General features: G+C 42.8%; 2 protein-coding genes and 1 long non-coding RNA gene across 5 annotated transcripts; 1 reads left to right on the forward strand and 2 right to left on the reverse strand.

Moving 5' to 3' along the window:
- Positions 1-662: 662 nt before the first annotated feature.
- Positions 663-21,458, reverse strand: LOC115195365 (U2 snRNP-associated SURP motif-containing protein). Of its 3 annotated transcripts, XM_029755159.1 has the most exons (25): positions 21,356-21,458; positions 20,477-20,575; positions 20,043-20,154; positions 18,071-18,204; positions 17,882-17,952; positions 17,324-17,415; positions 15,433-15,468; positions 15,252-15,334; positions 14,902-15,067; positions 12,131-12,342; positions 11,607-11,650; positions 9,053-9,157; positions 8,876-8,942; positions 8,217-8,383; positions 7,106-7,268; positions 6,663-6,742; positions 6,414-6,501; positions 6,103-6,243; positions 5,626-5,872; positions 5,419-5,505; positions 4,657-4,859; positions 4,226-4,336; positions 2,211-2,347; positions 1,554-1,781; positions 663-1,336 (listed from the first exon to the last, which is right to left on the reverse strand). In XM_029755159.1, the coding sequence occupies exons 1-25, from the start codon at positions 21,398-21,400 to the stop codon at positions 1,198-1,200; spliced, it is 3,057 nt and encodes a 1,018-aa protein (XP_029611019.1). In that variant the 5' UTR covers positions 21,401-21,458; the 3' UTR covers positions 663-1,197. The 3 variants fall into 3 exon arrangements, with proteins under 3 accessions (XP_029611019.1, XP_029611020.1, XP_029611021.1); XM_029755160.1 differs by lacking the exon at positions 15,433-15,468; XM_029755161.1 differs by lacking the exons at positions 11,607-11,650; positions 14,902-15,067; positions 15,252-15,334; ... (5 more) ...; positions 20,477-20,575; positions 21,356-21,458 and having other exon boundaries at positions 12,131-12,148.
- LOC115195366 (uncharacterized) lies at positions 8,488-8,834 on the reverse strand. The gene is made up of 2 exons (XR_003878680.1): positions 8,572-8,834; positions 8,488-8,522 (listed from the first exon to the last, which is right to left on the reverse strand). It is a non-coding gene; the product is annotated as an uncharacterized LOC115195366 (long non-coding RNA).
- Positions 21,459-28,358: 6,900 nt separating the features above from the next.
- On the forward strand, positions 28,359-50,467 carry LOC115195367 (procollagen C-endopeptidase enhancer 2-like). The gene is made up of 9 exons (XM_029755162.1): positions 28,359-28,660; positions 29,071-29,179; positions 29,783-30,038; positions 31,635-31,759; positions 36,654-36,790; positions 37,600-37,763; positions 42,931-43,014; positions 46,162-46,329; positions 49,194-50,467. Exons 1-9 carry the CDS (start codon positions 28,521-28,523, stop codon positions 49,322-49,324), a joined length of 1,314 nt encoding a protein of 437 aa, XP_029611022.1. The 5' UTR covers positions 28,359-28,520; the 3' UTR covers positions 49,325-50,467.
- Positions 50,468-71,394: the final 20,927 nt, after the last annotated feature.

Raw genomic sequence — 71,394 nt, forward strand, 5'->3', positions numbered from 1 at the left:
CGTCGTCCAGGTTAGGGGAGGGTTTGGCCGACAGGAACATCTTTGTCTCAGCGCGCACTCCTGTGGCGGGCCGGGCGCAGTGCACGCTGACCAGGTGTTTCCTCCGACACATTGGTGCGGCTGGCTTCTGGGTTGGATGGGCATTGTGTCAAGAAGGGTTGTGTTTCGGAGGACGCATTGGCTCTCGACCTCGAAAAACATTTAAATTGTTGTTTTTGCTTTTATAAAGGTATGCGTAGTCTAAGTTACACATCATATGTTTATTTCTACAAAAGGAAGCAGTTGGGCTTGTATATTTTCAGTGTTGTCAAGTACAGTTCCAAAATTCCTCCTGTTTCCACCTCTGCCATTACAGACTGAGCAAGAATCTTTGTCTGTTTGGGGTGTCCTCAGGCACAGAACAGCCATATGTTTAATACCAGCGCTGAACAGGTACATTAGGATTCCTGTCTGTCAGAAAAGACTGACTGATCTATTACCTGTTGAACTTCTAACAGTTCTATCTTCTAACTGACCTCAAATTCATTCTGGTGTTGTCTGTAGAGAAATACTGCATATTTGGTTTGTGTCAAAATAGAGGAAACGGACTGAACCAGCAGGGGGGGAGAAGACTTCTAGGACTTGTCTGAAACGATTTGCGTTCCAAAAAGTTAAAGGACAAATTTATTTTTTATTATGAATCCTTTTTATTAATTTGTGAAAAAAAGAAAAGGATATCATGGGGAAAAAAAGACTACATCATCACACTGGGGGTGTGGTCTACTACAAGGACTAGCCCTATTGGGCGGTGGAAGAGTGGGCAGGACACATATGCAGATCATAATTTCTTATTATTCGGGTTAGATCCATTCTGGCAAAATGTGTTTAGTCCCAACATGGCAACCCTGCTGGATCCATTTAGTCCCAACATGGCAACCCTGCTGGATGCATTGAGTCCCAACATGGCAACACGGCTAGATCCAGAGACACCTCACCTGGCAACCAGGCTGGATCCATCAAGACCCAACATGGCATACCCATTACTCCTTCCTCTTCATCATCCTCTTCTTCACAGGAACATTCAGGCAGGGAATGGAGCAGCCACTCCAGTTTATTATATTATTTATCCATCACTGGAGAGGGGGTGTGTATAGTGGAGGTTGGGGGGGGGGGGGGAGTGGAGGTTGTATAGAGGAGAGTGAACAGGGATATGATTTGTCAGTGTTTGCTCTTCTTTGATTTCTTGTGGGACCGATGCGGAGACCGTGATTTTGACCGTGACTTCTTAGCGGATTTCTTGGGTGTTCTGGAGCGTGATCTCCTGGAACGTTTGGGCGTGCGGGGTAAAGAGGGAGACCTGGGGAGAAAGCGCACACACAGGAGAGTTAAGGAGAACTGGAGACCCAAGCTGTAATGGCCTTTAAGGACGTTTCTGAAAGTTATCCCACCACAAAGATAGAAGGATCAGATATTTTATGGACAAACAGTTGTTCTTCCTCTCAAAAAGGTAAAAGGAAAAGTATAACAACATAGTTCTAGAAGAATGTTTTAAAGACATCTAAACGTTTCCTGACCTTTTGGACAACTTCTTGCTGCTGGTGACGCGAGGGGAGTCTTTGTGGGAGGAGCGGGATCGTGACGACACTACGTCCTTGGAGTAGGAGCGGTCCGAGCGTTCGGAACGTTCTGACCTCTCCGAGCGGGGAGACGGGGAGCGAGCCCGTCTGCTGCTGCTCCTCGGGGGGCTGCCGGGCGAGCCGCTGTGACGCCGTTTCTTAGCAAACACAGGAGACAGACCACGCCTGGCAGAGATGATGAAATTAGCAGAATAATTGTTTTTTTAGTCATACAACGAACGACTGGCTATCGGTTTTTAATTTGAATCCTAGTGAGATATGAATATCTCTCAAGGAAGGCCTGAACTGCCCCTCTTTTCAAGGGTGCATATGAATGGTATTTAACCCTAATAGGAAGTGCTTTCCTAGGATCTGATAGGAACCCATCACATAGTTCTATCACTAAGTTTTCTCTTGCTGTCCAACTATTATTTATGTCAATCTTCATTTTAGATTTGCATAGAAACGTTTTGTTTCATCTTTCTCACCTTGTATTATTTTATTTAAGGCATTTGTTGGAAGAAATGTGGTCTATAAATAAATCTTGATTGATTGATAGAGCCACTAATGTCATTAAGTCTAATGAATGCATCAGGAAAACTATGAGGGACTAACCTGTCTCTCCTGGTCGGAGTAGACTCCTCCTTCTCCTTCTTCGCTTCTTTTAAACGAGCTTCGCTTTTCTCCTTATCCTTTTTCTCCCTCTCTTTCTCCCTCTCTTTCTCTCGTTCCAGTTTCTCCTTTTCTTTTTCCTGAAAAAAAGGCGTTAAGTTATATTACTGAATGGAAAGCAACATTATCCATCATTTCCTTTATTCAGCTATGATTGGTTCTCCAGGGAGTCCTGGGCTGTTAAATACGTCAATATCTGAAGTATCCTCTTGGATATGTGCTTCAGATTTAAACTTCAGGTAATATTGAGGTAAATAGCAATGACCGTAATTCATGTAATAAAGGGTCCCATAACATTGGCAAACAATAGTTCAGCTCCTACAGTGCATTTGTGAAGTATTCAGATCCCTTCCCTTTTTCCAAATTTTGTTACGTTACAGTCTTATTCTAAAATGGATTAAATAAATAAAAAATCCTCAACAATCTACACACAATATCTCATAATGACAAAGTGCAAACAGGTTTTTAGAAATTTGTGCAAATAAAAAAAAGAAAAAACAGAAATACCTTATTTACATAAGTATTCAGACCCTTTGTATGGGACTAGAAATTGAGCTTAGGTGCATTCTGTTTCCATTGATCATCCTTGAGATGTTTCTACAACTTGATTGGAGACCACCTGTGGTAAATTCAATTGATTGGACATGATTTGGAAAGGCACACACCTGTCTATATAAGGTCCTATAGTTGACAGTGCATGTCAGAGCAAAAACCATCCATGAGGTTGAAGGAATTGTCCGTAGCGCTCCGAGACAGGATTGTGTCGAGGCACAGATCTGGGGAAGAGTACCAAAACATTTCTGCAGCATTGAAGGTCACCAAGAAAACAGGGCCTCCATCATTCTTAAATGGAAGAAGTTTGGAACCACCAAGACTCTTCCTAGTGCTGGCCGCCCAACCAAACTGAGCAATCGGGGGAGAAGGGCCTTTGTCAGGGAGGTCACCGAGAACCCGATGGTCACTCTGACAGAGCTCCAGAGTTCTTCTGTGGAGATGTGAGAACCTTCCAGAAGGACAACCATCTCTGCAGCACTTCACCAATCAGGCCTTTATGGTAGAGTGGCCAGACGGAAGCCACTCCTCAGTAAAAGGCACATGACAGCCCACTTGGAGTTTGCCAAAAGGCACCTTAAGACTCTCAGACCATGAGAAACAAGCTTTTCTGGTCTGATGAAACCAAGATTGATCTCTTGGCCTGAATGCCAAGCGTCACATCTGGAGGAAACCTGGCACCATCCCTACGATGAAGCATGGTGGTGGCAGCATTATGCTGTGGGGATGTTTTTCAGCGGCAGGGACTAGGAGGCTAGTCAGGATGGAGGGAAAGATGAGTGGACACAGAGATCCTTGATGAAAACCTGCTCCAGAGTGCTTAGGACCTCAGACTGGGGCAAAGGTTCACTTTCCAACAGGAAACGACTAAGCACACAGCCAAGACAACGCAGGAGTGGCTTCAGGACAAGTCTCTGAATGTCACCGAGTGGACCCAGCCAGAGCCAAGACTTGAACCCAATCGAACATCTCTGGAGAGACCTGGAAATAGCTGTGCAGCAACGCTCCCAATCCAACCTGACAGAGCTTGAGAGGATCTGCAGAGAAGAATGGGAGAAACTCCCCAAATACAGGTGTGCCAAGCTTGTAGCATCATACCCAAGAAGACTCGAGGCTGTAAACGCTGCCAAAGGTGCTTCAACAAAGTACTGAGTAAAGGGTCTGAATACTTATGTAATGTGGTTTTTTTATTTTTTATAAAATGTAGGAAAAAAAATACAAACCTGTTTTTGCTTAGTTGTTATGGGGTATTGTGTGAAGATTTATGAGGAAAAAGCCAATGTAATCAATTTTAGAATAAGGCTGTAACGTAACATAATGTGGAAAAAGTCAAGGGGTCTGAATACTTTCCAGAATGTACTGCATGTTCCTTCAGGAACCAAGACGATTTGGTTCATTAGTAATACCTTGTGTAACAGTTTGTCTCTGTAGTGTTCCACCTGTTCTTGGAGACTCTGGCCAGACTTCTTGGGCCTTTTCCCAGACTCCAGCTCGTCCTGGAACTTCATCACTTTGACCTGAAGAAAACATTATTTTAACATTTAGAAAAATACGACAGGGTCAACTTACATGGTGTAAGTCTTGGTATGCTTAACGTCTTGGTATCCTTATTATTATTATTTTACTATTAAATTAACAACTCCGAGCCTCATGTGAGTTGTCCTTGTTTGTCTGTTTATTTCCTGCTATCTGATAATAATAATATTATATGCCATTTAGCAGACAGTCAAGCGTCAATTTTATTTGTTTTTTTTATATATATGGGTGGTCCCAGGAATCGAACACACTATCCTAGTGCTCTAACAACTGAGCTCCAGTCAAATGCTGCAATGTTTACCTCTATCTCCCGTAGCTTGGTGCGTCTGTCCTCATTCATCTCAGAGTGCTTGGTCTTGGAGTCCAAGTCGTCTCTGATGGGGTTGGAGTAACTGGGAGGCTCCTCTGAACGAGAACTCTTGGTGTCCTCATCATCACTGTTGTCCTCGTCCTTCTTCTCCTCCTCTGGCTGCTCAAAGATCTCCCACTTTGAGGTGGTCACGGCTGAGGAGACAGATACACAATTAAGACAAAATCATAGCTTGATAGAAATTGCCACAAAAAACAGGTTCAGGATAATTTCAAGTGGAATCCTAGCTTGGTAGAAAGTAGCCTACTCAAGTGGAATCCTAGCTTGGTAGAAAGTAGCCTATTCAAGTGGAATCCTAGCTTGGTAGAAAGTAGCCTATTCAAGTGGAATCCTAGCTTGGTAGAAAGTAGCCTATTCAAGTGGAATCCTAGCTTGGTAGAAAGTAGCCTATTCAAGTGGAATCCTAGCTTGGTAGAAAGTAGCCTATTCAAGTGGAATCCTAGCTTGGTAGAAAGTAGCCTATTCAAGTGGAATCCTAGCTTGGTAGAAAGTAGCCTATTTAAGTGGAATCCTAGCTTGGTAGAAAGTAGCCTATTTAAGTGGAATCCTAGCTTGGTAGAAAGTAGCCTATTCAAGTGGAATCCTAGCTTGGTAGAAAGTAGCCTATTCAAGTGGAATCCTAGCTTGGTAGAAAGTAGCCTATTCAAGTGGAATCCTAGCTTGGTAGAAAGTAGCCTGTAGTCGTGGTCTCACCCTGTGCCTCCAGCTCAGACTCGTCCACTGCTTCCCATTTTGAAGGTGCTACTTTAAAGGATGCAGCTTTGGCCGCAGCACGATCCACTAAAAGACAAGGAGGAGGTTGATTAGAAAACTGTCCTGTTGACGTTCGTAAATATGAAGTATCCCTTTAATAATCAACGTGTCCGTATGTGGATGTGTAAAGGTCAAATGGTCACTCACAGGGCAGTCCGTCTATGTCCTCCTCCGGGGCTTTGATGGGCACTCCATCCAGATCATCCAGCCCCAGGGAAGCTCCGTCTAGAGGGGCGCCGGCCACCACGGCACCCCCGTCCAGTCCTATAGGAACCCCATCCACGTCCTCCAGTGGGGCCCCATCCATGTCCTCCCCAATGGGGGCCCCGTCGATGTCCTCCACTGGCTCAGGCTGGGCCAACAGACTAGGGGCTAGGTGTTCAAACGGTGGTTTCTGTAGTGAGGAGAAGTGGAGGGGTTTAGGAATACATTCAAAACAAAAAGAAGCTTCCAGAAGTTATTAGGGCTGGGTGGACGACATCACACATCATCAAATCGTAAGATTTCCAAAAGTCACACAATATTGTCAAACCATGACAACATTTTCAAATCGTAGCTAATAATAAGGTTAGCAAGCATTCATTAGCATAACCATGAGAAAGAGGACAAGAGGGGCTAGCTGACCTCTACTGTGATGGGAGTGGAAGCAGCCTCTTCAGCTGACAGGTTGACTAGACCCAGGAAGACGTTCTGTAGCTTGATGAGGAAGGGATCTGGGTACACGGCCCAGTCCTCCCACGCACGGAAACATGACATCACTCGTTGCTGTTGGCCAAGAGAAAATACTACTTTAGAAAGTTGAAACGGTAAAACCCTGTCCAGAAGCAAACCCTAGCCCCTAAAACCCAGGTCCTACAGCCTAGCCTAGGCCCTGTGTAGTTCTGAAAGATAGGTGAGGATTAAACTGATTGGAAAATGTATACAATTGAATATACCTTGAAGTTCTCTGATTGAAGGTGACCCTGTATGGTCTTGTATGTTGTATTGAGGTCTGAGAAGACCTGGCAGAGCTTGGCCTCAAAGCTGTGTGAGGGACAAGTTCAACATATTAACTTGTGTAGGAAAACATCTTCAATGCCAATATATACACTGCAAAGTTATACAAACCAAAAGCAAGCAAGGTCCTTGACACCCACAGTCACAACCAAACATCACAACCAATGAACCCAAACTCTTCGACGTACTATTTTCTGTAGTAGGACGCGTTGGCTACTTTAGCAGATGAGTTGTACAGCACATCAGACACAAGATATAACCGCGCAATCTGAAAAATAAGGAAGGAATTATTTTAAAAAACATTCAGACAAACTGGCCAGTCCTCCCTGATAGAATGGAATAACTACGATAAAAAGTATTCGTTTTACACAAGCCACTCAAAGCTCTTTCAAAAAAACAAACACCACAAGGCAAAAATGAAGAAAAACAAAACAACAAACATGGGTGAACGCAAAACAAAGTTGTGCCTACGACTCGATAAAGTATCTTTATTTACCCATTTACATGGAAATTCATTTTGTTGAGGTAAGCATACAAAACAATAGTATATACATGCAATAGAAAAAGGAAGACAGATGCCTATCTAACATAATATGTCACCTAACAGACACTTGGTTTTCATCCTGTTTACCTTCTTGGGAAGTGGTGTCTTGAGGATGGAGAGAGACTCTGTGACACACTCTACGATCTCCTCTGCAGCCTCGGCATGACTCAGACAGAACAACATGGCCTCTGCTATGTCACCCTTCCTAGGAGTCAGACCTCTCAACAGCTCTTCTAGCTGATCACGCTCTCTGGAGGGGGGGAGCGAGAAAGAGATAAGTAATTTAACATCATTTTTTATGTTTAAAGTTAGTAGCCTTGTCTGACCCCGAATGGCACATAGAGGAGTCTATCTCCTGTTTCTGTAGCGTGAGGCAGCGTGATGTACCAGTACACCCCCTGGACAGGACACTAGTCTATCTCCTGTTTCTGCAGCGTGAGGCAGCTTGATGTACCAGTACATCCCCAAGACAGGACACTAGTCTATCTCCTGTTTCTGCAGTGTGAGGCAGTGTGATGTACCAGTACATCCCCTGGACAGGACACTAGTCTATCTCCTGTTTGTGTAGTGTGAGGCAGGTTGATGTACCAGTACACCCCCTGGACAGGACACTAGTCTATCTCCTGTTTGTGTAGTGTGAGGCAGCTTGATATACCAGTACACCCCCTGGACAGGACACTAGTCTATCTCCTGTTTCTGCAGTGTGAGGCTGCTTGATGTACCAGTACACCCCCTGGACAGGACAGTAGTCTATCTCAGTGTCTTTAGTGTTAAGGTGAGAGTAACTTCGTCCACATGTTATTGTGCACAGCACATATAAGCCTGGTACATCAAGAAATTCAAAGTTGGCCTTAGTGACCATAGAACTCTATGAGACTGACCTACTGAGTAAAAGCATTTGTCATAATTCAATTTTTGCGAATCACATGACTGCAAGGCGTGGCTCTACGCTTGTGGTGTGCTTGCCTAAAGGGAAGGGGGAAGGTGTTGTGGGAGATGATTGGTTGGTAGAATAAGCTGATTAAACCAATGCCTATGTGCCGGGAGTTTCTCCAGGTCTTTCTGTGTTGGCTAACGAAGGCCAAGGTTGACTCGTTGCTTCAGCAGATTCTTGTGAAGTGTCTGGGAAGGAGATTAGGGCGACAGTAAACATGAGAGAATACCAATATGTTCATGACATTACAAACACGGAACATACACGTCTTTTAAGCATCCTTTCTTCCCAGGCTCCTCCTCTTCGTCCTCTGGCTCCTCCCCCTCTTCAAAGTTGCCGTGTAAGTAGGGGTTAAGGGGAGGAGGGCGCCACAACGAGCCGTTCTTGAACATGCGGAATTCGTCCGTCCGCCATTTTGTTGGCGCTTCTCCCTGTGGGGGGTTAGGACATCATTCACATTAGATTAGACAACGAGGACATTGTTCAGGGTATCAAACAGTAGCAAGTTGAACAATGCCTCTTCTTCCTCCTTTTCAATGTGACAATATTAAGAGAACAGACATGTTTGACCTATAATGCTTTCCACCGAACCAGTTATGAGAGGACAGACATGTTTGACCTAACCAATCATGAGAGGACAGACATGTTTGACCTAACCAATCATAAGACAACAGACATGTTTGACCTAACCAGTCATGAGAGAACAGACATGTTTGACCTAACCAATCATGAGAACAGACATGTTTGACCTAACCAATCATGAGAGAACAGACATGTTTGACCTAACCAGTCATAAGAAGACAGACATGTTTGACCTAACCAATCATAAGACAGACAGACATCAGAGGTGCTAAAGAAGAAGGTAAAAAGGGGAGGATGTGATGCAGGAGAAGGTGCAACATGATTGGCTGGTCCATACTGACCTGTAGTATGGAGTAGAGTTTCCAGCGGTAGTAGACATGTGCTGGGCTCTGGTTCTCAAACAGAAACCTGGCCAACAGATGCAACACAATGACTAACACTCAACTTATTGATTAACAAAATACACTATGGTACATGACATAACCAAAACGGCAATCATAGGAGACACACAAACATACCGGTACATGGGATTGCTAAGCTCTCGATTCATGATCATGGCTTCGAACATGGGGCCCTCACGCACCACAAACTCGATCATTCGGTGGATGAGAGAGAGCAAATTCCTAGAAGAAAAACACAGTTAAAACAAACGGATTCAGAGCAGTCGACCCTTCTTCTCCTGAGGCCCAGCCTGTCTGTCTGCTAGTGAGACCTAGAACAGCCTCTGGGCTACACACTATCACAACACATCCAGATGTACTAGATCAGGGTTTCCCAAACTCGGTCCTGGAGACCCCAAGGGGGTTTTGGTTTTTGCTCCAGCTGATTCTAATAATTAAAGCTTGAGTTCATTACTTGAATCAGCTGTGTAGTGCTAGGACAAAAACCAAAACGTGCAAACCTTGGGGGTCGGCAGGACTGAGTTTGGGAAACGCTGTACTAGACAATTAAACTTGAACTATTTCTTACATTGTATTGTTTGACTACATTAACTAATATAATGTGTAAGAATGATGGAAGAAACATCTTCCTAAATGTTTGACCTTAGCATTTCTGATATTATAAAAATACCATAAAATCAATTTTAAGGGTCTAAAACAAACACTAGTTTACTAGTTATATAAGCATGCATGGGTCTTTATGAATCAAGATAACAGGCAATGCTAACTACCATCTCCCCACAGTAAAGACTAGAAGGAAGGGAGGACAGTGAAGATGGATAATAATACAAGTGTGATAGAGAGGTTTGAGTGACTCTTTATTGAGTGACGTATCAGCCAATACAGTGCCTGTCAAATCCACCCTGAACTCCTAACTGACTGGCTGGCTGGCTGACTGGAAGAACCAAAGCAGTACAGGATTGTTGGCCTAAATAGGCTACGTAACAAAAAGACCCTCTATTGGTCATATGAATCACTAGTTAATGATGTATGAATAAATACCAAGGTGTAAATGGGTGAGAATTAGGCCTCAGAGTGATCTAATATTGCTGCATGTTGGACAAATTAGTGGCCAACAAAAAACAACACAGGATGTCTTTCATTTATTTGTAGACAACACAAATCACATTGACGAGATAGTATTGGAGCTGATCCTACCAATGCATGGTGGGTAAAATTCTGTATACTTTCCCAATCCATCCCATGATGCTTTCAGGTCCCTCGCTGCCGCAGACAGTTCAACTTGTTCTGCTCACCAAGGCCAATGTCAAAGGTCACTGAGACTAATGGGAGGTTTGGATTGGATGTCTGAGCTGGGGTCAGGTGTTGCTGAGCCCGTGATTGGATGACAGAGGCCAAGGGGGCGTGTCGGTGGGAGTGAGCAATAGTCAGAGGGCAGGACCGGTCACTCTAAAGAACACAACTACCAGAATGGTATGGTATGTACGTCATGTGAGAGTGTAATATGTAGCTAGCGTCATAACACGGATATTATTAGCCTATGCATGCGAGTGGTGATATGGTGTAGTGAAAATGCTTTTGATGTCCTCTATACCATCAAACAAGTAATGGCATGGTGGTTCACGGACTGTATTGACGTTTGCAGGGAGAGTTGGATAAATGTGTTAAGAGAAGAGCATATGGACACTGTGGTGGCAGGAAGCCAATGGTGTGCTGTAGGAATGAGCATCTTGCAGTCTGCTAGCATTAAACCTGATGGGACTATCAGGCTACGTCTGCTAGCATTAAACCTGATGGGACTATCAGGCTACGTCTGCTAGCATTAAACCTGATGGGACTATCAGGCTACGTCTGCTAGCATTAAACCTGATGGGACGATCAGGCTACGTCTGCTAGCATTAAACCTGATGGGACTATCAGGCTACGTCTGCTAGCATTAAACCTGATGGGACTATCAGGCTACGTCTGCTAGCATTAAACCTGATGGGACTATCAGGCTACGTCTGCTAGCATTAAACCTGATGGGACTATCAGGCTACGTCTGCTAGCATTAAACCTGATGGGACTATCAGGCTACGTCTGCTAGCATTAAACCTGATGGGACTATCAGGCTACGTCTGCTAGCATTAAACCTGATGGGACTATCAGGCTACGTCTGCTAGCATTAAACCTGATGGGACTATCAGGCTACGTCTGCTAGCATTAAACCTGATGGGACTATCAGGCTACGTCTGCTAGCATTAAACCTGATGGGACTATCAGGCTACGTCTGCTAGCATTAAACCTGATGGGACTATCAGACTACGTCTGCTAGCATTAAACCTGATGGGACTATCAGACTACGTCTGCTAGCATTAAACCTGATGGGACTATCAGACTACGTCTGCTAGCATTAAACCTGATGGGACTATCAGACTACGTCTGCTAGCATTAAACCTGATGGGACTATCAGACTACGTCTGCTAGCATTAAACCTGATGGGATTATAAGGCTACGTCTGCTAGCATTAAACCTGATGGGGTCATAAGCCTACTTGTGCTTGCCTCAACCATTGCTCACCCATACTGAACGACCCCCGTAGCATGCAGAGATCAAACTTTAAAATGTGGGTTTATTCATTATGGGTTGTTTTTATACGTTTTACACCAATTTAAAAAATAAAAACATGTACCTTTCTGTTGGGATAACCACTTTGACTATGGCTTGGGACAGAGTCTGTATATGAAGTCACATCAGATAATAAACATAGAATATGTGAGTATTATTAAAAGGCAACAGGTGAAAAATATAAATATAAAATGCATTATAAACTGCATCATATGAAAAACAACTTTCCTTTACTGCTGTCAATTTTACTAAAGGTCAAATGTATACAGTTCTTAAATTCCCACACAACTTACCACAGCTTTTTTATTTAGACTAAACACACACACACACCTCTCTACACAGCCATTGTTCCTGTACTGTCATCTTAAATGACTTTCCTTCTAGCCCAGCTAGGAAAACAGAAATTCAAAATCTCACCTCAATAAAAGTAGAAATCTTTAAATGGAACAAACCTATAACTAGTAGACGATATGCCCCAAAACATCACTGGCTGCCCAATGGTCTAAGTAGGCCTATGTCTACCAAAATAGTTCAAAACCACTGGTACAACAGGCCTAATACAGCAACATCCCAGACATGGTGAATTACCTTGTCGAATTCCTCCTTGTTCTTGGGCGGAGGGAGCAAGGCGGCGTTGGGGTTCTTCAGCCTCTCGCGGGTCTGTGCGTTGAAGGGCAGGCCGGAGGGGGGCGGAGGGAGGGTGTTCTCCACCATGGACGGGGGGATGTAGATTGGGTGAGGTGGGATGGGTACACCTTTACCCCAGCCCAGCTTCATCTCAAAGTTCATCATCATCTTCCCTGGAAGCAGCGGAAAATATTCTCTTAAAAGTAATAACACTAGTAGCCTATTTACCTTCCATCACATCTGATCTTACGAGCAATTCTACTGAATCAGCTGCTGTTTCCAATATGCTAGGAATGCCAATGTGTCATGGCCATTGGCATTAAGTAGCCTTATAGTCCCATCACGTTTAATGCAAGGAACCACTTCACAAAATAACCCTTATTATCCCTGGTATTGACAATAGAAGGCTGCAGATCCCATGCATCATATGTCCTACCGTTCTGGCCTTGAGCAAGGCACTTAACCCCCCCCCCCCAAAGTAAAACACTGCACTGATGAGCACTGATACATCTGATCCATCAAACCTATATCTGGAGAGCTACTGGGTGTGCAGGCTTTTGATCCAACCCTGCTCAAACACAGAGTCAGCTTATCAAGGTCCTGTTGAGCAGCTGATTAATATAATTTTTTTTTTTTACAATGTGGTGTGTTTGAGCAGGGCTGGAGTAAAACCCTGCACGCCCAGTAGCTCTCCTGGACTCTTCAGGAGGAGGGTTGGTCACCCTGCAACATTGCAATTACCACCAAATACATTGTCTTTATAAAAATCATTCTCTCATTCAATGAAGCAGGCTAAGGTGGGTGAAGTGTTTAACGAAGACGTTTATCTATTTGTAAGGTTCAAATATTCAGTGTTCAGGGGAGATCATGACAGCATAAGAGTTCATTGTCAATCAGGCTATTCTAAAGAATGTATTTTTTTTTTTTTTTTTTTTTTACTTTGTCAGAATTATATGGCCAATATTGAATAGAGGAGAATCCAAGCCAATTATGATCGCTTGAGAGAAGGTTCTACATACCGGAGTATGAAGCATTGGTTTCATCAACTGCATGTTGGCCATCTGTTATTTTAGGACATTAATGCATGCTAATAGCTAAATAGTTAACTAGCCAGATAGACAATTCTAAATATAGTGTGTAGTTTGGTCTGTTGTGTATCATCATTTTAAAGAAAAATATGATCTGCTGTGCAATGCCTCTCTCTATTCTAGCTACGGGCCCAAACGCAGGTCATGCACACACCATGACTTTTCAAGGATTTTTCATTGCTGACCAAAAACCTGCTATGACTGGGCAAATATTATCAACAAATGCGCTTTGATCTCAAAAACGCAACTTGCGACTGCATGATTGAAAAGACAGCTTGTGCCTGTCAATGCAGGCCTACAATCGTTCTACTGTGATGCACTCCGCAGCGATTGGGAGGACAGTGAGCAAAACGTTGCATCAGGAGGACACTTTGATCCAATTATGATCGGAGTAGCCTAATTATTTGATATTGTGATTTTTGCATGATTTTTATTACTTGTCCAACCGGACAAATTTAAATCTATAATCTGCTTGTCCAACAAATGTTTTTACTTGCCCCCGGGCAAGCGTTAATGTTGAGCCCTGACAATGTTTTTCATCCATTATCAGCTCTCATATCATAACCATTAACACAATCGGTTCTCATATCACAACACGATCAGTTCTCATATCACAACATGATCAGTTCTCATATCACAACATGATCAGTTCTCATATCACAACATGATCAGTTCTCATATCATAACACGATCAGTTCTCATATCATAACCATTAACACGATCAGTTCTCATATCATAACCATTAACACGATCAGTTCTCATATCATAACATGATCAGTTCTCATATCATAACATGATCAGTTCTCATATCATAACATGATCAGTTCTCATATCATAACATGATCAGTTCTCATATCATAACATGATCAGTTCTCATATCATAACCATTAAACTCTACCTGTTTTAAAGTCACCATTGGCCTCATGGTGAAATCCCTGAGCCGTTTCCTTCCTCTCCGGCAACTGAGTTAGGAAGGACACCTGTTTTTTGGGGTGTATTGATACACCATCCAAACCCTAATTAATAACTTCACCATGCTCAAAGGGATATTCAGTGTCATATATAATTTTTACATGTCTACCAATCAGTGCCCTTCTTTACAAGGCATTGGAAAACGTCTCTAGTCTTTGTGGTTGAAGCGTGATTGAAATTCATTACTCGATTGAAGGACCTTACAGACAATTGTATGTTTGGGGTACAGAGATGGGGTAGTCAATGCAACTTAATATGTGATTTGTAAAGTGTATTTTTACTCTCGAACGTATTTAGGTTTGCCTTAACAAAGGGATTGAATACTTATTGACTCAAAATATTTCATCTATTCATTTTTAAATAACTTGTATAAAAACATAATGCCACATTGACATTATGGGGTATTGTGTGTAGGCCAGTGTAGTGACACAAAACCTTAATTTAGACCCTTTTATATTCAGACTGTAAAACAACAAAATATGGAAAAAGTCAAGGGGTGTGAATACTTTCTAAAGGCAGTACATGTGATACCTGCTGGTGTACTCTACAACTCCCATGTCCCACAGTGCAAAAGGAAAGCCCAGGAAGCAGAACCGTTATATGATCTAATGTTAGTGAAGTTGCATTGTGATGGGTGGGTCAGTGGTGCGATGATAACTAAAGCTTTAATACCGTTGAGGTTCTTCAGAGCTCTCTCCGCATCCCTCCGGTTCATGAAGGCCACAAAGCCACAGTTCCTCTCCCTGGCCCTCTCCTCGTCCGTCCGCGGCCACATGATCTTCACGCTGGCCAGAGGGCCGTAACGCCCAAACTCCTGACACAGCATCTCCTCGTTCATCTACACAGCAACCAGAAGAACAGCGAGAGGGAGGGACTTTTTGTTATTGGTGTCATTTTACATGGAATATCCTCAGTAATACAATGTATGAGTAGCATTTCAGTTACTAATATAAGCAATTAGGAATATAATACATTCATACAACATAATCATAACCAATTTCTAGACCACAAAAAAGGTTTACCTGTGGGTTGATGTTCCCGAGATATAAGTTAGTCGTAGAGGGGTCTCCGACGTCATGGGAACCAGGTGCAGAGTCATCCAGAACTGCAGAGAGAGCAGAGCAGAGAAGTCTTTCTATAATATATAAACTTAGTGAGACGTAGATATTAAAAGCAAGCCACTGTATTAAGTTATCAAATTACCACTGGACGGACGGTTTCTTCTTGAAGAACCATCCACTAAAAAAAGCAGAAAAGCAGGATAAATGTTGTTTCCCAGCGAAGTGGAAATGGGATGGGTGGAGGACGGAGGCAGTCGGCACGAGGGGGGGCGGAGGCGGTCGGCACGAGGGGGGGGGGGCGGAGGCGGTCGGCACGAGGGGGGGGGGGGGGGGCGGAGGCGGTCGGCAAGGGAGGGGGGCGGAGGCGGTCGGCACGAGGGGGGGCGGAGGCGGTCGGCACGGGGGGGGGCGGAGGCGGTCGGCACGAGGGGGGGCGGAGGCGGTCGGCACGAGGGGGGGCGGAGGCGGTCGGCACGAGGGGGGGGGGGGCGGAGGCGGTCGGCACGAGGGGGGGGGGGCGGAGGCGGTCGGCACGAGGGGGGGGGGCGGAGGCGGTCGGCACGAGGGGGGGGCGGGAGGCGGTCGGCACGAGGGGGGGGGCGGAGGCGGTCGGCACGAGGGGGGGGGGGCGGAGGCGGTCGGCACGAGGGGGGGGCGGAGGCAGTCGGCACGAGGGGGGGGCGGAGGCAGTCGGCACGAGGGGGGGGGCGGAGGCAGTCGGCACGAGGGGGGGGCGGAGGCAGTCGGCACGAGGGGGGGGCGGAGGCAGTCGGCACGAGGGGGGGGGCGGAGGCAGTCGGCACGAGGGGGGGGGGCGGAGGCAGTCGGCACGAGGGGGGGGCGGAGGCAGTCGGCACGAGGGGGGGGCGGAGGCAGTCGGCACGAGGGGGGGGCGGAGGCAGTCGGCGCGAGGGGGGGGGCGGAGGAAGTCGGCACGAGGGGGGGGGCGGAGGCAGTCGGCACGAGGGGGGGGCGGAGGCAGTCGGCACGAGGGGGGGGGCGGAGGAAGTCGGCACGAGGGGGGGGCGGAGGAAGTCGGCACGAGGGGGGGGGCGGAGGAAGTCGGCACGAGGGGGGGGCGGAGGCAGTCGGCACGAGGGGGGGGCGGAGGCAGTCGGCACGAGGGGGGGGGCGGAGGCAGTCGGCACGAGGGGGGGCGGAGGCAGTCGGTACGAGGGGGGGCGATAGTCGGAACGAGGGGGGGGTTCGGAGGCAGTCGGCGCGAGGGGGGTTCGGAGGCAGTCGGCACGGGGGGGCAATCGGTACGTGGGGAGGGTTGGTGAATGTTGGAGGAAGTCAGAATAAAGGGGGGGCAGTCAGCATGAGGAGGAGGGGGACAGTCAGTATGAGGAGGGAGAGGGTGGGTGAAGGTTCGAGGCAGTCAGTATGGGGGGTTAGAGGCAGTCAGTATTGAGGAGGGGGGGTCAGTCAGTATGAGGAGGGGGGGGGACAGTCAGTATGAGGAGGGGGGGGACAGTCAGTATGAGGAGGGGGGGGACAGTCAGTATGAGGAGGGGGGGGACAGTCAGTATGAGGAGGGGGGGACAGTCAGTATGAGGAGGGAGAGGGTGGGTGAATTTTCGAGGCAGTCAGTATGGGGGGGTTAGAGGCAGTCAGTAGGAGGGGGGGTCAGTCAGTATTGAGGAGGGGGGGGGGGTCAGTCAGTATTGAGGAGGGGGGGGTCAGTCAGTATGAGGGGGGGGCAGTCAGTATGAGGTGGGAGAGGGTGGGGTAAGGTTGGCGGTATGGGGTCAGCGTGGGGGGGGTTCGAGACAGTCAGCGTGGGGGGGGGGGGGGGGGGGGGGGTTCTAGGCAGTTAGCCAAAGGGTCTTAGAGGCGGGGGGCCAGTCAGCCAAAGGGTCTGAGAGGCGGGGGCCAGTCAGCCAAAGGGTCTTTATGTATTTTAGATAGTCTAGCGGTTTCCTAGCCTGAAATCTTAACTGATATGCTCTGTTTGACCATTGAAACAGAGCAAATGAGTTTGGACTCCAGCCTAACCTTACCCTGTCAGTAGTTACAAAGCAGACACTTACTTGAGGAGCGTTTTCCCTCCATCCCAGAGAGAGGTTCGAATCGACTGACTCTGCCTTTTATCTTGTGTCTTTCATCCCTCTCTTCCTGTATTCTGGGAGATCCAGACAGAGAATATGATGTTATGCAATAAACAAGTACATTGTGACGACCCTCCCAGTCTGTCTGCCGAATTCTTTCTCTTTGCTCTTGTTTTCCTTAATAGGATGTCGGTGGGCGGAGCCGGGAGTGTCGTCAGGGACATGGGACACACCTGGGCTCGGGTGTGTCCCAGGATAAATAAACCTCTTCCCCATTCATTGAGGACTCTCTCCATGCACACACACTGATAGATTTTGGTTGTGGCTCTTTTGTTTGTTTGCGTTGGCACCTTTCAACACTCCTCATTATCACACTTACACTACTGATTACTGACACCATTGTTAATTGTATTTAGTTGACTTTAAGGAATAACAAAATATTATTATTAACTATCTCCACGTTGTCTCCCTTTTCGTTACGAACTTCGAGCCGGTTCGTGACAACGTGGAACAAAAGATGAGGGATGTGAAATTGCTTACTGTTTCAGTTCTTCCTTAAAGAGCTCTAAGTTGCTTTTCTTCTTTCCCTTTTCAGTTGTTTTCTTCAGTGTCTGAAAAATAAGTAGAGAAAGTTTTTTTTCTTCGTTTTTTTGAAGAAGCCAGTAAAAGGACTACCTACTTGGTTAGTCTAACAACAGTCAAATAAATGATTGTTGCAATGATACATACATGTTTTTTATCTAATGTTAAAAACTGTGGAGGGGTTTCCAAAGGCAGGAAGCTGCTTTTCGGTGGTGCTGCTGTTTCGAAGCGAGACTTGGGTTTATACAGCTTGCCCTTCTTGTCATCGGAAGCAGCCTCCTCTGTAGGAAAAAGCATACAGTATGTCAACACGAGATAGTCTAGTTTTTTACTAGAATGTACAATACAATAGTTCACAACTGTATTTATCCAATACACAGAGACAATGGAAAATGGTCATTTGACTCCCCAACATACAGTTGAAGTTGGAAGTTTACATACACTTTGGTTGGAGTCATTAAAACACGTTTGTCAACCACTCCACAAATTTCTTGTTAACAAACTATAGTTTTGACAAGTTGGTTAGGACAACTTTGCATGACACAAGTCATTTATCCAACAATTGTTTACAGACAGATTATTTCACTTATAATTCACTATATCACAATTCCAATGGATCAGAAGTTTACATACATTAGGTTGACTGTGCCTTTAAACAGCTTAGAAAATTCCAGAAAATGGATGTCATGGCTTTAGAAGCTTCTGATAGGCTAATTGACATCATTTGAGTCAATTGGAGGTGTACCTGGGGATGTATTTCAAGGCCTACCTTCAAACTCAGTGCCTCTTTGCTTGACATCATGGGAAAATAAAAATAAATCAGCCAAGACCTCAGAAAAAAATTGTAGTCCTCCACAAGTCTGGTTCATCCTTGGGAGCAATTACCAAACGCATTAAGGTACCACATTCATCTGTACAAACAATAGTACGCAAGTGTAAACACCATGGGACCACGCAGCTGTCATACCGCTCAGGAAGGAGACGCGTTCTGTCTCCTAGAGATGAACGTACTTTGTCGCGAAAAGTGCAAATCAATCCCTGAACAGCAAAGGACCTTGTGAAGATGCTGGAGGAAACAGGTACAAAGGTATCTATATCCACAGTAAAACAAGTCCTATATCAACATAACCTGAAAGGCCGCTCAGCAAGGAAGAAGCCACTGCTCCAAAACCGCCATAAAAAAGCCAGACTACAGTTTGCAACTGCACATGGGGACAAAGATCGTACTTTTTTGGAGAAATGTCCTCTGGTCTGATGAAACAAAAATGGAACTGTTTGGCCATAATGGCCATCGTTATGTTTGGAGGAAAAAGGGGGAGGCTTGCAAGCTGAAGAACACCATCCCAACCGTGAAGCACGGGGGTGGCAGCATCATGTTGTGGGGGTGCTTTGCTGCAGGAGGGACTGGTGCACTTCACAAATTAAATGGCATCATGAGGAAGGAAAATGATGTGGATATATTGAAGCAACATCTCAAGACATCAGTCAGGAAGTTAAAGCTTGGTCGCAAATGGGTCTTCCAAATGGACAATGACCCCAAGCATACTTCCAAAGTTGTGGCAAAATGGCTTAAGGACAACAAAGTCAAGGTATTGGAGTGGCCATCACAAAGCCCTGACCTCAATCCCATAGAACATTTGTGGGCAGAACTGAAAAAGTGTGTGCGAGCAAGGAGGTCTACAAACCTGACTCAGTTACACCAGCTCTGTCATGAGGAATGGGCCAAAATTCACCCAACTTATTGTGGGAAGCTTGTGGAAGGCTACCCATAACATTTGACCCAAGTTAAACAATTTAAAGGCAATGCCACCAAATACTAATTGAGTGTATGTAAACTTCTGACCCTCTGGGAATGTGATGAAAGAAATAAAAGCTGAAATAAATCATTCTCTCTACTATTATTCTGACATTTCACATTCTTAAAATGAAGTGGTGATCCTAACTGACCTAAGACAGGGAATTGTTACTAGGATTAAATGTCAGGAATTGTGAAAAACTGAGTTTAAATGTATTTGGCTAAGGTGTATGTAAACTTCCGACTTCAACTGTATCTACACATTTAACATTTAGCTAAAAATATCCCTGATAGTTTTGTGCGGTTTGAGTTGGTTCTTCTTACCTTTAGTTGCATTAGCAATGCCCCCCCGGACAAAGGCCTTGACCTTGCCCTCTCCTCCCTCGAACGCAGCCAGGAACTCTTCATAGATCTCTGCAGCTGCCCGCTCATCCTCCTGCCAAGGACCAGACCATCAACATCTCTCACAGGCCATCTCACAATACCAGAGCACTTGTCCAATAATAAATACTTATTTTACTTTCTGTTGCAAAAACGTTCGCTAAAGTTTGCTCTAATGAACCTGACACTGATTCAACAATCCAATTTAAACACAAACAGCTAATGCTACATGAATCAATCCACTTTGGAATGTTCAAGTTTATAGAAAATGCAAGGTGCATTAGGATGTTGCCCAAAACAAACACGTCAGATTTCAATTTGATCCCTTGTGTGGGCCACAACTTGTAACATGAAATACATTTAACACTTATATTTACCTTCTTTTTGATTTCCTCTTGTTCCTTCTTGCTTAGGGTCCTCTTGGGCACGACCGTTTTGCCAATGCTGAAGGACTTCAACTTGCTCTCTAGTAGCGCCTACAAATGTATAAGACAACTTCGATAGCTAAAGAGTTGAATACACTCACATGTCTCATTACAATAACAGTTAAGATAACTCATTGGTGCATTTTCCTTGAGGTTACATGATATTCTTCCATGCATTAGTTAGCACGCTGACCTGACAGACAAAGTTGTGAGACAGCCGGCTTACAGTATGCTAACTGGTGAAATGACAGGTTGTTGCTAGCTAGCTGCTACCTAGCTAACAGCCAACTGGCTATTTATAAATACTGTGATGTGTTGTTGAATTGGAATTATCGAAATGTTGAGAGTTTGTCAGTAGCTTAGCTAACTAAGGTAGTTATCACAGCCTGTCAGGAGGCCTACGGCGGGTCCGATGGTTTTTGTCCACCAGCTACAGTTTCCCAACGGCAAAGGACTAGTGGAGGCTATTGTTAGCTAGCCAGTATTTATTTATTCACCACGCTGGTGCAACAACCAAAAACAGGCACCAACTCACAGCACCTAGCTAAATGGAGCCAAATGCTACAATAGTAATCAGCTAACTAGGTAAACACATGGCGAAATCAGTCCAATGTTTGAAAACAGGAAAAATACCGGTGTATCAGGCCCTTACAGTAGCTAGCTAGCTAGCGTTAATTAGCTAAGTGGTCTTTCCGTAAACAAACGTTCCTTATAATTAGGAACACGTATGGCAACAGCTGCACAACGTTTATAACCACACAAACTACAATAAACAGTTCGTATAGAGTTTAATTGCCAATGCATCAAGTAAATGTCGATTAATAAATTCACCTTTGCGCTAGATTTCTGCGAACCACCTGGCGTTCGGTCCGCCATCTTGGTTGTGCTGCCTCTAATCAATTACCGATTTTGGGATACGCTTTTTTTACCTAGTCCAAAATAGTCGAATAAAGAAATATCGATGGCTGTTTGCATAGCTTAGTAGTGGTTTGAATGGCCTACTGCCTACCTAAATGGTGGCCTTGCTATAATACGCTTGTGGATTAAAAATAACTAGAACTATTAATTAATCAGCCAACTGTAAATCACAGTCGTGATTTCATTTGTGTGGGGTTGATGCCTACTCCATATTTAAATTCAATGGTGTAAAGTACTTAAGTATATTTTAGCAATTACAATTACTTTTGATACTTAAGCATAATTAAAACCCAATACTTTTAGACTTTTACTCAAGTAGTATTTTACTGGGTGACTTTCACTTTTACTTGAGTCATCTTAGAGTATCTTTACTTTTACTCAAGTATGACAATTGGGTATTTTATTCACCACTGTTTAAATTGCATTACCCAACTTGTTCTATTGATGACCTGTTGACACATGGTTTTTCAAGCCAATATCACACATTCAGACAACCTGAAAACATGTATTTGAGAAGCGATGCTTAATTTGTTCCACCAGATGGAGGCATTTATAGCAATCCCCTCTGTGTGTGTGTGTGTGTGTGTGTGTGTGTGTGTGTGTGTGTGTGTGTGTGTGTGTGTGTGTGTGTGTGTGTGTGTGTGTGTGTGTGTGTGTGTGTGTGTGGGTGGGTGTGTGTGTGTGTGGGGGGGGGGGGGTACGTAAAATTTGACCAACTTTTTTCTTGGGGTTTAGTGTTAATCCCCCCATTTCTATGGGGGTTTGGTGCTGTGAGAATTAGAGTTAGAATTAGAATTACATTAAAGATTAGGGTTAGGAACTAGGATTAGTTTTAGGGTTAGGAGCTAGGGTTAGTTTTAGGGTTAGGAGCTAGGGTTAGTTTTAGGGTTAGGAGCTAGGGTTAGTTTTAGGGTTAGGAGCTAGGGTTAGTTTTATGGTTAGGAGCTAGGATTAGTTTTAGGGTTAGGAGCTAGGGTTAGGAGCTAGGGTTAGTTTTAGGGTTAGGAGCTAGGATTAGTTTTAGGGTTAGGAGCTAGGGTTAGTTTTATGGTTAGGAACTAGGTTTAGTTTTAGGGTTAGGAGCTAGGGTTAGTTTTAGGGTTAGGAGCTAGGGTTAGTTTTAGGGTTAGGAACTAGGGTTAGTTTTAGGGTTAGGAACTAGGGTTAGTTTTAGGGTTAGGGGCTAGGGTTAGTTTTATGGTTAGGAACTAGGTTTAGTTTTATGGTTAGGAGCTAGGGTTATTTTAGGGTTAGGAACTAGGGTTAGTTTTAGGGTTAGGAACTAGGGTTAGTTTTAGGGTTAGGAACTAGGGTTAGTTTTAGGGTTAGGGGCTAGGGTTAGTTTTATGGTTAGGAACTAGGTTTAGTTTTATGGTTAGGAGCTAGGGTTATTTTAGGGTTAGGAACTAGGGTTAGTTTTAGGGTTAGGAGCTAGGGTTAGTTTTATGGTTAGGAACTAGGTTTAGTTTTAGGGTTAGGAACTAGGGTTAGTTTTAGGGTTAGGAGCTAGGGTTAGTTTTATTGTTAGGAACTAGGTTTAGTTTTAGGGTTAGGAACTAGGGTTAGGAGCTAGGATTAGTTTTAGGGTTAGGAGCTAGGGTTAGTTTTAGGGTTAGGAGCTAGGGTTAGTTTTAGGGTTAGTTTTAGGGTTAGGAGCTAGGATTAGTTTTAGGGTTAGTTTTAGGGTTAGTTTTAGGGTTAGGAGCTAGGATTAGTTTTAGGGTTAGTTTTAGGGTTAGTTTTAGGGTTAGGAGCTAGGGTTAGTTTATTTTATTTTTATTTCACCTTTATTTAACCAGGTTGGCTAGTTGAGAACAAGTTCTCATTTGCAACTGCGACCTGGCCAAGATAAAGCAATTCGACACAAACAACCACACAGAGTTACACATGGAATAAACAAAACATACAGTCAATAATACAGTAGAACAAAAGAAAACAAAAATTCTATAAACAATGAGTGCAATGAGTTAAGTTAAGGCAATAAATAGGCCATGGTGGCGAAGTAATTACAATATAGCAATTAAACACTGGAATGTTAGATGTGCAGAAGATGAACGTGCAAGTAGAGATACTGGGGTGCAAAGGAGCAAGATAAATAAATAAATACAGTGTGGGGATGAGGTAGGTAGATAGATGGGCTGTTTACAGATGAGCTATGTACAGGTGCAGTGATCTGTGAGCTGCTCTGACAGCTGGTGCTTAAAGCTAGTGAGGGAGATATGAGTCTCCAGCTTCAGAGATTTTTGCAGTTCGTTCCAGTCATTGGCAGCAGAGAACTGGAAGGAAAGACGACAAAAGGAGGAATTGGCTTTAGGGGTGACCAGAGAGATATACCTGCTGGAGCGCGTGCTACAAGTGGTTGCTTCTATGGTGACCAGTGAGCTGAGATAAGGCGGGGCTTTACCTAGCAGAGACTTGTAGATAACCTGTAGCCAGTGGGTTTGGCGATGAGTATGAAGCGAGGGCCAACCAACGTGAGCGTACAGGTCGCAATGGTGGGTAGAGTATGGGGCTTTGGTGACAAAACGGATGGCACTGTGATAGACTGCATCCAGTTTGTTGAGTAGAGTGTTGGAGGCTATTTTATAGATGACATCGCCGAAGTCGAGGTTAGTTTTAAGGTTAGGAGCTAGGATTAGTTTTAGGGTTAGGGTTAAGGTTAAGTTTAGGGTTAGGGTTAGGGTTAAGGTTAGGTTTAGGGTTAGGGTTAAGGTTAGGTTTAGGGTTTGGGTTAGTTTTAGGGTTAAAGTTAAGGTTTAAAAAACAACAACAGATCAGAGGCAGTAGGGATGACCAGGGATGTTCACTTGATAAGTGTGTGAATTGGACCATTTTCCTGTCAAAATTTTTATTTTATTTATTTTTATTGAACCTTTATTTAACTAGGCAAGTCAGTTAAGAACAAATTCTTATTTACTATGACGGCCTACCAAAAGACAAAAGGCCTCCTGCGGGGACGGGGGCCTGGGATAAAAAATAAAATATAGGACAAAAGACACATCACAACAAGCGAGACAACACAACACTACATAAAGAGATACCTAATACAACAACATAGCAAGGCAGCAACACATGACAACACAGCATGGTAGCAACACAACATAACAACAACATGGCAGCAACACAACATGGTAGCAGCACAAATCATGGTACAAACATTATTGGGCAAAGACAACAGCACAAAGGGCAAGAAGATAGAGACAACAATACATCACACAAAGCAGCCATAACTGTCAGCAAGAGTGTCCATGATTTCCTAGGTACTGGGAATTACACCACAATTGTAACGAGAACTTTTGGGTGTCAAGGAAAATGTATGGAGTAAAAAGTCCAATATTTTCTTTAGGAATGTAGTGAAGTAAAAGTAAAAGTTGGCAAAAATATAAAAAGTAAAGTAAAGTACAGATACCCCCAAAAACAACTTAAGAAGTACTTTAAAGTATTTGAGCTTATGTACTTTACAGCACTGGTATACAGTCTATATATTAGAAGTGTCCGGGATATGATGTACACTATATATACAAAAGTATGTGGACACCCCTTCAAATGAGTGGATTCGGCAATTTCAGCCACAACCGTTGCTGACAGGTATATAAATCGAGCACACAGCCATGCAATCTCCATAGACAAACATCTGCAGTAGAAAGGCCTTACTGAAGAGTGCAGTGACTTTCATAGGATGCCACCTTTCCAACACGTCAGTTCGTCAGCTTTCTGCCCTGCTAGAGCTGCCCTGGTCAACTGTAAATGCCGTTATTGTGAAGTGGAAACATCTAGGAGCAACAACGGCTCAGCTGTGAAGTGGTAGGCCACACAAGCTCATAGAATGGGACCGCCGAGTGCTGTAAAACGTAGCATGTAAAAATTGTCTGTCCTCGGTTGCAACACCCACTACCGAGTTCCAAACTGCCTCTGGAAGCAACTGTGTTTGTTGGGAACTTCATGAAATAGATTTCCATGGCCGAGCAGCCGCATACAAGCCTAAGATCACCATGTGCAATGACAAGCGCCGGCTGGTGTGGCGTAAACCTCGCCGCCATTGGACTCTGGAGCATTGGAAACGCATTCTCTGGAGGGATGAATCACGCTTCACATTCTGGCAGTCCAACAGACAAATGTAGGTTTGGTGGATGCCAGGAGAACACTACCTGTCCCAATGCATAGTGCCAACTGTAAAATTGGGTGGGGGAGGAATAATGGTCTGGGGCTATTTTTCATGGTTCGGGTTAGGCCCCTTAGTTCCAGTGAAGGGAAATCTTAACGCTACGGCATACAATGACATTCTAGACGATTCTGTGCTTCCAACTTTGTGGCAACAGTTTGGGTAAGGCCCTTTCCTGTTTCAGCATGACAATGCCCCCGAGGTCCATACAGAAATGGTTTGTCGAGATTGGTGTGGAACAACTTGACTGGACTGCACAGAGCCCTGATCTCAAACCCATCAAACACCTTTGGAATGAATTTGAACACCGACTGCGAGCCAGGCCTAATCGCCCAACATCAGTCCCCGACCACACTAGGGCTCTTGTGGCTGAATGGTAGCAAGTCCCTGCAGCAATGTTCCAACATCTAGTGGAAAGCCTTTCCAGAAGAGAGGCAGTTGTAGTAGCCAAGGGGGGAACGACTCCACATTAATGCCCATGAATTTGGAATGAGATGTTTGACGAGCAGGTGTCAACATACTTCTGGTCATGTAGTGTAGTAGGGTGATTGATTGAGGTAATATGTACATTTAGGTAGGGGTGAAAAGCAGAAAGTCCAGGTACCCATTTGATTAATAACTATTCAGCAGTCTTTTTTATGGCTTTGGTATAGAAGCTGTTCAGGAGCATTTTGGTCCCAGAATAGATGCTCTGGTACCGCTTGCCATGCGGTAGCATAGAGAACAGACTAAGAAGGGTGGATTCTGGCAATTTTTAGGGCCTTCATTTTTTAGAGGCTTTTTTAGGGCCTTCAATTTTTAGATGCTTTTTTAGGACCTTCCTCTGGTATAGAGGATACATATGGTGTACTGTACATATGGTGCATAAGGGCACATTTTGGAATATGTACTGTAAATACTGTAACATATAGTGCATTCAGAAAGTACTCAGACCACTTTTTCCACATTTTATTCCGTTAGACTTGTTCTAAAAAAAAATGTTTTTTAAAACAATCTTCATCAGTCTACACACAACACCCCATAATCACAACTCAAAAACAGGTTTTACAATTTTTTTGCAAATGTATTAAATATAAAAAACATAAATACCTTATTTACATAAGTATTCAGACCCTTTGCATGAGACTCGAAATGGATCTCAGGTACATCCTGTTTCCATTGATCATCATGTCCACCTGTTGAAAATTCAATTGACTGGAAATTATTTGGAAAGGCACACACCTGTGCAATAAGGTCCCACAGTTGACAGTGCATGTCAGAGCAAACACCAAGACATGAGGTCAAAGGAATTGTCTGTAGAGCTCCGAGACAGGATTGTGTTGAGGCACAGATCTGGGGAAGGGTACCAAAAAATGTCTACAGCATTGAAGGTCCCCAAGAACACAGTGGCCTCCGTCATTCTTAAATGGAAGAAGTTTGGAACAACCAAGACTCTTCCTAGTGCTGGCCGCCCAGCCAAACTGAGCAATCGGGGGAGAAGGGCCTTTGTCAGGGAGGTGACCAAGAACCCAATGGTCACTCTGACAGAGCTCCAGAGTTCCTCTGTGGAGATGGGAGAATGTTCCAGAAGGACAACCATCTCTGCAGCACTCCACCAATCAGGCCTTTATGGTAGAGTTGCCAGATGGAAGCCACTCCTCAGTAAAGGCACATGACAGCCCGCTTGGAGTTTGCCAAAAGGCACCTAAAGAATCTCAGGCCATGAGAAACAAGATTCTGTCGTTTGATGAAACCAAGATTGAAAACTTTGGCCTGAATGTCAAGCACCACTTCTGGAGGAAACCTGGCACCATCCCTACGGGAAGCATACTGGTGGCAGCGTCATGCTGTGGGGAGGGACGGGGAGACTAGTCAGCATCAAGGGAAAGATGAATGGAGCAAAGTAAAAACCTGCTCCAGAGTGCTCAGGACCACAGACTGGGGCGAAGGTTCACCTTCCAACAGGACAACGACCCTAAGCACACAGCCAAGAGAACGCAGGAGTGGCTTCAGGAAAAGTCTCTGAATGTCCTTGAGCGGCCCAGCCAGAGCCCGGACTTGAAACCGAATTAACATCTCTGGAGAGACCTGAAAATAGCTGTGCAGCAACACTCCCCATCCAACCTGATCTTGAGAGGATCTGCAGAGAAAAATGGGAGAAACTCGCCAAATATAGGTGTGCCAAGCTTGTAGCATCATACCCAAGAAGACTTGAGGCTGTAATCGCTGCCAAAGGTGTTCAACAAAGTACTGACTTAAGGGTCTGAATACTTGGGTAAATGTGATATTCCAGTTTTTCTTTTTAATATATTAGCAACATTTTCTAAAAACATGTTTTACTTTGTCAAATTGATGAGGGAAAAAAACATTTCATCCACTTCTGAATAAGGCTCTAACATAACAAAATGTGGAAAAAGTGATAGGGTCTGAATACTTTCTGAATGCACTGTATATGCCTACTGTAATAGTCTTATCTAAAAAAAAATACAGACTTATTGATATTTTAGTTGTTTAGGCATATTTTGCAATGATGTATTCATTATTCACTTAAAAAAAAAATGCATGTCATTCTGAAGACCACAAAGAAACAATCTATATTCAAAGTGCATACATTTTGTTCATGTGGAACTCTGTTCCCTGGATAAATGTTTCACTAGGGATATTCACATTATTCTATCGAAGGTAAGTTATTATGCCAGGTGTGGTATTAAACTAAAGCAAGAGTCTCCACTCCCCCCATACTCCTCCCACCCCAATACTTCCAGTGCATCTTTGATCCCAGGTTTTGGAAAAAGGCAGCTGCCTGCCGATTGCTCCCTACTACCACGCAGAACAAACGCTATATTCAGTCTGTGTTCCAGTTTGCAGCCTGCGAAACTCCCTCCAGGAACTTTCCTGGGTACTTTTCCCCACCGCTCCAGCCACTGACTGTCATTCATGCCACGGAGCGAAAACAGGCGAACTGGTGCCTGGTCTGTTCACCCGACAATGTGGAGAATATACAGTATTTTTTGCGCTTGGGGTGTCCTGTCCTTGACAGAGGTCTGCGCGCAGTCTCTACTGGGGTCACGACGGAGGTAGGTTACCTTTTCCCTTCACTTTAATCTAACAATCTATAGTTTTTTTGGGGCTCTGTATTAGGCTATTGGTCAGGAAAAACAACTGTGTAGCACTAGCCTATTGTACAACGCCTTATCACGAGTTGTCAAGGATACGTTAGTCTACAGCACAATGATGAAGGAACCGCATCAATCATCATCATCATCATCATCATTTATCATCATCACCACCGGGGAGTTATTATTTTGGAGGAATCTGCAGTGTGCGCTGCAGGCATGAGGACGCACACAGGGTGCCTAACCGAGACATCCCATAATAAACACCAACAATACCTTTACGCCTAGGGTTTTTCTCCTTTCAAAGATTCCTTGATAGACATTTGTATTAGAATGAGAAGTTGTCACAAATATTTTTCTCATGTTTCCAGACCGACGTTTACATGCGGAGGCAATATAACGGAGGATTCTGGGGTCGTTGGGAGCCCGGGGTATCCAGGGGTGTATCCCTCAAATACCAAATGTGTTTGGAGAATCACGGTGAGCCAAACATACTTGTAGCCTACTGTAAATACATGATCCATGTTTAACAGTTATCAACTTAATGTGTTCCTAATTCGCTACTGAAGGCTATTACTTTACCAGCGTCATGTCAGACAGAACGAGAAGCAATATCATTGAACTAAAAATGATGCAATGATTCTGTAAAACACTTCAATGGTATACTAATCCACTAATCCTAACTGTGTAATTGGTAGTCTGGTATTTGGCTAGTGGCCACAGCACCCCTCAGGCACTTTGAGCTGCCTGCTTGGTATTTTCAACATGCAGTCTGGTCACATGGCTGGAAGGAATAAATGGTAAATCAAGGAAAATAATCACCAACAGCAAAGTCCTGTAATTAAAGAAAAACTGTATGTTTATTACTTGTTAATAACATGTGTATCCTTGCTAGATTTAGACTTGGAATGCTTTGACTGTTGATTGCAGTTTGGTGTTTTTAAAGGGGAAGAGTTTCATATAGGTTCATTCATTGCATATCAGCGGAAGATCTGTTTCCTATTATATTGAGTTGTCAGATAGGCCCCTTATGTGATTGTATAGATTGTACTGTATACTGTATGTGATTGTATGTTGTTTCAGGTCCCTGAGGGTAAAGTGGTGGTCCTGTCCTTCCGCTTCATTGACCTGGAGAGTGACAACCTGTGTCGCTATGACTACATAGATGTGTACAGCGGCCATGTGAGTGGCCAGAGGCTGGGCCGCTTCTGTGGGACCTTCAGGCCAGGCGCCTTGGTCTCCACCGGCAACAAGATGCTGATTCAGATGGTGTCTGATGCCAACACGGCTGGGAGTGGCTTCCTGGCGGTGTACTCGGCTGCCGAGCCGCACGAGAGAGGTAAGCAGAATAGAATATAGACGAAGAATAGAATAATATAGTCATTTTTAAGGGTTTACGTGTCTTACTCAAGCGCACAGTGGCAGGAGACGGATCTAGGATCCTATTTAGGATCCTATTTTTTCCTATTGGACTTGAGATTCTAACCGGTGACCCGCCATTTGCAGGCGGGTCACCGGTTGTCTAGGCTACGTCCCGGGCCAGGAACCACTGTGTGGGTTGAAGAGGGGCTGTGCCATCTCTAAGCTGTTGTAGCCCTAGGTGTAGTGTGTAGGGAACACTGTAGTCATCTGTATCCAGCCTCTACCCAAGCATGTTCAGCAGAGCCTTAGAGACCGAGTCCTAGCCGTGACTCTTCTCTGGCACATCGTGACACATCTTAAAGACATCCGATGTCAGTGAGTGTTTGTGTGTTTAGGGCCAAGGGTCACATTTTAACAAGCTAATTAACGGACCTCTTAACCTCCTCTAGCGGACCTCTTAACCTCCATCTGGGTATTGTATCATTACTAGGGGCACTAGTAATGATACAATACCCAGATGGAGATATCTGAGAGGGGAAATATTTACATCTGAGAACGAAAAGGCAGTTGTAGCTTGATAAATCACTCCCAACGGATAGCAGGTCATACAACAGCAAATGAGTGGAAGGAACAGTGGAACTTGGTAAGATAAAATTCAGACTTCTTATGTAGTTAAGACGAGACCTATTGACTTAAAGCTTGCTCGAGGACGAGGTGAATGAAAAACAGGAACGTCTCGACACATTTCACAGTATGACGAGGAATTTGTCACGGCTTGTTTTTCCTGGACGGAGTGCTCTACAGGCAGACAGGTCAGCGCTGTCCCATCCTCTTCTCACCCGGTGATGTCTCCCTGAAGGAGTTTGTGGAATTTGAACGGTTGGTTGTATACCTTCTCTCTGTCTCCGTACCTCTACAGTAGCTGACAGCTAGAATGTCTCTGGGTCTGACTGGTGTTCTTCACATACCTGATGTTGAAGCAGATAGACTGTGGTTGCTCTGTCTGTCTCCCCGTTCCTGGGAGTGGTTCAAACTGAAAAGCACCACACAGGCCTCTTCCATTGGTTCAATGTCTATTTTAGTTACTCAGACAAATTGCCAGCCATGACTATGGGAGCTCAGCTGTAGTGGAAACACTGTTAGTCACAAACAACTGTGCTTTTTAAAGATCCACAGATCTCTTGCCAGTCCAAGCAGCTTGTGTGGTAGGCTGACGTGTTCTTTATCCGATGTGTGATGGCTTGCCTAGCGTGTGGACTTCCTGTTAACAACACATTCCAGCAGGGGACCAAGGCATAGAGACAGACAGCTGTCTTCTTTAGTTACTCATAATCACAAAGGAAGCATGAGATGAGAGTTAGCCTACTGATTAGAACGTTCTAGAAGGTCTCATTATAGAATTATTTCATGCACAACATTCCGTCCTTTGACATTAAAGAGGAAGAGATATTTTGCACATAAAGGAACAGTCACAGGAGGATGTCCAGTGATGCTTTAAAGTAATATCATGTGAAGCAGTACCATCTGCCAGGGACTATAACTAAACGTTGTGGTTTGACTTTGCACCCACCAGGGGACCAGTACTGTGGAGGTCGTCTGGATAAACCGTTTGGTTCAATTAAAACCCCTAACTGGCCTGAGAAGGACTACCCCGCTGGGGTCACCTGCTCATGGCACATAGTGGCTCCTAAGAACCAGGTGAGCGTTACTACCAGATACCTCAGCAGTAGTTCATTGGGGATCCTAACAAATACTAATACTACTCACAGTTCAACTTGACGAATGACACCATTGAGAGTGATTGAGATCGTTTGAGATTTTCACATCATTGCTTTGTGGTTTGCTCTTGTTTAGTGCTGCACAGTGTAATACACCTTTAGAATGTGGGCTGAAAGTAATATGTTCTTTGTAACCTGTGTTCTATGTAACCTGTGTTCTATGTAACCTGTGTTCTATGTAACCTGTGTTCTATAAAACCTGTGTTCTATATAACCTGTGTTCTATGTAACCTGTGTTCTATAAAACCTGTGTTCTATATAACCTGTGTTCTATGTAACCTGTGTTCTATGTAACCTGTGTTCTTTGTAACCTGTGTTCTATGTAACCTGTGTTCTATGTAACCTGTTCTATGTAACCTGTGTTCTATATAACCTGTGTTCTATGTAACCTGTGTTCTATATAACCTGTGTTCTATGTAACCTGTTCTATGTAACCTGTGTTCTATCTAACCTGTGTTCTATGTAACCTGTTCTATGTAACCTGTGTTCTATATAACCTGTGTTCTATGTAACCTGTGTTCTATATAACCTGTGTTCTATGTAACCTGTGTTCTATGTAACCTGTGTTCTATATAACCTGTGTTCTATGTAACCTGTGTTCTATATAACCTGTGTTCTATGTAACCTGTGTTCTATGTAACCTGTGTTCTATATAACCTGTGTTCTATGTAACCTGTGTTCTATATAACCTGTTCTATGTAACCTGTGTTCTATGTAACCTGTGTTCTATGTTACCTGTGTTCTATATAACCTGTGTTCTATATAACCTGTGTTCTATGTAACCTGTGTTCTATGTAACCTGTGTTCTATATAACCTGTGTTCTATGTAACCTGTGTTCTATGTAACCTGTGTTCTATATAACCTGTGTTCTATGTAACCTGTGTTCTATGTAACCTGTGTTCTATATAACCTGTGTTCTATGTAACCTGTGTTCTATATAACCTGTGTTCTATGTAACCTGTGTTCTATGTAACCTGTGTTCTATGTAACCTGTTCTATGTAACCTGTGTTCTATGTAACCTGTGTTCTATGTAACCTGTGTTCTATATAACCTGTGTTCTATGTAACCTGTGTTCTATATAACCTGTGTTCTATGTAACCTGTGTTCTATGTAACCTGTGTTCTATGTAACCTGTTCTATGTTACCTGTGTTCTATGTAACCTGTGTTCTATGTACCCTGTGTTCTATGTAACCTGTTCTATGTAACCTGTGTTCTATATAACCTGTGTTCTATGTAACCTGTGTTCTATGTAACCTGTTCTATGTAACCTGTGTTCTATATAACCTGTGTTCTATGTAACCTGTATTCTATATAACCTGTGCTCTATGTAACCTGTGTTCTATATAACCTGTGTTCTATATAACCTGTGTTCTATGTATCCTGTGTTCTATGTAACCTGTGTCCTATGTAACCTGTGTTCTATATAACCTGTGTTCTATGTAACCTGTTCTATGTAACCTGTGTTCTATATAACCTGTGTTCTATGTAACCTGTGTTCTATATAACCTATGTTCTATGTAACCTGTGTTCTATATAACCTGTGTTCTATGTAACCTGTGTTCTATATAACCAGTGTGCTATGTAACCTGTGTTCTATGTAACCTGTGTTCTATGTAACCTGTTCTATGTAACCTGTGTTCTATATAACCTGTGTTCTATGTAACCTGTGTTCTATATAACCTGTGTTCTATATAACCTGTGTTCTATGTAACCTGTTCTATGTAACCTGTGTTCTATGTAACCTGTGTTCTATGTAACCTGTGTTCTATGTAACCTGTTCTATGTAACCTGTGTTCTATATAACCTGTGTTCTATGTAACCTGTGTTCTATATAACCTGTGTTCTATATAACCTGTGTTCTTTGTAACCTGTGTTCTATATAACCTGTGTTCTATGTAACCTGTGTTCTATATAACCTGTGTTCTATGTAACCTGTGTTCTATATAACCTGTGTTCTATATAACCTGTGTTCTATGTAACCTGTGTTCTATATAACCTGTGTTCTATGTAACCTGTTCTATGTAACCTGTTCTATGTAACCTGTTTTCTATATAACCTGTGTTCTATGTAACCTGTGTTCTATGTAACCTGTGTTCTATGTAACCTGTTCTATGTAACCTGTGTTCTATATAACCTGTGTTCTATGTAACCTGTGTTCTATATAACCTGTGTTCTATGTAACCTGTGTTCTATATAACCTGTGTTCTATGTAACCTGTCTTCTATGTAACCTGTGTGCTATGTAACCTGTGTTCTATGTAACCTGTGTTCTATGTAACCTGTTCTATGTAACCTGTGTTCTATATAACCTGTGTTCTATGTAACCTGTGTTCTATATTACCTGTGTTCTATATAAACTGTTGTTCTATGTAACCTGTTCTATGTAACCTGTGTTCTATGTAACCTGTGTTCTATGTAACCTGTGTTCTATGTAACCTGTGTTCTATGTAACCTGTGTTCTATATAACCTGTGTTCTATGTAACCTGTGTTCTATATAACCTGTGTTCTATATAACCTGTGTTCTATGTAACCTGTGTTCTATATAACCTGTGTTCTATGTAACCTGTGTTCTATATAACCTGTGTTCTATGTAACCTGTGTTCTATATAACCTGTGTTCTATATAACCTGTGTTCTATGTAACCTGTGTTTTATATAACCTGTGTTCTATGTAACCTGTTCTATGTAACCTGTTCTATGTAACCTGTGTTCTATATAACCTGTGTTCTATGTAACCTGTGTTCTATGTAACCTGTGTTCTATATAACCTGTGTTCTATGTAACCTGTGTTCTATGTAACCTGTGTTCTATGTAACCTGTGTTCTATATAACCTGTGTCTATGTAACCTGTGTTCTATTAACCTGTGTTCTATATAACCTGTGTTCTATAGTAACCTGTCTGTGTTCTATGTAACCTTGATTCTAGTAACCTGTGTTCCTATAGTAACCTGTTGTTCTATAGTAACCGGTGTTCCTATGGAAACCCTGTGGTTCTCATAGTAACCTGTGTATCTATAGTAACCTGTGTTCTAATAGTACATGTGTTCATAAACCTGTGTTCTATATAACCTGTGAGTCTATATGAACCTGTGGTTCTATAGTAACCTGTGTTCTATGTAACCTGTGTTCTATATAACCTGTTTTCTAATGTAACACTGTGTTCGAATATAACTCTGTGTATACTATATAACCTGTGTTTCTATGTAACCTGTGTCTATAGTAAACTGTTGTTCTATGTAACCTGTGTTCTATAGTAACCTGTGTTCTATGAATAAACCTGTGTTCGATAGTAACCTGTGATTCTATAGTAACCTGGTGTTCATATATAACTCCTGTTGTTCTATATATAACCTGTGTTCTATAATAACCTGTGTTTCCTTGTTCTAGGTAACCTGTGTTCTATAGTAACCATGTTGTGCTATAGTAACCTGATGTTCTATAGGTAACCTGTGTTCGATAGTAACCTGTGTTCTATATAACCTGTGTTCTATATAACCTGTGTTCTATGTAACCTGTGTTCTATATAACCTGTGTTCTATGTAACCTGTTCTATGTAACCTGTTCTATATAACCTGTGTTCTATATAACCTGTGTTCTATGTAACCTGTGTTCTATGTAACCTGTGTTCTATGTAACCTGTGTTCTATATAACCTGTGTTCTATGTAACCTGTTCTATGTAACCTGTGTTCTATATAACCTGTGTTCTATATAACCTGTGTTCTATATAACCTGTGTTCTATATAACCTGTGTTCTTTGTAACCTTTGTTCTATATAACCTGTGTTCTATGTAACCTGTGTTCTATATAACCTGTGTTCTATGTAACCTGTGTTCTATATAACCTGTGTTCTATATAACCTGTGTTCTATGTAACCTGTGTTCTATATAACCTGTGTTCTATGTAACCTGTTCTATGTAACCTGTTCTATATAACCTGTGTTCTATATAACCTGTGTTCTATGTAACCTGTGTTCTATGTAACCTGTGTTCTATGTAACCTGTGTTCTATATAACCTGTGTTCTATGTAACCTGTGTTCTATGTAACCTGTGTTCTATGTAACCTGTGTTCTATATAACCTGTGTTCTATGTAACCTGTGTTCTATATAACCTGTGTTCTATGTAACCTGTGTTCTATGTAACCTGTGTTCTATGTAACCTGTGTTCTATATAACCTGTGTTCTATGTAACCTGTGTTCTATATAACCTGTGTTCTATATAACCTGTGTTCTATGTAACCTGTGTTCTATATAACCTGTGTTCTATGTAACCTGTGTTCTATTTAACCTGTGTTCTATGTAACCTGTGTTCTATGTAACCTGTGTTCTATGTAACCTGTGTTCTATATAACCTGTGTTCTATGTAACCTGTTCTATGTAACCTGTGTTCTATGTAACCTGTGTTCTATGTAACCTGTGTTCTTTATTACCTGTGTTCTATGTAACCTGTGTTCTATGTAACCTGTGTTCTATGTAACCTGTGTTCTATATAACCTGTGTTCTATATAACCTGTGTTCTATGTAACCTGTGTTCTATATAACCTGTGTTCTATGTAACCTGTGTTCTATATAACCTGTGTTCTTTGTAACCTGTGTTCTATGTAACCTGTGTTCTATATAACCTGTGTTCTATGTAACCTGTGATCTATGTAACCTGTGTTCTATATAACCTGTGTTCTATGTAACCTGTGTTCTATGTAACCTGTGTTCTATATAACCTGTGTTCTATGTAACCTGTGTTCTATATAACCTGTGTTCTATGTAACCTGTGTTCTATATAACCTGTGTTCTATGTAACCTGTCCACTAACACAGATCATTGAGGTGAAGTTTGAGAAGTTCGATGTGGAAAGAGACAACTACTGTCGCTACGACTACGTGGCCATTTTCAACGGGGCAGAGATCAACGATGCAAAGAGGATCGGGAAGTACTGTGGCGATAGCCCTCCAGCGTACGTCACACACCTGTTTCTACTATGCATTTATCTTGCTAATGTAGCTACTGCTTATTGTGTTGATCTTGATCAACAAATCAATTCACATTTGATTTGTCACTTGCACCAAATACAACAGGTGTAGACTTTACCGTGAAATGCTTACGAGCACTTTCCCAACAATGCAGAGTTAAAAAGTAAGAAAATAATTACCCCAAAAATAAAAAAGGAAACAATAACAGAATAAAATAACAATAATGAGACTATATACAATGTGCAGTGGTACCAGGTAGTATTGAGACTATATACAAGGAGTACCAGTACCAAGTCAATGTGCAGTGGTACCAGGTAGTAATGAGACTATATACAAGGAGTACCAGTACTGAGTCAATGTGCAGTGGTACCAGGTAGTAATGAGACTATATACAAGGAGTACCAGTACTGAGTCAATGTGCAGTGGTACCAGGTAGTAATGAGACTATATACAAGGAGTACCAGTACTGAGTCAATGTGCAGTGGTACCAGGTAGTAATGAGACTATATACAAGGAGTACCAGTACTGAGTCAATGTGCAGTGGTACCAGGTAGTAATGAGACTATATACAAGGAGTACCAGTACTGAGTCAATGTGCAGGGGTATGAGGTTGTTGAGGTAATTGTGGTAATATTCCCATGTAGGTAGGGGTAAAAGTGACTAGGCAATCAGGATAGATAGTAAACAGGATAGATAATAAACCTACTAATGCCTGAGTTACTGATAAACCTATACACAATGTATTCATTAGCCTATGTGATCTCTCTCTCTCTCTCTCTCTGCCCCCCTTCAGTCCAGTATTCTCTGAAGGTAACCAGCTCCTGATCCAGTTCCTGTCAGACCTCAGTTTGACTGCAGACGGGTTCATCGGCCACTACAAGTTCAGACCTAAGAAGTTCCTCACCACCCCGGAACCACTGACCGCCACCACCCCAGCAGCTACGACCAGACCCATACGTAGGTAGCTCTCTTTTCTCTGTTTAATCCAAGCAGGAGATATATTTCCCCTTGTCCATCACGTCACAGTCTTGTTGTTACAATGTAAAATGCTTTTAGCACTACATAAATTCAATTCAGAATCATCATCTTCATCTTCATCATCTTCAGGCCACACGTGTGGCCTGAAGATCTACTGTGGCGTTAGCCTGGTCCCAGATCAGATCTGGTAAAGCGGCATTTACTGGTTCTAACAGCAGACCTATAAGCTTGCTGCCAGCTCTTAGCAAACTGTTGGAAAAAATGGTGTTTGACCAAACACAATGCTATTTCTCTGTAAACAAATTAACAACAGACTTTCAGCATGCTTATAGAGAAATTGATAATAAGAAGATTGTGGGAGCTGTATTGATAGATTTCAGTGCAGCCTTTGATATTATTGACCATAACCTGTTGTTGAAAAAATGTATGTGTTATGGCTTTTCAACCTCTGCCATATTGTGGATTCAGAGCTATCTGTCTAATAGAACTCAAATGCTTTTATTTAATGGGAGCTTCTCTAATGTCAAACATGTAAAGTGTGGTGTACAGCAGGGCAACTCTCTAGGCCCTTTACTCTTTTCTATTTTTACCAATGACCTGCCACTGGCATTAAACAAAGCGTGTGTGTCCATGTATGCTGATGATTCAACCATATAAGCATCAGCAACCACAGCTAATGAAGTCACTGAAACCCTTAACAATCTCATATTGCTCAAATAAACTGCAAACCTGGTTTCAAAAAACAGACAAAGCAACGCCTCACGACACAACGCCTCTCCTCTATTTGACCTAGATAGTTTGTGTGTATGCATTGATATGTAGGCTACGTGTTCCTTTATGAAAAATTATGTAGTTCTGTCCTTGGAACTGTTCTTGTCTATTAATGTTCGGTATTATGTCATGTTCCATGTTTTGTGTGGACCCCAGGAAGAGTAGCTGCTGCTTTTACCAAAAATCTAATGTGCTATTAACCTGGTCCCATATCAGATCTACTGTGGTATTAGCCTGATCCCATATCAGATCTACTGTGGTATTAGCCTGGTCCCAGATCAGATCTACTGTGGTATTAACCTGGTCCCAGATCAGATCTACTGTGGTATTAGCCTGGTCCCAGATCAGATCTACTGTGGTATTAGCCTGGTCCCAGATCAGATCTACTGTGGTATTAGCCTGGTCCCATATCAGATCTACTGTGGCATTAACCTGGTCCCAAATCAGATCTACTGTGGTATTAACCTGGTCCCAGATCAGATCTACTGTGGTATTAACCTGGTCCCAGATCAGATCTACTGTGTTTTTAGCCTGGTCCCAGATCAGATCTACTGTGTTTTTAGCCTGGTCCCAGATCAGATCCACTGTGGTAGTGGCTGTTGCCCAGGATGAAAGGCAATGGAGCACACACCAAGGCTGGATGGCAGTTCATCTCCTTGTAGATTGGAAACCAGTCATAACATCAGTCCACTACACGTTATCACTTTCTTCTAGTCTTTTTACATCTATGATTTGTCAACTAGGACAGAGCTAAGGGGAAGGGGGGCAAGTAAACACCCCAAAGAGACACCCTGTTCATTCTTACTGACAGACAAACTAGATGTCCTGGAGCCCTAAATCCTGTTGACTCTGTACATAACACACTTCCTACATCCTGTTGAGTCTGTACATAACACACTTCCTACATCCTGTTGAGTCTGTACATAACAAACGTCCTAAATCCTGTTGACTCTGTACATAACACACTTCCTACATCCTGTTGACTCTGTACATAACAAACCTCCTACATCCTGTTGACTCTGTACATAACAAACCTCCTACATCCTGTTGACTCTGTACATAACAAACCTCCTAAATCCTGTTGACTCTGTACATAACACACTTCCTACATCCTGTTGACTCTGTACATAACAAACCTCCTACATCCTGTTGACTCTGTTCATAACAAACCTCCTAAAGGCACATGTTCATGGTTGTTTGTGGACAACCACTTTCTCACCCACACACACACACACACACACACACACACACACACACACACACACACACACACACACACACTCACACACACACACACACACACACACACACACACACACACACACACACACACAGAGGTTCTGATGAAGCCCAGAACTTAAGCCAATTGTTTGTTTCTTCCAGATTTATGCAGCAACAGAGAGGTCCTTTTTATTTATTATCCTGGATAGTCACCAGTTGAAGTATCCTGAGGTAAGGAATGATAGTCACCAGTTGAAGTATCCTGAGGTAAGGAATGATAGTCACCAGTTGAAGTATCCTGGGGTAAGGAATGATAGTTACTAGTTCAAGTATCCTGAGGTAAGGAATGATAGTTACTAATTGAAGTATCCTGGGGTAAGGAACGATAGTTACTAGTTCAAGTATCCTGAGGTAAGGAATGATAGTCACCAATTCAAGTATCCTGAGGTAAGGAATGATAGTCACCAGTTGAAGTATCCTGAGGTAAGGAATGATAGTTACTAGTTGAAGTATCCTGAGGTAAGGAATGATAGTCACCAGTTCAAGTATCCTGGAGTAAGGAATGATAGTCACCAGTTGAAGTATCCTGGGGTAAGGAATGATAGTTACTAGTTCAAGTATCCTGGGGTAAGGAATGATAGTCACCAGTTCAAGTATCCTTGGGTAAGGAATGATAGTTACCAGTTGAAGTATCCTGGGGTAAGGAATGATAGTTACCAGTTGAAGTATCCTGGGGTAAGGAATGATAGTTACTAATTGAAGTATCCTGGGGTAAGGAATGATAGTTACTAATTGAAGTATCCTGGGCTAAGGAACGATAGTTACTAGTTCAAGTATCCTGGGGTAAGGAATGTTTTTTGGGCGCACACACAACCCTTTATTGTTTTTTTCTTTCACTGAGGCCAGTACTCACAATATCAAATCCCTAGTCTGATGATTGCCTTGGCAGCCCCCCACCATGATGTCATCTGGGCCCTGTGATGACTGCCTCAGATTGTCTTATCTTTCAGCCGTTTTGTTCTCCACCAGTAAAAATAACGTTTGGACAGTGGTTGGAGAGTCATTTTCTAGTCTTCCCTATACCACTACCATAGTGCTTTGATTGTAAAAACAGATGGTAGCCAGCAGTAACCAATTTTTATTTTACCTTTATTTAACTAGGCAAGGCAGTTGAGAACAAATTCTTATTTATGATGATAGCCTAGGAACAGTGGCCTTGTTCAGGGGCAGAACAACAGATTTTTACCTTGTCAGCTCAGGGATTTGATCGAGCAAACTTTTGGTTACGAGTCCAATATCTCTAACCACTTGGCTAGCTGCTGGGGCGGCACACCTATACTTTGAGCAAGCCCTTCACACATCAGCTGTCTGTGAACAGGGCAAAAAAACATCATTATTTGATTGTTTTTATTAATATTATTATTTATATTTTTAGCGCCTTGGGTGTAAGAAAAGTGTTTTAGAAATTAAATGAATTATTATTATGATTATTATTATTATTATTATTGCTATTACGTGGGCCAGCAGGTAGCATAGTGGTTAGCGCGTTGGGCCAGTAACCGAAAGGTTGCTGGATCGAATCCCCAAGCTGACAGTCAAAATATGTCTTTCTGCCCCTGAACAAGGCAATTAACCCACTGTTCCCCGGTAGCCCGTCATTGTAAATAAGAATTTGTTCTTAACTTAACAAAGGTTAAAATAATAATGTGAACTGTTATATAGGATTCAGTGGTGGTTGATGAGGGAGGATTAAAAAAAAAAATTTATGACTGTCATTCATATTCCATTCACCCAGCTCAATGTAACAGCGATAGGTTTAGGATACTTCATAATACTACATTTTTCCCTGTACCCATCATGAGGTTGCGACAACCTAGCCTATGAATGAAAGTTTACAACGTAGGTGCACACAGGTCGAGATCATTTTTAGTAATCAAGGTGGCAGGCAGTGACACATTCAATACCGCCTTTCACAATCTTGCCTTTATCTAGCTGATATAGGGTGTAATCATTAGTCCAACAGTTGCAAACAAGAGTTTCTATTGGACAAATTCGGGTATGTTTGTCCCCATTTAATTCCGTTTAAGAAACGTTTTTCAACAGAATCGGGGCAATGAATACACCCCTGATCACATGCAAACACAGTTCACTTTCATAGCAGCCACATACAAACAGCTGGTTGTATATATAATTCCTTCTCGTATCTATCTACGCGCTCTCCTCCTCTCACGTTTTCCCTTCGCTTGTGGACTTCAGTGCACAACACATCAGCTGTCTGTGAACAGGGCAAAAAAACTTTCCAAGCCAAACATTCATATCATGACTGCTAACGGCTACACACAGCTACCATCGTTGACACATTTTGTATTGAAGTCAATGTACCCAGAGGAGGAGGCAAGCTAGCTGTCCTCCGGCGACACCATGGTGCTACCTTACAGACTGCTGTTAAGGCTTGTCACGTCCTGACCAGCAGATGGAGCTGTTGTAGTAGTTTGGGGGTCAGGACGTGGCAGTCTTGTGGGTGTGTTTGAATGTTCTGTGTGTCTTGTGACTCCTGATCAGGAACAGCTGGGGATCGTTGTTCCTGATTGGGAGTCATATATGTAGGAGTATGTTTGTCACTGGGGTTTGTGGGTGGTTGTTTTGCACTGCGTTTTCAAGCCTGCAAACTGTTGCTGTCGTGGGTTTTTTTTGGTTTCCTGTGGATGCTGTACTCCTTTTGTTGGGTAATTAAAGATGAGTATTCACATACCTGCTGCGCCTTGGTCCATTTATGAAGACAGCCGTGACAAGGCTACTGTAGACCTTCATTGCAAAATAGTGCATTTTAATCAATTATTTGGTGACTTGAATATATTTAACTGTAGTTTTATCTCAAAATGTTTCACTATTTACATTTTTCTGCAATTCACTGAGGAAGATGGTCCTCCCTTTCCTCCTCTGAGGAGCCTCCACTGGTAGGATTTTAAGTTACCTACAGTTTTCAATGGAATGTGTTTATACTAATTAATTAGCCTATGTTTGATTTCAATGCATTCCCTGAATTGTCTCGAGGTTAAATAATATCAACCCAAATCCTACTTACTAGCATCACCTGAATGTGGAAGAATGTGAATTAAGGGACTGTGTTCTCTTTTTTTCTCTGTCTCCCCAGCTCTGAAGTACTCTGTAGGTCTGTGCCAGCAGAAATGCAAAAGAAGTGGAACCGTTGAGAGCAACTACTGTACCAGTGACTTCGGTAAGATAAATACTATTTTCCCACAGCTAATGCTACATCTATTACTATGGCTGCCCTACCTAAAGCTGCCAGTACTACCATCACAAATACTTAGCTACAGGAACAAACAACAAGTGTGTGTGTGTGTGTGTGTGTGTGTGTGGGTCAGTCAAATCAAACTTTATTTGTCACATGCGCACTTACAAGCCCTTAACCCTCAGTGCAGTTCAAGAAAAGTTAAGAAACTATTTAACAAATAAACTAAAGTAAAAAATGATAAAGTAACATGATAAAATAACAATAACGAGGCTATATACAGGGGGTACCGGTACCAAGTCAATGTGGTACAGGTTAGTCGAGGTCGTTTGTACATGTAGGCAGGGGTGAGGTGACTGCATATATAATAAACAGAGGGTAGCAGCAATGGGGGTGACAGAAAATCCTCCCAACATTAATCCCAGTCCATATGAACCATCCCTCCCACAACAAGCCCATGTTGTCATGGTCCCCTCCATCATGACACACTACCCTTTGGCCTTCTGGGTTGTTTCAGCGCGTCACAGAAGCTTCCTTGAGGGTTTTCTGAGAGGGCAGTGAATTAGCGTGGGACAGACACAGTTCTCTTCTCAGAGTAAACAGAGCCTGACTGAAGGAAAACTATTGCTAACAGAAGGTGTTGATTCAGCCAACATTCTCCATGACCTCAGTTTGCTGCCATGTCCTTCAGACTACCTCTATTCGTTTTGTTTTTCTCTGAACAGATGTTGATGGAATGAGGCAGGTATTTTATTCATGCATTTTCTCAGGGAGATTAGGTCAGATATTTGCATGGGAAAAGGTTCTGGCTCACTGGCTGTCAGTGAAGCCCAGTAATGTGGTGTTGGTGGAAAATGTTATTGTATAATACATTGGCAGGCAGTCTGCAGTCATATCAAGCCAAGAGCGTTATATCACATGTTATAATGACTAGGCTAGACACAGAAGGACCTAACAGACAACTTGACTGACACGTCTTGTCCTTGCTGTTTACACATGGTTTTCATTATGTCCTACTCAACCAGTACATTTTGTCAATCTTGATCCTACGTCACGTGTGTCAAGGCACTGTCACGGTTGTCGTTGGTTACGGAGGACCAAAATGCCGCAGGTATATGTATGCTCATCTTGACTTTTAATAAAAACCAAAATGAACACCAAAATAACAAAAAAAAGAGAACGACCGATCAACAGTCTGGCAAGGCACAAGGCTAAACTCAGAACAATCTCCCACAAACACACAGACAAACACACCCAACTAATATAGGACTTCCAATCAAAGGCAACACCACACAGCTGCCTTCAATTGGAAGTCCTCCCCAATTAACTCAACATAGAAACAGACTACCTAGACTAAACAGAATACATGAATCTCAAACAGTGCCCAAAACCCCCCGGAATACTAAATCAAATGCCCTTACTACAAAACCACCACCCTGAACCACATAAAACAAATACCCTCTGCCACGTCCTGACCAAACTACAATAACAATGAACCCTTATACTGGCCAGGACGTGACAGGCACACACAGAGCCGATCGACTTAAAACCTCTTGACGGTCTCTTCCCGTAAGCGGGATCAACATCCAGCGAAAAACTCCTATCGATATTAGCATAACGAAATGTAATATTTTTTTCAAATATAGGACTGTCTCATATCGTTTTATAGATACACCTCTCCTGAATCCGATTTCAAAAAGGCTTTACAGGAAAAGCAAAACATTACATTATGTTAGAGGAGTACATGGTAAAAGTAGCCACATAGCCATTTTCCGACCAACCACATGCATCACAAATAACCAAAAAACAGCTAAATGCAGCACTAACCTTTTACAAACTTCATCAGATGACACACCTAGGACATCATGTTACACAATGCATGCATTCTTTTGTTCGATAAAGTTCTTATTTATATATAAAAACAGCATTTTACATCGGCGCCTGACGTTGACTAACTATTTTCCCTCAAATGCATCCCGGGAAACAGTGCTACAATTTACTCAATTACTATTCGAAAACATTTTTAAAATGTAATATTGTCATTCTAAGATTTATAGATGAATATCTCTTGAAAGCACCTGTAATACCAGATTTAAAAATAACTTACTGGGTAATCACACTTTGCGATAAAAGGGGATGCGATACTCAGAAAATTAGCTAGTATATACAGCTCGGCGCCATCTTGGAACAATCGCATATCACATCTTATCTTGTATACTATTGTCAATAATCCCTTACCTTTAGTTGTCTTCATCAGAAAGCACTTCCAGGAATCCCAGGTCCACAACAAATGTATTTTCGTTCGAAAAAGTCCATCCTTTATGTTCCATTAGCTTGCTGTTGTTAGTGCGTCTGAAGGCTGTATCCAAAACCTCCGTCGGCCGCGGGACAGCAATTTAGAATTTATTTTTTTTTCCCCCATTTAGGTTCGTTCAAACATGTCAAACGTTGTATAACATAAATCTTCAGGGCCTGTTTCAACAAGAGAGTCAATAAGATTTGAGGGGGACGATTGCATTGTGTTTCAAAACGTTTCGAAAGGAGGGGGTAGACAGGGCCGCCGGCGTCATAATGGTGATGGCCCTCCTCCTGTGACCAATTTCAACAGACCCTCATTCTGTCAGTTTCTACAGTAGAAGGCTCAAACCACTTTGTAAAGACTGGGGACATCTAGTGGAAGCAATAGAAAGTGCTCAATGAACCATAGCTCACGGTGTGATTAATAGGCAAAGATGTGAAGTTGAGTCCACAATTCAGAATTCCACTTCCTGTTTCGATCGGTCTCGGGGTTTTGACTGCCATATGAGTTCTGTTATACTCAGACACCATTCAAACAGTTTTAGAAACTTTAGGGTGTTTTCTATCCACAAGTATGAATTATATGCATGTCCTAGCTTCTGAGTTTGAGTAGGAGGCTGTTTAAAATGGGCACGATTTTTTTTCAAAATGCGCTGTGGCGCCCCCTATCCTAGGGTAACGTCAAGATTAATATTGTCGAGAGTTATACTCCACCCTTTCATGACGATAACAGTTTTCAGACTATAAAAATCGAAAGCGGGTTTTGTTGAGCGCCTGTGGTTCTGTTCAGCACACCAATCCCAGCCCTCTAAACTCCCTGTGGTTCTGTGACAGTGATAACAGGAACCGTCATCACAGCAGTGGTGCGAGGGGGCAGTGTGTACGCCACCATCTCCATCATCAACGTTTACAAACAAAGCAACCTGGCCATCCAGCAGGCCGGCAAAACCATGAGCACTAAGATAATCGTCCTCTGCAAGAAGTGTCCGTTCATCAGACGAGGTGAGTAGTAGTAGTAGTAGTACAACAACGAGCCACAGCTCTGGTCCAGGGCTTTATGTGCGGCTCAAACGGTTTTATATGGTCTATGGGCTTGAAGAAGGCTCGAGCTCCCCGTAAAGCCCAGGACCAGAGCTATGTGGACCACTACTAGGGGACTCTGGGGCTCACTCTCCCCTGGATATATTCATCAGTTTGACTTGGTTTAGTAACAGACATTCACCATGATATGAATGATAGCACCAGGTAATAGTCCATGATAGACATTCACCATGATATGAATGATAGCACCAGGTATTAGTCCATGATAGACATTCACCATGATATGCATTATGGTGTGCGGGTCAGCTTGTTCACCCGCAATTGGTAATAACCTATCCGCAACTACCCGACTACATGAGATAAAGTGTCAAATCTGAGGCCCACACCTGCCCCTAACCTGACTAATATAGAAAATGTTCTGTAGGCTATAGTCAGAGAAGATGATTTTTTTTTGCCTCATAAACACAGGTTTCTGCTTATAATTTCGGACATTTTGGTATTTATTAGTCAAGTTGTTTATAATTTGAGACATTGCGCCTCTTTTCTGTCGTTACATGTTGCCCTACAAACTAAATAATCCTTGCTCACCAAAATAATGTCACAAGTCGATTGAATGAGTGCTTCAAACTAGTTGACATTGGTACAGTTTTTTCTGTCGTCTCTGCTTCTTTCTCGCAATGACGTTTAGGGACCGGGGAGAAAATGCAATATCTCAACAACAAAAAAAACGGGAAATGACATCAGTTTGACCAGTTGTCAGGAAATAGAAAGCTGTGGAAATGACCCAACATGTTCCTGATAAGATTTCAGTTCAGCCTGGATGCATATTTTTATGTGGTTGAAATACTGTTATGATGCTGATAAAGACAGCATCTCTACAGACGGTATCTAACTGAGCATTCTCATTCTATCAAGATGCTGAAAGAAAGAAATCATATTTCTCCACTCCTGTTCCTGAGACAAAATTTAGCCTAAAATTGGTGTATCATTTGCTTAATTCTGTAGGGGTTAATATGAAGGCTATGTGAGAGGTTATAGACCAACAGTCAGTGTCCAGATTTCAGTATCAATGTAACCCATCTGAACTGTAGGCTACAGTTCCGTTGATGTGCCATTGGGCTGTTTGAAGTTCCCGTCTTGTGACTGTGGAATTTGTACAGCGCCTCACATCATCACACATAACATAGCCTGCACTGCTATAATAATCTTTTACCGCTTCACCAAATAATTCCCAAACATGACTTTTCTGGCCTTCCTTTGTCTTTATTTTCAACTCTCCATTTCATAGCTTTTCCTCTTATTGAATTAAACTCCGACATTGTCCTTTTTGCCTCTGTGGATCCATGTGAACTTTGTTTCCTGCCTGTTCCCAAAAGCATTAGGTGATTGGTGTGTAGGTTATTTGCTGTACAGTTAAGACCTAAAGGTTAAAGGTTAGGATTACACACTAAAGTCAGATAACGTAAATAGTGAACGTTTTTTTTAATGTATTTTCTCTTTATTCTCATGATTGCACTATTGAGCCAATGTGGTTTTCTTTCAGTTCAAATTCTATAATTGAGTAATACTGACACAGTTTCACTTGACTTTGAAGTGTGGCACTGAGTGTGAAAAATGCATGTAACAGAGGCGTGTCCCAAATATACAAGGTACATAAGAAACAGTGGAGGCTGCTGAGGGGAGGACAGCTCATAATAATGTCTGGAGCGGAGGAAATGGAACGGCATCAACCATATAGAAACCATGTGTTTGATGTATCTGATACCATTCCACTGATTCCACTCCAGCCATTACCACGAGCCCGTCCTCCCTAAATAAAGTGCCACCAACCTCCTCCATATAGAAACCATGTGTTTGATGTATCTGATACCATTCAAACTATTCCGCTCCAGGACAGGGGAGACACAGGTGAGGGACGGGGGAGACAGGACGGGGGACACAGGTGAGGGACGGGGGACACACAGGTGAGGGACAGGGGAGACAGGTGAGGGACAGGGGACACAGGTGAGGGACGGGGGACACAGGTGAGGGACGGGGGACACAGGTGAGGGACGGGGGACACAGGTGAGGGACGGGGGACACAGGTGAGGGACGGGGGACACAGGACGAGGGACGGGGGACACAGGTAAATAAAGTGCCACCAACCTCCTCCATATAGAAACCATGTGTTTGTATCTGATACCATTCCACTGATTCCACTCCAGCCATTACCACGAGCCTGTCCTCCCTAAATAAAGTGCCACCAACCTCCTGTGATAGGAGTGCTAGACCCCAGTTGCAGGTGTTTCCACAGACTATCTTGTGTATGGCTCTGAGCTTGCCTCCATTGCTGTATTCCACCTTCAAGCTCATCTGAAGTTGTTTGACCAAAGTCTGAGGTAAGCGGAAAAACTCACTGTCGAAAAAGATCTATACCTTCCCTCGCCGTTGATCCATAACGTGAGTATATACCCACAAATAGTATATGTTTATAAACACACTGTATATGGAACCCCGAGGAGAAAGGGGGCTACCTAGTCAGTGGTACAACTGAATGCCTTCAACTGAAATGTGTCTTCCGTGTTTAACCCAACCCCTCCGAATCAGAGAGGTGTAGGGGGCTGCATTAATTGACATCCACAGCGCCCGGGGAACAGTGGGTAAACTGCCTTTCTCAGGTGCAGAACGACAGACTTTTACCTTGTCAGCTCAGGGATTCAATCCAGAAACCTTTCGGTTACTGGCCCAACACTCTAACCACTAGGCTACCTGAGTTGATGTGCTACCTTCCTGAATGTCTCTGCCGTTCCGCCACTGCATTCAGCCTCTTTCTTTGATCTCACTAGGCCTCAACTACATCTTCATGGGCTCAGCGGACGAGGATGGGAAGGGGAAGATCGCCCCACATCACTTCGTTATGGCCTTCAAGGCCAAGAACCAGAGGGGCCTCAACGTACTGAAGACCAAACGCTGCTGAGATCAGCTACGCACTGCCTCCACCCCCCACCACCACAAGGGTGTGTCCGTTCTCGTAAGTCTTCGCCCAGCATGCCCTGGCTCGGCCCCTCATCACCTTTCATCCGTCACCACAGGACTAGTCTACAGAGCTCAGGCTGTGATTGGCTGTTTGTTTCTCTGTCTATTCTTTTCCCATGCTGTTTTTCTCTCCTCTGAGCTGGACCTGTTTTGAGCACAATGTGAAGATGTGAGTGTAATAATTGAAGAAGAAGGAGGAGAGGAAGATAGAGAGTACAAGTTGGAACGAAACAGGAGAAAATGTTTTGCGATATGCTAATACCTAAGTTAGTTCCCTTTTTTTCTGTTTATAAAAAACAACAAAGTTTTCTCATGTTTCAAGGCCACTGAAAACACCCAGATGTCACGATGAGTGTTGGCTTAGATCACACATGGGGTTTGGTTACAGGAAGACCGTTATTGAGGACTGGGTGTTGTAGTTTTAAGGACCGTGTTTACTAACTGCTCTTTATCCTCCATGTTCACTTTGGATATGGGAGGTATTTTATGTGGGGTCGAAAAGTGCAATAGTTTAATATATACTATTAATGGAATGATTTGATGTCATACTGGTGTTCTGTTTATTACTGTCACTTATTAGCCAAAGCTTTTACAATGAATGGATACAACATAGCACTCCATCTCATTCTGTTAGCTTGGTTTTGTCGTCTTACATTCAAATGTAATAAAAAGTGGAGATGTGAACTTAAAGGAAAATTCCTCTCAAACTATCTTTTAGTATTTGTTTCATTAGTCCATTGTTGATATAGTCCCAAAATGTTTTGCATGTCACTAATCACTTTTTCAAGATATATAACTTTCAAAATACCAAAATACAGCCGGTATAATGCATTTTGCTAAAATATAGTTTTTGGGTGGAGTTTTCCTTAATCAATATATAGTATTTTCATATGAAACAATTAGTAAATGTTATTTATATTTTATTATTTTCATCTGACCAAATAAAAAAATAAAAATGAAGTTTATTATAACGAGGTGATTCTTCACATGGAGTGTCATCATTAATTCATTGACCAGTAGTAACTTGTCATTTGTCATGTTAACATTGTATATATGAAGATAAATAACCATTATATCTGGTCTACATAGAGTTACTGGTGACTTTGGTCAGGTGTGGAGGCAGCTGTTGGTAGGGCTGAATGCTCCATTGAGCACTGGAAATGGCCAGGTGTGGAGGTGGCTGTTGGTAGGGCTGAATGCTCCATTGAGCACTGAAAATGGCCAGGTGTGGAGGCAGCTGTTGGTAGGGCTGAATGCTCCATTGAGCACTGGAAATGGCCAGGTGTGGAGGTGGCTGTTGGTAGGGCTGAATGCTCCATTGAGCACTGAAAATGGCCAGGTGTGGAGGCAGCTGTTGGTAGGGCTGAATGCTCCATTGAGCACTGAAAATGGCCAGGTGTGGAGGCAGCTGTTGGTAGGGCTGAATGCTCTGTGTTGACCAGGGATATGCTGGCGCTGAACAGTGAGAAACACTCTCAGATGTCACTATTAAAACCAACTGTCTCCTCCTCGCAGCCAGCTCTCTGTGAGAAAATAATCTTCTGTTTCAAGTATTTTCCCAAGCGTGGATGCAACTCAATATTTAGTCTCTAATCGTTTCTCACTGCCAAGATAAAAAGCAGAGGCGGGGACAAGTCACTATTATTCGAGTCATAAGCAGGTCTCAAGTCGAGTCCCAAGTAGAACGGGTCGAGTCTCGAGTCAAGTCCATGTCGTGCGTTCTAGTCGAGTCACAAGTTTTCTTCCATGTCCAGTCTCAAGCCAAGTATTTTTTGTTGTTTTATCTATACAGGCAATGACTTGTTCAACTGTTGGGGTAGGTTCCTTGTCAATCATTTGCTTATTGGTGAAATCAGCAATCAGACAATATATTTAAGTAAATCAATCAAAAACCTTTATTAATGCAATTGTAGACAGAAGATGACAACGGGAACATAGCACGCATGTTTCTCAGTAAGTTCTGCAACATAAAAAAGGTCCAAGTTGCTTTAATATGCTTGCAGTCAGCCCCTAGTGATGTAACTGCCTACGTCAACACCGTCTACTCATGAGACCAAGCCCATGCATATACAGTTATACAAACTTGCAGGAGAAACAATAGTTCCAGTGTTTTCTAAGGGCTCAGCAGTAATTTTCCACTCCCCAAGTTGCTTTATAGTGGTATGTCTGACTCTGTTATCTCTTTCACTCCCCTGCAGGGTTCTGTGTCTATTAATCTCTTTTAGCCTTGAGGCGGTTTCTCACAGACACCTTGTTTTGTCTGCAATAACTCACACATATCTCAGACCATTTCTTATAAGAAGCAGAGACTAGAAAAGAACTGTCAAACAATATTAAACCTTATAATGCATATATATATATATATATATATCTAATCTGTAGTCCAGGACCCTATAGATGATAGATGTAGTGAGGGAGGGGTCTTATAGCCCTTCCCCTTCTATTAATACAACATAAGCATAATCAATTATTATAATACATCAATCATTTGGTGCAGCCCCTATCATGAACTAAACATCTTATTATATTTATTGAGGCTACCAGACACGCCTTTCATTATTTTGTCTACAACACATTTTGATTATGTAGCCTAATAATAATGGTAACGACAAATTCCAAATGCAAGCTTCATAAGTAATTGATCAATTTCAAGCAATTTGTACATACCAAAAGACCAGTAGGCATATGCTAGTAATTGTTGCTTGATTCCCATCGCTGGTGAGCTTGCAAAATAAACAGTTCATATTCTTGATGACCAAACTGCATATTGCTATATGGCAATCCTCTCTCACCTGTTTCTATAGCTGTAAGGTAAATCAGCAATCTGTTTGATAGCTCAGTAGTTTTCAAACTTTTTGACACGCAACCCCCAAAACGTAGGTGTTCAAAGCTTATGCGACACAAGCACAATCGCTACAGAAATGTAGCCTGTCACAACAGCCATAAACAGTGGCGCATTTTCAAAAAGCATGGTACAGAAATAAACTGTGTTTTACACCTGCATTTTGAGCTGAAAGTCATTCATGTTAACAGTCAATATCAACTAGGGATATTATGTCACATTGTCACTTCTCTGGAGTCCAGAACAAGCAGAATCATATTGCCTGCCCGTATGCAGCGGGGGTTGTAGGATCATGTGACCTGTATGCAGCGGGGGTTGTAGGATCATGTGACCTGTATGCAGCGAGGGTTGTAGGATCATGTGACCTGTAGGATCATGTGACCTGTATGCAGCGGGGGTTGTAGGATCATGTGACCTGTATGCAGCGGGGGTTGTAGGATCATGTGACCTGTATGCAGCGGGGTTGTAGGATCATGTGACCTGTATGCACTGGGGGTTGTAGGATCATGTGATCTGTAGGATCATGTGACCTGTATGCAGCGGGGTTGTAGGATCATGTGACCTGTATGCAGTGGGAATTGTAGGATCATGTGACCTGTAGGATCATGTGACCTGTATGCAGCGGGGGTTGTAGGATCATGTGACCTGTATGCAGCGGGGTTGTAGGATCATGTGACCTGTATGCAGTGGGGGTTGTAGGATCATGTGACCTGTAGGATCATGTGACCTGTATGCAGCGGGGGTTGTAGGATCATGTGACCTGTATGCAGCGGGGGTTGTAGGATCATGTGACCTGTATGCAGCGGGGGTTGTAGGATCATGTGACCTGTATGCAGCGGGGGTTGTAGGATCATGTGACCTGTATGCAGCGGGGGTTGTAGGATCATGTGACCTGTATGCAGTGGGGGCTGTAGGATCATGTGACCTGTAGGATCATGTGACCTGTATGCAGCGGGGGTTGTAGGATCATGTGACCTGTATGCAGCGGGGGTTGTAGGATCATGTGACCTGTAGGATCATGTGACCTGCATGCAGCGGGGGTTGTAGGATCATGTGACCTGTATGCAGTGGGGGTTGTAGGATCATGTGACCTGTATGCAGCGGGGGTTGTAGGATCATGTGACCTGTATGCAGCGGGGGTTGTAGGATCATGTGACCTGTATGCAGCGGGGGTTGTAGGATCATGTGACCTGTATGCAGTGGGGGTTGTAGGATCATGTGACCTGTATGCAGCGGGGGTTGTAGGATCATGTGACCTGTATGCAGCGGGGGTTGTAGGATCATGTGACCTGTATGCAGCGGGGGTTGTAGGATCATGTAACCTGTAGGATCATGTGACCTGTATGCAGTGGGGGTTGTAGGATCATGTGACCTGTATGCAGCGGGGGTTGTAGGATCATGTGACCTGTAGGATCATGTGACCTGTATGCAGCGGGGGTTGTAGGATCATGTGACCTGTAGGATCATGTGACCTGTATGCAGCGGGGGTTGTAGGATCATGTGACCTGTAGGATCATGTGACCTGTATGCAGCGGGGGTTGTAGGATCATGTGACCTGTAGGATCATGTGACCTGTATGCAGTGGGGGTTGTAGGATCATGTGACCTGTAGGATCATGTGACCTGTATGCAGCGGGGGTTGTAGGATCATGTGACCTGTATGCAGCGGGGGTTGTAGGATCATGTGACCTGTATGCAGTGGGGGTTGTAGGATCATGTGACCTGTATGCAGCGGGGGTTGTAGGATCATGTGACCTGTATGCAGCGGGGGTTGTAGGATCATGTGACCTGTATGCAGCGGGGGTTGTAGGATCATGTAACCTGTAGGATCATGTGACCTGTATGCAGTGGGGGTTGTAGGATCATGTGACCTGTAGGATCATGTGACCTGTATGCAGCGGGGGTTGTAGGATCATGTGACCTGTAGGATCATGTGACCTGTATGCAGCGGGGGTTGTAGGATCATGTGACCTGTAGGATCATGTGACCTGTATGCAGCGGGGGTTGTAGGATCATGTGACCTGTAGGATCATGTGACCTGTATGCAGCGGGGGTTGTAGGATCATGTGACCTGTAGGATCATGTGACCTGTATGCAGTGGGGGTTGTAGGATCATGTGACCTGTAGGATCATGTGACCTGTATGCAGCGGGGGTTGTAGGATCATGTGACCTGTATGCAGCGGGGGTTGTAGGATCATGTGACCTGTAGGATCATGTGACCTGTATGCAGCGGGGGTTGTAGGATCATGTGACCTGTAGGATCATGTGACCTGTATGCAGCGGGGGTTGTAGGATCATGTGACCTGTATGCAGCGGGGGTTGTAGGATCAGATGGAAAGCATGATCTATTTGTAGCCTTTTTCTTCCTCACAAATATCATCATTCATTGGCCAGAAAATGTTACATCTTCATCCAAGTATTGAAGGTAGTGTGATGTTACAGCTATCTCTAGACATATAGCCAGTATCACCACTGAGGAATAGAATTATAACCCACCCAAATAGGCCTATGTGAAATATGAAAATGATCAATTAAATCACCAGCTAGACTATTGTTATGGCAAAAATCGTAGCCGATTGCTAAACTGTACTTTATACGGTACTTTATATGTAGCATATAAAGTACCGTATAAACAAGGGCTTTCTGGTCACTAATGAACAACATGTTTATCTTTACCCCTCTCTAAATATACCGTTACAATATGCTGACCTCACCGCCCGCGTTTCGTACGAGTCTGTGTTGCCAGGCGCTAAAATAAAACTTGGTTCTATTTTTGATGCTTGAGGCGCTGCAAGTCCCGTCTCTCCCATCTCCTCATTGGTTTTTGGGAGCATATACCCACATGTGTGATTGAAAGATCCAGAAAAAAGGACCTTGTGCATTTCAGGTAAAATAACAACCCAATGTTTATTTAAAAAATATATATTTAACCTTTATTTAACTAGGCAGGTCAGTTAAGAACAAATTCTTATTTTACAATGACGGCCTACCCCGGGCCAGACCCTCCCCTAACCCGGACGACGCTGTGCCAATTGTGCGCCGTCCTACTGTATATCCCAGGACAAATTAGCTAGCAACAGCAAGCTAAATGTCCATAAATGTTTAATGCTTTTTGACCTGTCCCCAAATTAATATAGTTGGTTCAGAGTTTATTTTGATATTTCAACCTGCGTGTCCTGATCGTCTCTGGTGTGGGTGTACAAAATCAACATACGCACGTGCCCGGTCTAGACAAGTGCCCGGTCTAGACAAGTGCCCGGTCTAGACAAGTGCCCGGTCTAGACAAGGGCCCAATCTAGACAAGTGCCCGGTCTAGACAAGTGTCCGGTCTAGACAAGTGCCCGGTCTAGACAAGGGCCCGGTCTAGACAAATGCAATACTGTCTCTGGCTGCATGGAGAGTAATCCACAGAGACCGTACCACAAAATGTGTGACAAAACGTTACAAAACCTGGCCAGATTATTTCAAGTCACCAGTCTCAAGTCAAAGTTGAGTCCTGAGACTTGAGGGTCCATTATTTTATTTTCTATCAAGTCTCAAGTCATCAAATTTGTGACTGGAGTCAGACTCAAGTCCATGTCAAGTCGAGTCCACACCCCTGCAAAAAAGTCACAGCAATCAGTTCTGTTTTGTTAAGAATAATATTATTACATTAGGGGGCTGGCTGAATCTGGAGACTTTGGTGTAGAATATACAGTATATGTTTCCAGATGAGCTCACGGTTTAAATGTCTCTCCTCTGTGACTCAAAGTGGTTTCTGAGCTTGCTAGGGTCAGAGATAGGACACTGAGTGAAGAAGCTGAGAGGGATGGTTGGGGTTGGGAACAGTCTTAGTTGGTTGGTTGGGGTTGGGAACAGTCTTAGTTGGTTGGTTGGGGTTGGGAACAGTCTTAGTTGGTTGGTTGAGGTTGGGAACAGTCTTAGTTGGTTGGTTGAGGTTGGGAACAGTCTTAGTTGGTTGGTTGAGGTTGGGAACAGTCTTAGCTGGTTGGTTGGTTGGTTGAGGTTGGGAACAGTCTTAGCTGGTTGGTTGGGAACAGTCTTAGCTGGTTGATGAGGTTGGGAACAGTCTTAGCTGGTTGGTTGAGGTTGGGAACAGTCTTAGCTGGTTGGTTGGTTGAGGTTGGGAACAGTCTTAGCTGGTTGGTTGGTTGAGGTTGGGAACAGTCTTAGCTGGTTGGTTGGTTGGTTGAGGTTGGGAACAGTCTTAGCTGGTTGGTTGGGAACAGTCTTAGCTGGTTGATGAGGTTGGGAACAGTCTTAGCTGGTTGGTTGGGAACAGTCTTAGCTGGTTGGTTGAGGTTGGGAACAGTCTTAGCTGGTTGGTGAGGTTGGGAACAGTCTTAGCTGGTTGATGAGGTTGGGAACAGTCTTAGTTGGTTGGTGAGGATGGGAACAGTCTTAGCTGGCTGATGAGGATGGGAACAGTCTTAGCTGGTTGGTTGAGGTTGGGAACAGTCTTAGTTGGTTGGTTGAGGTTGGGAACAGTCTTAGCTGGTTGGTTGAGGATGGGAACAGTCTTAGCTGGTTGGTTGGGGTTGGGAACAGTCTTAGCTGGTTGGTTGAGGTTGGGAACAGTCTTAGCTGGTTGGTTGGGGTTGGGAACAGTCTTAGCTGGTTGGTTAAGGTTGGAAACAGTCTTAGCTGGTTGGTTGAGAACAGTCTTAGTTGGTTGGTTGAGGTTGGGAACAGTCTTAGCTGGTTGGTTGAGAACAGTCTTAGCTGGTTGGTTGAGAACAGTCTTAGCTGGTTGGTTGGGGTTGGGAACAGTCTTAGCTGGTTGGTTGAGAACAGTCTTAGCTCGTTGGTTGAGGTTGGAAACAGTCTTAGCTGGTTGGTTGAGGTTGGGAACAGTCTTAGCTGGTTGGTTGAGGTTGGGAACAGTCTTAGCTGGTTGGTTGAGGTTGGGAACAGTCTTTGCTGGTTGGTTGAGGTTGGACACAGTCTTAGCTGGTTGGTTGGTTGAGGTTGGGAACAGTCTTAGCTGGTTGTTTGGGAACAGTCTTAGCTGTTTGGTTGGGGTTGGGAACAGTCTTAGTTGGTTGGTTGAGGTTGGGAACAGTCTTAGTTGGTTGGTTAAGGTTGGAAACAGTCTTAGCTGGTTGGTTGAGAACAGTCTTTGTTGGTTGGTTGAGGTTGAGAACAGTCTGCTGGTTGGTTGAGGTTGGGAACAGTCTTAGCTGGTTGGTTGAGGTTGGAAACAGTCTTAGCTGGTTGGTTGAGGTTGGAAACAGTCTTAGCTTGTTGGTTGAGGTTGGGTTGGAGGGTTGGAGTCACGGGTGGTTCATGCATAACTGCTGGGTAAGAGCATGGTTGGGTTGAAGTTGAGGTTAGGTTGAGACCAGATCAGTCCTAGCTCAGTGGGTAGAACATGGCGTACTTGGAGGTTCTGAAGCCTAGCAGGCCCCTGACAATCCACAGGAGAGTTCTGCTGTTCAATAGAAAAAACACAAACAACAATTTCACATAATAACAGGAACTAGGAAGAACTCCACTCATTCACAACTGCATGTGTTATAATGAATTACCATATTACAGTATTTCCACAAATATAGCCAGAGAAATAGAGAATGCTGGGCAGAGCAACATAGGAAATTCACACAGTGAAGAGAAACTGTGATTGTAGCTGGCAGGCTGAGACAGTAAGGGACAGGTTGAAAGTTTCTCTCATGAAATAAATCAAGTCATCTACTCTACCCAACTGCTGTTTCTACAGGAACCCCAGATGAAAATTCAAAACAGACTTTTGGCCCAGTGTTGAGGACAAGAGGACAGAGAGGAGAAACAGTGGTAAAATGAATCCACTGATTGGGAATGAGACAATCATAAGACAGAGTGAAGGTCTGGAAGAGTTTAAATTCTAGTCTTGCCACCAAGCCTTGTTTTATCAATTAGGATGTTCACCAGGGAAATAGTTTCCATGTGAGTTGATGATAGAATGATGATGGTGATTGTGTTCCTTCTGTTGCTAGTGCTGCCTGGTGTGTGTGTGTGTGTGTGTACCTGCAGTGGTCCTAGTATGGAGCTTGTGGTGTTCATGAAGAAGAGTCGTAGGTAACTCAGGATGTTAGAATGGGGTGGAAGGCATCCTTCTTCTTCCTCGCTCTGTGTCCTCCACGTTCTTAAACTGGCAGAGGAGATCACGTTAATACACACACACACACACACACATATATATACACACACACAGAGACACACAGAGACACACACACACACATATACACACACACAGAGACACACACACACACATATATACACACACACAGAGACACACAGAGACACACACACACACATATACACACACACAGAGACACACACACACACACATATACACACACACAGAGACACACACACACATATACACATACACAGACACACACACACACACACATACGTGCACACACACCAACACACATACTGTACACACACAGATGCATGCACACCTTGCTGTGGGCCAGAGGGAGTTCATGACGAAGCTCAGCTGATTCCTCATCCAGGAAGTCCTCCAAGACCTCGTACCATAGACGCTTCACATCCGACCACACCATATCTAGAGGTTCACGAAGGAATTTAGTGTCACCAAACAGAGTATAGGGAAAGTACCATATTGTCTTCACGTCCGGGAGGGCAGGAAGTTACAACCACCATACAGAGACATGAACAGAGGAACGGGAAAGGAATTTTGTGTTCACTCCCGGAATGTTCTCATTTCTGACATTTCACAATGACTTCAAGATTGAACAGGGAATGCCGTAAATTATCCCACAGAGAGGCTCCTGGGGAAAATGATACGTCTGAAAAACAGAAACCACAGGATTTATGTTTGGAATCTCTGCACTCCAGCAAGGTGGGATTTAGAAGTATTATCCCTGTGTGTGTGTGTGTGTGTGTGTGTGTGTGTGTGTGTGTGTGTGTGTAGCTTATGTAATTCCCACATTCACCTGGCTGTAATGAACAGATACAACACACACTACGTGTCCCAAACAGAAGCAATGGCGTGCATTGCACAAGGAAGTGCAAACAACCTTGCGTGCTCCGCAGAACAAATAAGGCACAGGAAATCCACATTTATGCTGACAATTAAAGCTATCTATGGCCCTAGAAGTAACTTCATCACCCCCATGAAAACAGCTGATGGTCTGACTCTCCTGAAAGATGATGTCCTCATGATGGCAGACTGGTGTAACAGTACCACATAGGGTGGTATAGAGGAGGGTGAGGGGAGGAGGGTGGGGAGGAGGTCGAGGAGGGTGAGGGGAGGAGGATGAAGGGAGGAGGAGGGTGAGGGGAGGAGGATGAGGAGGGTGAGGGGAGGGAGGGGAGGAGGATGAGGAGAGGGATTTTGTGCACAAATTTTGAGCACAAATTAGTTTACATCCCTGTTAGTGAGCATTTCTCCGTTGTCAAGAAAATCCATCCACCTGACAGGTGTGGCATATCAAGAAGCTGATTAAACAGCATGATCATTACACAGGTGCACCTTGTGCTGGGGACAATAAAAGGCCACTCTAAAATGTGCTATTTTGTCACACAACACAATGCCACAGATGTCTCAAGTTTTGAGGGAGCGTGCAATTGGCATGCTGACTGCAGGAATGTCCAACAGAGCTGTAACCACGCCAGCCCAGGACCTCCACATCCGGCTTCTTCACCTGTGGGATCGTCTGAGGAGGGGGAGGAGGATTGCTGAGGAGTATTTCTGTCTGTATTAAAGCCCTTTTGTGTGGAAAAACTCATTCTGATTGGCTGGGCCTGGCTTCCCAATGGGAGGACCTGACTCCCAAGTGGGTGGGCCTATGCCCTCCCAGGCCCATCCATGGCTGCGTCCCCTGCCCAGTCATGTGAAATCCATAGATTAGGGGCCTAATGAATTCATTAAAACTGACTGATTTCCTTATATGAACTGTAACTGTAAAATCTTTGAAATTGTTGCATGTTGCGTTTATATTTTTGTTCAGTAGATGAAACAGTGTGTGCATCCCAAATGGCAGCCTATTCCCTTATTCAGTGGACTACAGAGGGAATAGGGTTCCATTTGGGACACAAAGATTGGTTAGCTCTCTGACACGCATCATTTCTCAATGTGACACAGAACGGCAGCAGCATGCTCCAGCCGCACTGGGATACATAACCCCAAACACAACCTCCCAGTTCGAAATAACAGACAAACATACACCCTCATAACACGATGTCTCTGGTCTGCTCTGAGCTGGATGTAGCCTGGAAAGACTATAGCTTATTCAGGGTCATATTTCCCAACAGACAACTACAGGAATAACAGCTGTTGTGGTCTTCACAGTCTATGAATTATGGTTATGATCATTCATAATTCACTATAATCACCCTCTCGGAAGGTTTCTGGATCGAATCCCGGAGCTGACGGTAAAAATCTGTCGTTCTGCCCCTGTACAAGACAGTTAACCCACTGTTCCCCTGGGCGCCAAAGACGTGGATGTTGATTATGGCAGCCCCCCCCCCACACACCTCTCAGATTCAGAGGGGTTGGGTTAAATGCGGAAGACACATTTCAGTTGAATGCATTCAGTTGTACATTTTACATTTACATTTTAGTCATTTAGCAGACGCTCTTATCCAGAGCGACTTACAGTAGTGAATGCATACATTTCATACATTTTTTTCTCCGTACTGGTCCCCCGTGCAACTGACTAGGTATCCACTTTTCCTTTCCCTCTTTCCTCTTCCCTAGCAGTCTGTTGTTTGTGTACACTACAATAAAACAGTCTAAACAGTCCATATGATATACAGTATGTTCTGTGAATAAAGAAATATAAATGATCAATAGCCTTAATGTACGATGGGGTGGCAGGTAGCCTAGTGGTTAGAGCGTTGGACTAGTAACCAAAATGGTTGCAAGATCATAATCCCCGAGCTGACAAGGTAAAAAAAATAATATGTCGTTCTACCCCTGAACAAGGCAGTTAACCCACTGTTCCTAGGCTGTCATTGAAAATAAGAATTTGTTCTTAACTGACTTGCCAAGTTAAATAAAGGTAAAATACATTTTGAAAATGGTAAGCGCTGACCACGCTACAGGCATTACATCCAACAACCCCGATGCCATGATATAAATCCAGTGGTGTCGACCATTTCCACCCATGCATAATGTTTTATAGCCTAACACTGTACACAAATACATTCTCGGGCAGGGGTGTCAAAGTCATTTTGCCCCGGGGGCCACAGTCTTTACCGTGGTTCAGAGGGCCACACCGTAAATTAGATATATTGCCCTGTGTGGTCCTCTGAACCACCAAGATATCCCTGTGTGGATAAATAATACTGATATGTACTTTCTGGTTGTACCTGATGGCCAGTTAGTTTAAGCCTCATCTATTTCTGGTTGTACATGATGGTCAGTTAGTTTCAGCCTCATCTCTTTCTGGTTGTACCTGATGGTCAGTTAGTTTCAGCCTCATCTCTTTCTGGTTGTACCTGATGGTCAGTTAGTTTCAGCCTCATCTCTTTCTGGTTGTACTTGAAGGCTAGTTTGAGTCGGCTGAGGTTCATACGTTCCTCCATCAGGCCTCTCTTGTCCACCGTGACTTCGTTGGCCGTGTGGTTCAGGATCACCTCCAGCTCCCTGGAGTTACTGGCCTGGGCCAGGAGGTCCTTAGCAAACATCTTACACTGCTTAGCTAACTCCTCATAGTCCTTCCTGGAACCATGGAGAAGAGAGGGGAGGACAGGAGAGGAGCGTAAAGGAGAGGGGGAAGATGAGAGGAGAAGAAAGGAGAGGGGGAAGAGGAGAGGGGGAAGAGGAGAGGAAAGGGAGGAGATAAAGGGGGGAGAGGAGTGGAGAAGAGAGGGGGAGAGGAGAGGGAGAGAGGGGGAAGAGGAAAGGAAAGGAGAGGGGGAGAGGAGAGGAGGAGAGGAGAGGAGAGGAGGGAAGATGAGAGGAGGGAAGATGAGAGGAGACAGGGGAGAGGAGAGGGGGAAAAGGAGAGGAGAGGAGGGAGAGGAGAGGGGGAGAGGAGAGGAGGAAGAGGAGAGGGGGGAGAGGAGAGGGGGAAGAGGAGAGGGGGAGAGGAGAGGAGGAAGAGGAGAGGAGAGCAGAGGAGAGGAGGGAGAGGAGAGGGGTGAGAGGGGATACAGGGAGAGGAGAGGGGTGAGAGGAGAGCAGAGCAGAGGGGGAAGAGGAGAGCAGAGGAGAGTAACGGAGAGGAGAAGAGAGGCAAGGAGAAGAGAGGAGATGAAAGGAGGGGAAATTAGAGAAGAGGAGAGGAAAGGAGTACAGATAAGAGGAGGAGGAAGATAAGTATGGGTGTCAAAGAGACACAGAGAATGATTAAAACAGTTTAAGTGGTTAGCATTTCATTTCATTTGATTTATTTAGCCAAGGTCAAAGCTGTTTGAGAAGGTTTGAATCCTAATCAACCTGCCTACACACAGTCTGATGTACATTACCAACATAACTACTGTAGTAGGTCACAACTGTGTGCTGGAAACCCTTGGTAGAGCATGGGTGGAACAGGCATTCTGGTGCTCATGTGAATTTCCTTAATTTTTAGACTTCAGACCAATAGTCTTTGTGTTTAATACCCATCCAGCCTTTAATTAAACAGTCATAGAACAGAAACCAGTCTCATAGCACAGAAACCAGTCTAATAGAACAGAAACCAGTCATATAGAACAAAAACCAGTCATAGAGAACAGAACCCAGTCTCATAGAACAGAAACCAGTCATAGAGAACAGAAACCAGTCATAGAACAGAACCCAGTCATAGAACAGAAACCAGTCATAGAACAGAAACCAGTCATATAGAACAGAAACCAGTCATAGAACAGAACCCAGTCATAGAGAACAGAAACCAGTCATAGAGAACAGAAACCAGTCATATAGAACAGAAACCAGTCATAGAGAACAGAACCCAGTCATTGAGAACAGAAACCAGTCTCATATAACAGAAACCAGTCATAGAGAACAAAAACCAGTCATATAGAACAGAAACCAGTCATATAGAACAGAAACCAGTCATAGAGAACAGAACCCAGTCATATAGAACAGAAACCAGTCATAGAACAGAAACCAGTCATAGAACAGAACCCAGTCATATAGAACAGAAACTAGTCATATAGAACAGAACCCAGTCATAGAGAACAGAAACCAGTCATATAGAACAGAACCCAGTCATATAGAACAGAAACCAGTCATAGAGAACAGAAACCCAGTCATAGAGAACAGAAACCAGTCATATAGAACAGAACCCAGTCATATAGAACAGAAACCAGTCATAGAACAGAAAAAAATGAACATGCTGTTGTAGAAGGCTATGGAAGATGGCCCTTCAGTGTCCTGATATAAGCCCTCACCTGAACTCCACCACCAGGCTTTGAGTGTGTGTGTGTGTGTGTGTGTGTGTGTGTGTGTGTGTGTGTGTGTGTGTGTGTGTGTGTGTAGCGTACCTAAACTCCACCTCCACCAGGCTGAGCCCTCCTCGGTCAGCACTCAGCTCAAAGGCCCTGAGGATGGGGTCCTCCACGGTCAGCATGATCAGAGATGGGCTGGCCAGGCAGCTGTAGAGCCCTGAGGATGGGGTCCTCCACGGTCAGCATGATCAGAGATGGGCTGGCCAGGCTGCTGTAGATTTCCAGACTAAACCTGGGGGAGGGGTGAGGTAAGGAGGGAGGGGTAGGAAAGGGAGAGAGGGAGAGAAAAGGAAGTTGGTATAAGGAGGGAGGGCTAGGATAGGGAGGGAGGGAGGGAGGGAGGGAGGGAAAAGGAGGTTGATGTAAGGAGGGAGGGAGGACAGCTAGCTTCCGTATGACAACTTCCAGAGGACGTCCTCCAGCCTATCAGAGCTCTTTCAGCATGAACTGACATGTTGTCCACCCAATCAAAGGATCAGATAATTATCTAGTACTGAAAGCATAAGCTACAGCTGCTAGCATTGCGGTGTATAAAATGTGGTGAGTAGCTGACTCATAGAGAGAGAAAGACAATAGTTGAACAGTTTTGAACATATTAATTTAATCCAAAATGAAGGAGAAGCAAGAGAGAAATAGAGAGAGAGATTGTCATTTTTTTCAGCAAATGCAGCTAGCTAGTTTAGCCTACTGAAACACCCTGCTCAAACAGAGGGATGCTATGTTAGCTAGCTGACTATAACTATCCAACACAACACTGGAACCTGGGCCCGCCGGTGTAAGTGCTAAACTGCTTACTGACTGTACACTGTAACGTTACTGCATTGTAGCTGGTTTACTAACGCGTTAGTTCTAGTAGCTATGTTGACTATGACGTTACTTTAGCTAATATGGGGACAACGATGTAGACTGTGTGTAACAGTTATATGGTTTGGCTTGGAAAGGTTTTTTCGCCTGGTCACATACAGCTGATGTGTTGTGCATTGAAGTACTCAAGCGAAGGGACACGGTGAGAGGAGGAGAGCGCATAGATTCATCCAGGTGTTAGAAGGTGTTGTCAGTAAACTAGTAGGTGTTAGAAGGTGTTAGTAAACTAGTAGGTGTTAGAAGGTGTTGTTAGTAAACTAGTAGGTGTTAGAAGGTGTTGTTAGTAAACTAGTAGGTGTTAGAAGGTGTTGTCAGTAAACTAGTAGGTGTTAGAAGGTGTTGTCAGTAAACTAGTAGGTGTTAGAAGGTGTTGTTAGTAAACTAGTAGGTGTTAGAAGGTGTTGTCAGTAAACTAGTAGGTGTTAGAAGGTGTTGTCAGTAAACTAGTAGGTGTTAGAAGGTGTTGTTAGTAAACTAGTAGGTGTTAGAAGGTGTTGTTAGTAAACTAGTAGGTGTTAGAAGGTGTTGTCAGTAAACTAGTAGGTGTTAGAAGGTGTTGTTAGTAAACTAGTAGGTGTTAGAAGGTGTTGTTAGTAAACTAGTAGGTGTTAGAAGGTGTTGTCAGTAAACTAGTAGGTGTTAGAAGGTGTTGTTAGTAAACTAGTAGGTGTTAGAAGGTGTTGTTAGTAAACTAGTAGGTGTTAGAAGGTGTTGTTAGTAAACTAGTAGGTGTTAGAAGGTGTTGTCTAACAACTAAACTAGTAGGTGTTAGAAGGTGTTGTCAGTAAACTAGTAGGTGTTAGAAGGTGTTGTTAGTAAACTAGTAGGTGTTAGAAGGTGTTGTCAGTAAACTAGTAGGTGTTAGAGGTGTTGTTAGTAACTAGTAGGTGTAGAAGGTGTTGTTAGTAAACTAGTAGGTGTTAGAAGGTGTTGTTAGTAAACTAGTAGGTGTTAGAAGGTGTTGTTAGTAAACTAGTAGGTGTTAGAAGGTGTTGTTAGTAAACTAGTAGGTGTTAGAAGGTGTTGTTAGTAAACTAGTAGGTGTTAGAAGGTGTTGTTAGTAAACTAGTAGGTGTTAGAAGGTGTTGTCAGTAAACTAGTAGGTGTTAGAAGGTGTTGTCAGTAAACTAGTAGGGTTAGAAGGTGTTGTTAGTAAACTAGTAGGTGTTAGAAGGTGTTGTTCAGTAAACTAGTAGGTGTTAGAAGGTGTTGTTAGTAAACTAGTAGGTGTTAGAAGGTGTGGTCAGTAAACTAGAGGTGTTAGAAGGTGTGTAGTAAACTAGTAGGTGTTAGAAGGTGTTGTCAGTAAACTAGTAGGTGTTAGAAGGTGTTGTCAGTAAACTAGTAGATGTTAGAAGGTGTTGTCAGTAAACTAGTAGGTGTTAGAAGGTGTTGTCAGTAAACTAGTAGGTGTTAGAAGATGTTGTCTAACAACTAAAGTAGTAGGTGTTAGAAGGTGTTGTTAGTAAACTAGTAGGTGTTAGAAGGTGTTGTCAGTAAACTAGTAGGTGTTAGAAGGTGTTGTTAGTAAACTAGTAGGTGTTAGAAGATGTTTGTCTAACAACTAAACTAGTAGGTGTTAGAAGATGTTGTCTAACAACTAAACTAGTAGGTGTTAGAAGGTGTTGTTAGTAAACTAGTAGGTGTTAGAAGGTGTTGTCAGTAAACTAGTAGGTGTTAGAAGGTGTTGTTAGTAAACTAGTAGGTGTTAGAAGGTGTTGTTAGTAAACTAGTAGGTGTTAGAAGGTGTTGTTAGTAAACTAGTAGGTGTTAGAAGGTGTTGTTAGTAAACTAGTAGGTGTTAGAAGGTGTTGTTAGTAAACTAGTAGGTGTTAGAAGGTGTTAGTAAACTAGTAGGTGTTAGAAGATGTTGTCTAACAACTAAACTAGTAGGTGTTAGAAGGTGTTGTTAGTAAACTAGTAGGTGTTAGAAGGTGTCAGTAAACTAGTAGGTGTTAGAAGATGTTGTCTAACAACTAAACTAGTAGGTGTTAGAAGGTGTTGTCAGTAAACTAGTAGGTGTTAGAAGGTGTTAGTAAACTAGTAGGTGTTAGAAGATGTTGTCTAACAACTAAACTAGTAGGTGTTAGAAGGTGTTGTTAGTAAACTAGTAGGTGTTAGAAGGTGTTGTTAGTAAACTAGTAGGTGTTAGAAGGTGTTGTTAGTAAACTAGTAGGTGTTAGAAGGTGTTGTTAGTAAACTAGTAGGTGTTAGAAGGTGTTGTTAGTAAACTAGTAGGTGTTAGAAGGTGTTGTTAGTAAACTAGTAGGTGTTAGAAGGTGTTGTTAGTAAACTAGTAGGTGTTAGATGATGTTGTCTAACAACTAAACTAGTAGGTGTTAGAAGGTGTTGTCAGTAAACTAGTAGGTGTTAGAAGGTGTTGTTAGTAAACTAGTAGGTGTTAGAAGATGTTGTCTAACAACTAAACTAGTAGGTGTTAGAAGGTGTTGTTAGTAAACTAGTAGGTGTTAGAAGGTGTTGTCAGTAAACTAGTAGGTGTTAGAAGGTGTTGTTAGTAAACTAGTAGGTGTTAGAAGGTGTTGTTAGTAAACTAGTAGGTGTTAGAAGGTGTTGTTAGTAAACTAGTAGGTGTTAGAAGATGTTGTCTAACAACTAAACTAGTAGGTGTTAGAAGGTGTTGTTAGTAAACTAGTAGGTGTTAGAAGGTGTTGTCTAACAACTAAACTAGTAGGTGTTAGAAGGTGTTGTTAGTAAACTAGTAGGTGTTAGAAGATGTTGTCTAACAACTAAACTAGTAGGTGTTAGAAGGTGTTGTTAGTAAACTAGTAGGTGTTAGAAGGTGTTGTTAGTAAACTAGTAGGTGTTAGAAGGTGTTGTTAGTAAACTAGTAGGTGTTAGAAGGTGTTGTCTAACAACTAAACTAGTAGGTGTTAGAAGGTGTTGTCAGTAAACTAGTAGGTGTTAGAAGGTGTTGTTAGTAAACTAGTAGGTGTTAGAAGGTGTTGTCAGTAAACTAGTAGGTGTTAGAAGGTGTTGTTAGTAAACTAGTAGGTGTTAGAAGGTGTTGTTAGTAAACTAGTAGGTGTTAGAAGGTGTTGTTAGTAAACTAGTAGGTGTTAGAAGGTGTTGTTAGTAAACTAGTAGATGTTAGAAGGTGTTGTTAGTAAACTAGTAGGTGTTAGAAGGTGTTGTTAGTAAACTAGTAGGTGTTAGAAGGTGTTGTCAGTAAACTAGTAGGTGTTAGAAGGTGTTGTCAGTAAACTAGTAGGTGTTAGAAGGTGTTGTTAGTAAACTAGTAGGTGTTAGAAGGTGTTGTCAGTAAACTAGTAGGTGTTAGAAGGTGTTGTTAGTAAACTAGTAGGTGTTAGAAGGTGTTGTCAGTAAACTAGTAGGTGTTAGAAGGTGTTAGTAAACTAGTAGGTGTTAGAAGGTGTTGTCAGTAAACTAGTAGGTGTTAGAAGGTGTTGTCAGTAAACTAGTAGATGTTAGAAGGTGTTGTCAGTAAACTAGTAGGTGTTAGAAGGTGTTGTCAGTAAACTAGTAGGTGTTAGAAGATGTTGTCTAACAACTAAACTAGTAGGTGTTAGAAGGTGTTGTTAGTAAACTAGTAGGTGTTAGAAGGTGTTGTCAGTAAACTAGTAGGTGTTAGAAGGTGTTGTTAGTAAACTAGTAGGTGTTAGAAGATGTTGTCTAACAACTAAACTAGTAGGTGTTAGAAGATGTTGTCTAACAACTAAACTAGTAGGTGTTAGAAGGTGTTGTTAGTAAACTAGTAGGTGTTAGAAGGTGTTGTCAGTAAACTAGTAGGTGTTAGAAGGTGTTGTTAGTAAACTAGTAGGTGTTAGAAGGTGTTGTTAGTAAACTAGTAGGTGTTAGAAGGTGTTGTTAGTAAACTAGTAGGTGTTAGAAGGTGTTGTTAGTAAACTAGTAGGTGTTAGAAGGTGTTGTTAGTAAACTAGTAGGTGTTAGAAGGTGTTGTTAGTAAACTAGTAGGTGTTAGAAGGTGTTAGTAAACTAGTAGGTGTTAGAAGATGTTGTCTAACAACTAAACTAGTAGGTGTTAGAAGGTGTTGTTAGTAAACTAGTAGGTGTTAGAAGGTGTCAGTAAACTAGTAGGTGTTAGAAGATGTTGTCTAACAACTAAACTAGTAGGTGTTAGAAGGTGTTGTCAGTAAACTAGTAGGTGTTAGAAGGTGTTAGTAAACTAGTAGGTGTTAGAAGATGTTGTCTAACAACTAAACTAGTAGGTGTTAGAAGGTGTTGTTAGTAAACTAGTAGGTGTTAGAAGATGTTGTCTAACAACTAAACTAGTAGGTGTTAGAAGGTGTTGTTAGTAAACTAGTAGGTGTTAGAAGGTGTTGTTAGTAAACTAGTAGGTGTTAGAAGGTGTTGTTAGTAAACTAGTAGGTGTTAGAAGGTGTTGTTAGTAAACTAGTAGGTGTTAGAAGGTGTTGTTAGTAAACTAGTAGGTGTTAGAAGATGTTGTCTAACAACTAAACTAGTAGGTGTTAGAAGGTGTTGTCAGTAAACTAGTAGGTGTTAGAAGGTGTTGTTAGTAAACTAGTAGGTGTTAGAAGATGTTGTCTAACAACTAAACTAGTAGGTGTTAGAAGGTGTTGTTAGTAAACTAGTAGGTGTTAGAAGGTGTTGTCAGTAAACTAGTAGGTGTTAGAAGGTGTTGTTAGTAAACTAGTAGGTGTTAGAAGGTGTTGTTAGTAAACTAGTAGGTGTTAGAAGGTGTTGTTAGTAAACTAGTAGGTGTTAGAAGATGTTGTCTAACAACTAAACTAGTAGGTGTTAGAAGGTGTTGTTAGTAAACTAGTAGGTGTTAGAAGGTGTTGTCTAACAACTAAACTAGTAGGTGTTAGAAGGTGTTGTTAGTAAACTAGTAGGTGTTAGAAGATGTTGTCTAACAACTAAACTAGTAGGTGTTAGAAGGTGTTGTTAGTAAACTAGTAGGTGTTAGAAGGTGTTGTCAGTAAACTAGTAGGTGTTAGAAGGTGTCAGTAAACTAGTAGGTGTTAGAAGATGTTGTCTAACAACTAAACTAGTAGGTGTTAGAAGGTGTTGTCAGTAAACTAGTAGGTGTTAGAAGGTGTTAGTAAACTAGTAGGTGTTAGAAGATGTTGTCTAACAACTAAACTAGTAGGTGTTAGAAGGTGTTGTTAGTAAACTAGTAGGTGTTAGAAGATGTTGTCTAACAACTAAACTAGTAGGTGTTAGAAGGTGTTGTTAGTAAACTAGTAGGTGTTAGAAGGTGTTGTTAGTAAACTAGTAGGTGTTAGAAGGTGTTGTTAGTAAACTAGTAGGTGTTAGAAGGTGTTGTTAGTAAACTAGTAGGTGTTAGAAGGTGTTGTTAGTAAACTAGTAGGTGTTAGAAGATGTTGTCTAACAACTAAACTAGTAGGTGTTAGAAGGTGTTGTCAGTAAACTAGTAGGTGTTAGAAGGTGTTGTTAGTAAACTAGTAGGTGTTAGAAGATGTTGTCTAACAACTAAACTAGTAGGTGTTAGAAGGTGTTGTTAGTAAACTAGTAGGTGTTAGAAGGTGTTGTCAGTAAACTAGTAGGTGTTAGAAGGTGTTGTTAGTAAACTAGTAGGTGTTAGAAGGTGTTGTTAGTAAACTAGTAGGTGTTAGAAGGTGTTGTTAGTAAACTAGTAGGTGTTAGAAGATGTTGTCTAACAACTAAACTAGTAGGTGTTAGAAGGTGTTGTTAGTAAACTAGTAGGTGTTAGAAGGTGTTGTCTAACAACTAAACTAGTAGGTGTTAGAAGGTGTTGTTAGTAAACTAGTAGGTGTTAGAAGATGTTGTCTAACAACTAAACTAGTAGGTGTTAGAAGGTGTTGTTAGTAAACTAGTAGGTGTTAGAAGGTGTTGTCAGTAAACTAGTAGGTGTTAGAAGGTGTTGTTAGTAAACTAGTAGGTGTTAGAAGATGTTGTCTAACAACTAAACTAGTAGGTGTTAGAAGATGTTGTCTAACAACTAAACTAGTAGGTGTTAGAAGGTGTTGTTAGTAAACTAGTAGGTGTTAGAAGGTGTTGTCAGTAAACTAGTAGGTGTTAGAAGGTGTTGTTAGTAAACTAGTAGGTGTTAGAAGGTGTTGTTAGTAAACTAGTAGGTGTTAGAAGGTGTTGTTAGTAAACTAGTAGGTGTTAGAAGGTGTTGTTAGTAAACTAGTAGGTGTTAGAAGGTGTTGTTAGTAAACTAGTAGGTGTTAGAAGGTGTTGTTAGTAAACTAGTAGGTGTTAGAAGGTGTTAGTAAACTAGTAGGTGTTAGAAGATGTTGTCTAACAACTAAACTAGTAGGTGTTAGAAGGTGTTGTTAGTAAACTAGTAGGTGTTAGAAGGTGTCAGTAAACTAGTAGGTGTTAGAAGATGTTGTCTAACAACTAAACTAGTAGGTGTTAGAAGGTGTTGTCAGTAAACTAGTAGGTGTTAGAAGGTGTTAGTAAACTAGTAGGTGTTAGAAGATGTTGTCTAACAACTAAACTAGTAGGTGTTAGAAGGTGTTGTTAGTAAACTAGTAGGTGTTAGAAGATGTTGTCTAACAACTAAACTAGTAGGTGTTAGAAGGTGTTGTTAGTAAACTAGTAGGTGTTAGAAGGTGTTGTTAGTAAACTAGTAGGTGTTAGAAGGTGTTGTTAGTAAACTAGTAGGTGTTAGAAGGTGTTGTTAGTAAACTAGTAGGTGTTAGAAGGTGTTGTTAGTAAACTAGTAGGTGTTAGAAGGTGTTGTTAGTAAACTAGTAGGTGTTAGAAGATGTTGTCTAACAACTAAACTAGTAGGTGTTAGAAGGTGTTGTCAGTAAACTAGTAGGTGTTAGAAGGTGTTGTCAGTAAACTAGTAGGTGTTAGAAGGTGTTGTTAGTAAACTAGTAGGTGTTAGAAGGTGTTGTCAGTAAACTAGTAGGTGTTAGAAGGTGTTGTTAGTAAACTAGTAGGTGTTAGAAGGTGTTGTT

Source organism: Salmo trutta, chromosome 6 (assembly GCF_901001165.1).
Source record: "Salmo trutta chromosome 6, fSalTru1.1, whole genome shotgun sequence".
In the NCBI taxonomy this organism is placed as follows: domain Eukaryota; kingdom Metazoa; phylum Chordata; class Actinopteri; order Salmoniformes; family Salmonidae; genus Salmo; species Salmo trutta.

Coding starts and splice junctions, on each gene's coding strand:
- LOC115195365 (XM_029755159.1), bottom strand. CDS start 21,400: ATGGCGGACCGAACGCCAGGTGGTTCGCAGAAATCTAGCGCAAAG. Junction 12,343..14,901: donor AGCTCTGAAGAACCTCAACG/GTATTAAAGCTT, acceptor CGCTGCTTCCAG/GGAAGATGATGATGAACTTT. Junction 1,782..2,210: donor ACTCCGACCAGGAGAGACAG/GTTAGTCCCTCA, acceptor CATCTCTGCCAG/GCGTGGTCTGTCTCCTGTGT.
- LOC115195367 (XM_029755162.1), top strand. CDS start 28,521: ATGCCACGGAGCGAAAACAGGCGAACTGGTGCCTGGTCTGTTCACCCG. Junction 29,180..29,782: donor AATGTGTTTGGAGAATCACG/GTGAGCCAAACA, acceptor ATGTTGTTTCAG/GTCCCTGAGGGTAAAGTGGT. Junction 43,015..46,161: donor CTACTGTACCAGTGACTTCG/GTAAGATAAATA, acceptor GTTCTGTGACAG/TGATAACAGGAACCGTCATC.